This window comes from Gobio gobio (genome assembly GCF_949357685.1).
Source record: "Gobio gobio genome assembly, chromosome: 20".
NCBI lineage: Eukaryota > Metazoa > Chordata > Actinopteri > Cypriniformes > Gobionidae > Gobio > Gobio gobio.
The window spans coordinates 8,619,751-8,691,839 of NC_137113.1; the positions used below are offsets into that span (position 1 = coordinate 8,619,751).

General features: G+C 38.9%; 3 protein-coding genes across 24 annotated transcripts in view; 1 reads left to right on the forward strand and 2 right to left on the reverse strand.

The window, feature by feature from the left end:
• Positions 1–4,980, reverse strand: part of ebf3a (EBF transcription factor 3a) — a 98,320-nt gene extending 93,340 nt beyond the window's left edge. For 16 of the 19 annotated variants that reach the window (XM_079801720.1, XM_079801733.1, XM_079801732.1 and 13 more), the window contains exons 1-4: positions 2,301–4,980; positions 1,897–2,053; positions 1,514–1,577; positions 1,219–1,274 (exon numbers count right to left, since the gene is read on the reverse strand). In XM_079801720.1, coding sequence (XP_079657846.1) covers positions 1,219–1,274; positions 1,514–1,577; positions 1,897–2,053; positions 2,301–2,434 — 411 coding nt within the window. In that variant the 5' untranslated portion in view covers positions 2,435–4,980. The remainder of the gene's footprint in view (positions 1–1,218; positions 1,275–1,513; positions 1,578–1,896; positions 2,054–2,300) is intronic. The other 3 variants (XM_079801726.1, XM_079801721.1, XM_079801725.1) reach the window with 1 other exon arrangement.
• Positions 4,981–29,931: 24,951 nt separating this feature from the next.
• On the reverse strand, positions 29,932–32,642 carry LOC307144163 (uncharacterized protein C10orf143 homolog). Of its 4 annotated transcripts, none has more exons than XM_079846208.1 (5): positions 32,456–32,605; positions 32,266–32,313; positions 31,799–31,933; positions 31,130–31,192; positions 29,932–30,667 (listed from the first exon to the last, which is right to left on the reverse strand). In XM_079846208.1, the coding sequence occupies exons 1-5, from the start codon at positions 32,462–32,464 to the stop codon at positions 30,638–30,640; spliced, it is 285 nt and encodes a 94-aa protein (XP_079702334.1). In that variant the 5' UTR covers positions 32,465–32,605; the 3' UTR covers positions 29,932–30,637. The 4 variants fall into 4 exon arrangements, with proteins under 4 accessions (XP_079702334.1, XP_079702331.1, XP_079702333.1 ...); XM_079846206.1 differs by having other exon boundaries at positions 29,933–30,667; positions 31,130–31,195; positions 32,456–32,642; XM_079846205.1 differs by having other exon boundaries at positions 32,266–32,629.
• A 606-nt stretch (positions 32,643–33,248) lies between these two features.
• glrx3 (glutaredoxin 3) lies at positions 33,249–55,811 on the forward strand. The gene is made up of 11 exons (XM_079845385.1): positions 33,249–33,352; positions 34,531–34,639; positions 36,963–37,037; positions 38,719–38,920; positions 46,652–46,824; positions 47,310–47,371; positions 47,449–47,506; positions 50,214–50,266; positions 50,394–50,433; positions 50,626–50,718; positions 55,578–55,811. The coding sequence occupies exons 1-11, from the start codon at positions 33,276–33,278 to the stop codon at positions 55,626–55,628; spliced, it is 993 nt and encodes a 330-aa protein (XP_079701511.1). The 5' UTR covers positions 33,249–33,275; the 3' UTR covers positions 55,629–55,811.
• The last annotated feature ends 16,278 nt before the right edge of the window (positions 55,812–72,089 follow it).

The following is a 72,089-nucleotide window of genomic DNA, read 5'->3' on the forward strand; positions in this document are numbered from 1 at the left end:
GAATTTTATTAAGACATAAGATGCAATTCAACCCGTTATAAATAACAAATTGAGCTCTGGGTTGAATTTATCCTCTTTTTTTTTTTCTTCCCCTGCCTCTCACTGAAAATATACGGAAAACCATAAAGTGGCTGTTCAGCGCCATTGACTCTTTGATCATGTTCAGCTCCATTCAGAGGCGCCTCAGATAAAACCTTCATATTTTCTCTCCTGTGATGCCAAACGATGGATAAACTACAGATAACAAGAGCCTCAAAATCAAGCTAAAGATCCGCCCTGTTCTTTACTATGAGAGGCTGAAATGGACAATGGAAATGAGCTGAGAGTGATTTCAGAGAACATCAGAGCACAATATGAATCAAGTGTCTGTCTCACGCCTGGAGCTTCAATTTTATGCCTTTAACCAGATCTGATTACAGCACAACAAAAGTCAGCTTTCACGTGCGATAGAAATGACACACGGACGTTTAGTAACTGAATGACAATTCATAAATATTGCACTGCCAAATAAAAAAAATATGTAATTTCATATGCTATTATATAAAATGATTAAAATAATGTATGCAGTGTAATATGTATGCTTCAACTGTCCACGCATATGAGCTATTGTCTAAGATAAATAAAAAAAAAGATTTAATAAAAAGACAACCTATTGAGCGCAATACACAAATATGGGTTTTGACTATAATGATAATATGGCTCAAAAGATACTAATACGCGTAGACTAAAAACACTTTAGGTTATTTTTGTCTTTATCCCAAGAAAATATTTTAGATTTTTAATGCGTAATTTAAAAAAAAAAAATTATATATGTAAACACATTTTCGTGCCCGACACTATTTCATTAATTCGCAATGAATTATCAAGCGAGAAGAAAAACGTGGTAATGTGATTCATATTAAATTAAATCCGCTAAATAACCTCCCCCCATTAATCAGAGCAACCCAAAGTGAGCCACGGCTTTACATCACAGTGTCCATGTTACCCTAGCACACGTTAATAGAACGAGCCATAAAATGCACTGCATCTCCAATAAATAATACAAATAAAGAAGATTATGTATTTACTTATGCCGTATTTACTTATGTAAACATGAACAATGTAGCCTAATGTAAAGCACGTGCAACTGAAACACACACACACACACACACACACACACACAGAGAGATTATAAATATAAATACACAGACACGAGTAATATAAAAGAAAGATTCTTACCTGTTTTGTCATGGAATCGATTAACCGAACATAAAGATCCTGTTCTGTTCTGACGCCTGTGGGAAATTATTTTTTTGTTTTTCAATGTGGGAAAAGTTTCCTCGGGGAAAAAAAATAAGTATTCTTGAAATTCACTAATAAAAAAATAAAAAAAAGGTTTGCCATCTACTAGAATTACATTTGTGGAATAAACTGAACTGCATTTTAGGAAACTAAATGCGAGCCAACACGGCTCCACTGAGTGAATAAAACACTTGTAAATCTATCCCTGCTGAATAGAGAAATTTACACTTACCGTTGCTGTACAATAGTTGTAGTTTGTAATGTATCCCATTGTTAGTTTTTTCACTGTTAGGTTCCTGAAAATAAGCATTGGTTTGGGGTCAGATTGGCATTATTGGGCTGTTGAGATTTTTTGTATATTTGTGAAAGGCATGCATTTTTGTCTGTATGCATGTATACATATTTACGCGTTTATCCAGCAACTCTTTGTTTTAATTTATTTTTTTATAGTAGAATCATTCCTGGCAATAATGTGTATAATGCATATCTATTTTTGTTTTTCTTTTCTCTGTGATATCCGTCAAAAGTGTTTTATGGCGCACGTGTTTCCAAAGATCTATAGATGTGGAAGTTTTAAGCTGAAAATTCAGAGCTGTATTCCAGAGCGGCGCTTACTTTCTCCTTCTCCACAAAGTCCACAAAAGCTGTCCTTTCGATCTCCACTGGCTGTCCCTGTCTGTCATAAAGCGCCAGGACGAAGTGGAAAAAATTGGATTTTCTGAGGTTGGATGGCGGTTGTTTCTCATAATGCGCCCGTGCCAGACCAACTCCACTGCGGGGAAAACAAGACACCAGTGTGGGTTAAAACAACAGGCGTACACTTGAGATATAGATAGATGTAGATAGAACGAAAACATGGGAGAATTCTTGATTTGTCACTTAAACTGTAATATGATGTAATGAACAGGGGAAAGCGGCGAAGAGGTGCATGGGGAGAGTGTAATTGATACATGGCATATTGGGGATTTAGGGGTCGATCTGAGAAATGCATTAAAAATCGGATGATTTGGCAAACGTACCTCTGGGCGGCCGTGTTCGCATCCACCACCCCAGCCGTGTGCATCCACGATCGGACCGAATTCATGCCACTGCCCAGCGGTTCCTCTTTCATAGTGGTCCCCCCTCTCGGTATATTTTCCTGAATCCCAAACATTAAAACAGTTCGCGTGCAACCCACTTCCAGCCAAAGAGATGAAATGAGAGTGTGAGCGAGGGCGCGTCGTTTCTCCAAGAAGCCCCTTCGGATAGCAGTAAGAGTTTGTTTGGGATTTGTCGAAAAGAGAAGAAGAAGAAGAAGAAGAAGAAGAAGAAAAAAGCAGTCCCGACTCCTTGTTCAGTCCGTCCTGCGTTGGCACCACATGAACGATTCAGTGCGTAAAGATTCTCAAGCCACTCCAGCAGCTTGTTTGGATAGATGGAGATCCTCCCGTGGAAGAAGCGAGACGAGTCGCGCAAATAGCAGGGATATTACAGTTGTTTTAATTCAGTTAAACATTTCTTGCAACTTTCTGCGGTTGTTGTTGATGAGGATGATGATGATGGTGATGATGCTCTTAGCTTGGTGGCATCCTATAACAACAGCATCAAAAAAGGCTTCGGGACACTGCTGAATCCACCACTTCTGGCTCCAAAAGACAAATAAACGCGTAAATGATCACCGTGGAGGTGTTCCCGGACACGGGAGAGGATGATGAGGGGCCTTTAGCGCGTCTTTGCAGAATGGATGGAAGCATACAAAACTCAACCCTCTATCCCCCAGGACTGGAACCTTTCCCGGGAGCCAAAAACTCCAGACCCACGGGATGCACGCTGTCAGAGGATGACGCGCGCGTGGGCGGGGCTTTGCCCATACATGGAGAGGATAGACGCTTCCTGTCGCTGGGCTTTAAGCTTGGACCGTGAGTACGTACCCGACTAGAGTCACTGCCGCTGCTGCTGCTGCTGCTGCTGCTTTTGCGGTGAACATCATGTCAAGTAATCATCAGAGAGGAACACAAATGAATGATAACGAATAAAGCGCGGCGCGCAGGAACTATATACACATTCTGAGAAACTGCCATGCAAGTTTATAGAGTGCAAAAGGAACACCGATGCAACTGTTCTAAATTCTTACCGGGCCATCATCACAGTGACAGTGCCAAACGTCCCGGGCGCCTAATTGACTAAATCGATTCACTAGTTTCTGAAGTCAGGAAGGTGCACTGGCATTTTAAGACTAGATGCTCCTTATAATAAACACCCTGGGCATCTGCATAATGGCGTAATGCGCGTCTTAAATTATGAGAACACTGACTGCTCGAATCTAACGCTCACAGTTGGCGTGCGTGGAGCGAACCGAGGCGATGTCAAACTCCTAGTCCTAGTGCGTACGCGCTTAATTTTGTAAATTATTCCAGAATTACATCTGAAACTGTGAAAGGACTCGGGGGAAACATTGCGTCCACCCTCTCCTTCTATGCGCAAGAAGTAGGATGTCTTTTGTAATAAAAATATAATCATTTATCAGAACAATAAGGGGCATTTTTCTCTTCCTTTTCGTAAGGGGCTCGTGTCTCCGATATTGGCAGATCACGCATGTATGTTAATATTTGAATTAACGGGCGAAAATGGAAGTCCGATGTTGGTTATCTGGGGACCCTGTGCGCTGGAGGGAGGGATGGATGGATGGATGGACGGAGAGAGGAGAAGAGAGATGTGTTTTACACAGCAATCTATTCTGCTAGTGTTGGGGGTTAATGACTATTGCCAAAGATAAGTGAATTATCAAAGCTGTTGCTCTTGCCTCGACTCAAAATCCATCACATTGCATCGTCGTCTAATTAAATACGTAAGTAATAAAATTATATTTTACGACAATTTAAGATTGATATGCTTTTTGTCTTTAATTCGCAATGACATTGATCCATGCATACGCTGAATGCCTCTGTGAACTTTAGTGTTAAACGGCACTCTAATGATTATTAATATGCGCTTATCTTAATCGTGAAACAGTTGTTTTTTTTGTTTCACGTGAAATGCTAGAATTATTGTTATTGTCAAAAATTTGAATTAGTACTTCTAACACATACATCTGAAGTATGACCTATTTGGCATGCGATATCTCTTTAATTTATGTTATTGTTATTTTTAAATCAAATTATTGTTGTTTTAATTCTTTTTCCGAACCCTGATTTACCATAAATATTTCAGGTTTGCTAACTCTAGGCCTAATCTACAGTATCTCTAATACAGATTACACACCAAAGCGATTTCAATCTGATTACCAAATTAGGGTTTTAGTCTAAATCCCTTTAAATCTGATACTGTTGACTAGAGAAGTTCAACAATCCCATCGCGTAGGTAACGATCCCGTCCTAAAAAGGAGTTTTAAACCTTATTTGACAACAAATGCAGCTGCCCCTCTATTTTGGAAGATATTAGGCGAAAATGAATGCAAATCTGTGTTCAGAAGCCATCTGGCCGGAGACTGGAGAATCAGCTGCTCGCCTGAATCCATCTCGGCTCATTTCTGAGGCTCATCTGGAGCCCGGAGCCAAAGCGTGCAAAATGCGCTCTTTAATTCACCAACTTTCACTTTCGCTCCTCGACGTTTGAAAATTAAGTGCGCGACAAATGTATGTTTTATGACACCGAAAATCCGGAGTGTTTACTCTGAATCTGATTTATTTGCGTTTTGCAAGTGTCAGATGTCAGTTTTTGTTATGCAAAAAAAAAAAAAAAAAAAAAAAAAAAAAAACGAAGAAGAAAAAAGCACCAGATTAAAAGCGCAGCTAAAATAACATTCAAAATATTCCGTAGGGGGGAAAAAGACAGTTTGTCAGCACACACACACACTCACACACACACACACACACACAAAGATTAGGCTATAGGGTTGCAAACACCATAATAATAATACTAGGCAAATAATAATAATACTTTGAAAAAAAAAACATTTGTGAATTAAATGTTTAGACCTTTAATATTATATTTAATTGTTGACAATAATCAAAACTTGATGTTACATTGTAGGTTCTCAAGAACAGTGTTTTAGATACATTCTACTATGACAAAAAGCTTTTTGCTTCCAACCGGAACCTTTATTTTTTTTGTAAACTGAACGCCGCGGATTGAGCTCTATTCTGTCTGGCCATGTTAGATCTTATTTGGGGAGATGTACTAACCGAGAGCGCGGGACAAAGGAAAAGTTAGTCATGCAGAAGGTGTGTGTGGGTTTGAATAAGATTTGTTCGGCGTTGCCAAGACCTCCCGAAGAAACGACCCTCCTCCTTATTGTGTGTGAAGTGTTCCTTTTGTGTGAATTTACGGGGTGAGGCTCCAATGATCCCCAACAAATTTGCATTTAAATAGCGACATCAACCGATTCGCGTGCCACACACCAGTGGCTTTCCCAGATGTCAAGGCAAAGTCAGTCAGATGGCCAGTGCCCAGATGTCCCCTCCACGCATCATACCAGCGCACCACGACTTTCCGATTTGCATCTTTGCGCACGGCCAAATCTTCCAAAGCCCACTTTTAATCTTAAAGGTCTGGGGAAGAAATGACACCTGCAAAACTCCAGAGAAGCTGGAGGAGAGGCATGGCTATAGAGAGGGCGAGGGCCTGTCTGTCTCCAACATCACACAAAAGCGTTGACATGTGCGTTCGGGCTGGTGTTGGCATTGAGACATGAAATTAAATTAGCAGTGCTGAGATTCTTGCGCGTAAAATCGGACAACTGACCACTCAGAGAGCACGTCGCGTAGTGAAAGGCGTGATCATAACTAATGCAGAGCTGCTGAAAGATGATTTACCCTCGGAATATCAATCCAAAAGCACAAGTTTCTAGGTTTAAAGCACATCTGTGTCACAATATGTTGGCTATTTTCAAGCACCAGAGTAAAAAAAAAAAAAAATCAAGTGTTAAATTTCACATTTGCATGCTTTTAAAACCCAGTCATCATATGCTAAGGCTCAAAAATAATTACAAATGTAAAAATATATATATATCTGAAAGGGAATGTGAGAGAGAAAGAGAGAGAGAGAGAGAGAGAGAGAGAGATGCGTAAACGTCGGTGCATGACAAACAGGGAGAATCAATCATTCGTCTTTGCATTTTTAAACTGTTGCATATGTTCCCTTCGCCTTAATCATGACAACTAATTACATCGTTAATGATCAGAAAAGGGAAAAATCAGGGCAAATAAAATCTTGATGAATTATGAGCATTGCTATTAGAGTCAAGTCATCGTTTCCGTTAACGGTTTATTGTTATAAAGCTTTGCTTAGCATTGCAAAAAATCACGTTGGACATTTTATTCTATATGTTCACTTGAAGTTAATATATTTTTAATGTACCTTTTCCATTGTGGATTTGTAGCGGGTAACAAATAAATAGACAAAGCAAACAGCATTAACTGATCAAAATACATAAATAATAAAAATATATATGAATAAATAATGCATTAATGGTAGAAAAAAAAGCCAAATATGCTTAAACATCTAAAATATCATTAACAATATGACAAATCTCAATCTCTTTCTCTCTCTCTCTCTCTCTCAAGAATGAGTTTGAGCATCAGCCTAAATGAATAAAACGTGAAAATATATGAGTGTATTTTTTTTTAAACCGGGGGAAACTGCAGGAGCTTTCGGCGGAGCAGCGTTTAATCTTCAAGAGAAATTTGACGAAGAGCGCCTCCTTTCGACGCGTGTGTGGAACAGCGCATGAGACCAAAGCACAATTAAACGGGGAAGAAGAGCTCGAATCAATCGCCTAATATCGATCAAACATGAGCCAATCAGTTTCTGATTTTCTTTTAAAGAGTGCCAGAATTTATCACCTCACAGCTGTCGCGCGTTGTAAACATCAAGATGGGAAGGACTTAAAAACAAAACTCTGATATGGAACAGTTTATGTCGCCGGTTAAATAAATTAAACACACTTAAAAATAAATAAATCATATGTTATTTAGCTGTAGAAAACTCCTATAAAAGTATTGTATCACTTTCGTTTCCAATATCCGCTGATGCTTTTATTTGCAAACCAAAAAAAAAAAAAAAAGAAAGAAAGAAAATCTCCATATCCATGCAGAAGCATCATATTGTACAGGAGCACAAAGTGCATGTGCTGCAAAATGCATGCGTTATTTCTGTGTGAAGCAGCTCGTGCTGAGGGCACCTTCACTGCGAAAACAGGTTTCGATTAGGTAATTTTAGATATTGTAATTGGCTTTAATTAAACATGTATCGCGCTAATTAACTCAGATTTTTGCTCAGCCGCTGGGACTCTCGTGTCGGCTTTGATACAGTCGAGCAGATGTCCCAATACAACTCCAGTGACAATTACAAACTTCACTTCTCTGGAAACCACTTCAAACCTTATATGCTGGCTGACGACATTAAACAGGTCACCGTTCCTATATGTTCAACCCATATTTAGGCTGTTTTAATTATAAGTAATAGTGTTTTTTTTTCATTTCATGCATCCCTATTCGATTTATTACGATTTTATTGACGTTTCAAAATACGCACTGCATTTGTTTTATAATATTTGCATTTGTATAAAATATAGGCATGCATTATTTGTATTATTAGCGCTGTTTTATTATTGTTATTGTTCAAATAAAAATCATAAAAGATTAAAATGTATAGGCTAAACAATAACAACATTGATAATAGTATCAAACGTTAAAATTATTATATAAATTATATTCATTTTAAATTGATAAAAAATATTAGTAGTAATGATTAAATAATAACCGTAGTAATAATACTAATAATTCTTATTAGCCTAAAGTTCTTTCTTTGTGTGTCAGTCTAACGCAGATCGTGATTCACAGCTGATTTTAAATGAAAACAGCAGAACATGTGAAATGGGCTGGTTATGTCGAGGTTGCCATATAATAATTAGCATTTTCATTCTGTTGCTGAAATGAAGAGGGAGAGAGAGAAAGAGCCCGAGGCGCAGCTCCAGGCAGCACCTATAGAAAGAAAGGAGCGGAGAGCCATTCGACACAATTAACATGTAAAATATCCAGTGGAAATGGGCTCTGAAAAGAGACGGAGCGGGTCAGCTCCACCTCGTTTCGGCAGATCCCGTAAACTCTCGTGATTACAAAGTTTACCGGAGTAATTAACGGCGCGGGAGCGTCAGCTGCACCTGCGCTCGGGGCCCCTCCACACGCACAGTGACGGCGATAGAGATTATTCCAACACTCTCGGTATTAAACAGCTCGCTCTGCAACGAGTTTGTCACCAGCAGCACGTCCTTCATGAGACGCGATTGACCTACTTTCTCCCGGTTAGTTTCACAAATCAGACGCTCGTTGGGAGCCCGAACATCTGGTAACCGAGAGGAAGAGCCACCGGTCTGTCTATTCAGGCCTTTCTATGGGCGCTCGGTCACTTCTGCCCCTGTAGGTGAGACGATCTCGGGCTTTTCTGGCACGGAACGGACCGTTATGTGGTGCCATTGCCCCACCTACAGGCCTGAGGGGTAAAAACAAACACCCTGTAGTCTGAGCCTGAGGTCAGAGGCTGCATCTGCTGAAGAATAGAATAGAATAGAATAGAATAGAATAGAATAGAATAGAATAGAATAGAATAGAATAGAATAGAATAGAATAGAATAGAATAGAATATGCTGCATGTGTAATTGTTTAGTCATAACCATTCCTTTTCCATTTCGATAATTTGCCTTTTACTTTTTTAATCTTTTTTTAAAAATCTATTCATTAACTAAAAATGCTAGGTTGTTTCAACGCATGGTTGGGTCAAATATGGATAAACCCAGCGGTTGGATGTGTCCATATTTGACCCAAACATTGAGTTGAAACAACCCAGAATTCCTACTAAAGTAAAATGGAGTAACCACACAATGATGAAGCTGAGAAAAAACATTTTATTTTCTCTAAAATAAGTTGTCTACAAATGTAATTAAATACATATTTTATTCAAATCCATTTCAATTATGCAATCATAATAAATATTTCTGCCATGTACACATTTAAGTATAGAAAACCAATTTTTTATAGCATTAATCTTTCATTTTTCCATTAAGATAATTTAAAAAAAGTAAAGACAAATTATAGAATTCATTAAACTATATATTAATTAAACCATTTACATATAAACACTCTAAAAAATGCTGGGTTAAAAACAACCCAAGTTGGGTTGAAAATAGACTAACCCAGCCATTGGGTTGTTTTAACCCATTGAATGGATCGTTTCAACCCAGCGGTTGGGTTAAATGTTTGCTTAAAACAACACAGTCGCTGGGTTAAAACAACCCAGTCGCTGGGTTAAAACAACCCAATTACTGGGTTAGTCCATTGGGTTGTTTTTAACTCAGCATTTTTCAGAGTGTATTATTCTGAATACAATGCTGAAATGTTATGTCAAAAATTGTGCTATTTAAATATTTAAGTGCAATCAACTTGGATGTTCAATATTTGATTTAAAATGCTGGATTTAACCCAACCGCTGGGTTAAAACGACCCATTCACTGGGTTAAAACAACCCAATCGCTGGGTTAAAACAACCCAATTGCTTTTTGCATTCTGCATTTTTTAGAGTGTAAGATGTCTTGTTTTCTGCTTAAAAAACACTGTAAAAAGTAAAATTTTTAAGCACAATCAACTTGGTTGTTTAAGTCATTTTAACTTGAATTACATTAAACTGACTTTAAAAATGAGTTGGATCTTGTATAACTTATAAAAAAGTTGAAAATTGCTAAACTTATTTTGATGAGTTGAAGCAATGTAAAAACATATGTTGTCATAATTCCGGGACAAGTCACATTACACGTTAATATATGGTGCACTATGGAAAGGTGGGGGTTGATGGTTAAATCCATACAGGATTACAGATGTTACTTTATAGGACACACCAAACCATCATTTCACTTTCAGATTAAGCTGCCGAACGAAGCGAAATCTCACTCAACTGCATGCATTGCTCACATGTATGAGACAAACCGTGACGCAACGAGACCAGCAAATGTAGTCCACAATTTATCATTCGGAACTTCCTGCTATTTCCTGAGAGCACATCACCCAAACACTCCACATGACAGAGTCAAAAAGGTCAACGCTATGAAATGAAAACTACGGAGGAAAGAAATTGAAAATGTGAGAAATGACAACTCGTAGCACGAAGCGGGACTGTTAGTGACTGCCTTGCTGTATCAAAATGAAATTCCCCAGCTGCCAGCTCTAATAGGGAGGGTCAACAGGTCAAAGTTCACACAGCCCCTTATTGCTGTGTTACGTTGCAGTTTAAATTCCCAGTGGCACTGGCGTAAGAGTGGAGGCGCACACTCACTTAGAGACGTGTCTTACATCCACATAATGGCAGGTCAGATTGTATCCAGGTGCATTATTAGCCCATAAATTTTTAATTGAGTAACCTTAATTTTGATAGAGCCTGGCAGTTCATTCTTTTTCGTCTTCCTGATGTCAGATATATCAATAGCATATCAAGCTTGAATTGTTTCAATACCATTGCATTGAAAAATATAATCTCACAGACAAAAGGGCTACTTTTAATTTCCCAAATGAATAAATGCAAGAATTTAAACTCGAAGAAAACACACTGGGTGGTGAACGAATGGCTTTGTCTACAGACCACAGTAGTCCCATGGCTGTAGAGATGGGCAGTCGAAGTGTGTGTGTGTGTGTGTTGTCCTGGTAAATCATGTGGTGCCGTTTTTTGGTCCCCATGAAGAAAACATCTTACAAATCATAGTGTTTTTTTGAAAATGTAAAAATGGAAGTTTTCTGTGATGGGTAGGTTTAGATTATATAATTTACAGCTTGTACAGTATACAATTATGTCATTATGTCTATGGAATGTCAACATAAATATGGAAACCATGTGTGTGTGTCTTGGTAAACAATGCCCCCACAAAGATGGCAATATCCAAAATTCTTGTCCTTGTGGGGACATTTTTTGGTCCCCATGAGGAAAACTAAAACTAAAAATAAATCATACTAAGTGATGTTTTTTGCAAATATAAAAATGCAGAAAGTTTTCTGTGATGGGTAGGTTTAGTGGTGGGGGGATGTAATATGCAGTTTAAAAACCATTACATCTATGGAATGTCTCCATAAAACATGAAAACACAACGTGTTTTTCGGTCCTTGTAAACCTTGTGTTATGAGGACAAAATGTCTCCACAACGTACAATATCCGAAATCCTTGTCAGTGTGGGGACATGTTTTGGTCGCCATGAGGAAAACAGCTTATAAATCATACTAAGTGATGTTTTTTGAAAATGTAAAAATGCAGAAAGTTTTGTGTGATGGGTAGGGTTAGTGTAAGGGGAGATAATAGCAGTTTGTACAGTATAAAAACCATTGTGTCTATGGAAACTCTGCATAAAACATGAGTGTGTGTGTCCAAGTAAACCCTTTGTCATGAGGACAAAATGTGCCCTCAAAGATCCAAAATTCTTGTCCTTGTGGGGACATTCTTTGGGTCCCCATGAGGAAAACAGCTTAACAATAATACTAAGTGAAGTTTTTTTAAAATGTAAAAATGCAGAACATTTTGTGTGATGGGTATAAGTATGGTTAGGGTAAGGGGAGATAATATACAGTTTGTACAGTATTAAAACCATTATGTCTATGGAAAGTTCCCATAAACATGAGTGTGTCTGTCCAAGAAACCCTATGTCACGAGGACAAAATGTCCCCATAAAGATAACAATATCCAAAATCCTTGTTCTTGTGAGGACATTTTTAGGTCCCCATGAGGAAAACAGCTTATAAATCATACTAAGTGATGTTTTTTGAAATTGTAAAAATGCAGAAAGTTCTCTGTGATGGGTAGGTTTAGGGGTAGGGTTAAGGGATAGAATATAGTTTGTACAGTATAAAAATCATTATGTCTATGGAAAGTCCCCATTACACATGAAAACGCAACGTGTGCGTGCGTGTGTGTTTTACACCACATGCATGGGGAAAACTCGGTCTTCGTTTCATTCTAAAGATGCTCGACGCCGCCCACGTGCATAACTGAACCTTTAATCACACAGAGGAAGCAAACAAACAGCCTCTTCAATGATATTCCTCAAAAGATGGAGATGAAAACAGCTGGTGGAATTATTTATTTCCTAAAAGCAGCATTTTATGCATTTTTAAGTGCAGCACAAAACATCAGATGCGGATTCCTCGAAAATTACCAGGCGGCCGCTTTTGGGATGCATTACTCTCACATATCTTAGAGGAACTTTAGTGGAATAGTGCCTCTCCAAATGGGCAAAATATAAAGTGTGGTCCAAATGTTTGAATTTTCGGACCCACTTTATATTAGGTGGCCTTAACTACTACTAACATTTTAATTAATCATTTGATACAATGCGCTTAATGTGTACATACATGTTTTTACATTGTACATTTTAAAAATTACCTGCATGTAATTACATATGTAATTAATTTCTGTGGTTACATTTATAATTACACTGTTGACACTTCCCTTACACCTAACCCTAGCCTTAAACCTACCCATACCACCACACCTGTCCCTAACTTTACCCTTAAACTTACCCATACCACCACACCTGTCCCTAACTTTACCCTTAAACTTACCCATACCACCACACCTGTCCCTAACTTTACCCTTAAACTTACCCATACCACCACACCTGTCCCTAACTTTACCCATAAACTTACCCATACCACCACACCTGTCCCTAACTTTACCATTAAACTTACCCATACCACCACACCTGTCCCTAACTTTACCCATAAACTTACCCATACCACCACACCTGTCCCTAACTTTACCCTTAAACTTACCCATACCACAACACCTGTCCCTAACTTTACCCTTAAACTTACCCATACCACCACACCTGTCCCTAACTTTACCCTTAAACTTACCCACACCACCACACCTGTCCCTAACTTTACCCTTAAACTTACCCATACCACCACACCTGTCCCTAACTTTACCCTTAAACTTACCCATACCACCACACCTGTCCCTAACTTTACCTTTAAACTTACCCACACCACCACACCTGTCCCTAACTTTACCCTTAAACTTACCTACACCACCACACCTGCCCCTAACTTTACCCTTAAACTTACCCATACCACCACACCTGCCCCTAACTTTACCCTTAAACCTACCCATACCACCACACCTGCCCCTAACTTTACCCTTAAACTTACCCATACCACCACACCTGTCCCTAACTTTACCCGTAAACTTACCCATACCACCACACCTGTCCCTAACTTTACCCTTAAACTTACCCATACCAGCACACCTGCCCCTAACTTTACCCTTAAACTTACCCACACCACCACACTTGCCCCTAACTTTACCCTTATACTTACCCTTACCACCACACCTGTCCCTAACTTTACCCTTAAACTTACCCACACCACCACACCTGCCCCTAACTTTACCCTTAAACTTACCCATACCACCACACCTGCCCCTAACTTTACCCTTAAACCTACCCATACCACCACACCTGCCCCTAACTTTACCCTTAAACTTACCCATACCACCACACCTGTCCCTAACTTTACCCGTAAACTTACCCATACCACCACACCTGTCCCTAACTTTACCCTTAAACTTACCCATACCCCCACACCTGCCCTTAACTTTACCCTTAAACTTACCCACACCACCACACCTGCCCCTAACTTTATCCTTATACTTACCCTTACCACCACACCTGTCCCTAACTTTACCCTTAAACCTACCCATACCACCACACCTGCCCCTAACTTTATCCTTAAACTTACCCATACCACCACACCTGTCCCTAACTTTACCCGTAAACTTACCCATTCCACCACACCTGTCCCTAACTTTACCCTTAAACTTACCCATACCACCACACCTGCCCCTAACTTTACCCTTAAACTTACCCACACCACCACACCTGCCCCTAACTTTACCCTTATACTTACCCTTACCACCACACCTGTCCCTACCTTTACCCTTAAACCTACCCATACCACCACACCTGCCCCTAACTTTATCCTTAAACTTACCCATACCACCACACCTGTCCCTAACTTTACCCGTAAACTTACCCATACCACCACACCTGTCCCTAACTTTACCCTTAAACTTACCATACCACCACACCTGCCCCTAACTTTACCCTTAAACTTACCCATACCACCACACCTGCCCCTAACTTTACCCTTATACTTACCCTTACCACCACACCTGTCCCTAACTTTACCCTTAAACCTACCCATACCACCACACCTGCCCCTAACTTTACCCTTAAACCTACCCATACCACACACCTGCCCCTAACTTTACCCTTAAACTTACCCATACCACCACACCTGTCCCTAACTTTACCCGTAAACTTATCCACACCACCACACCTGCCCCTAACTTTACCCTTAAACTTACCCATACCACCACACCTGTCCCTAACTTTACCCTTAAACTTACCCATACCACCACACCTGCCCCTAACTTTACCCTTAAACTTACCCATACCGCCACACCTGCCCCTAACTTTACCCTTAAACTTACCCACACCACCACACCTGTCCCTAACTTTACCCTTAAACTTACCCATACCACCACACCTGTCCCTAACTTTACCCATAAACTTACCCATACCACCACACCTGTCCCTATATTTACCCCTAAACTTACCCATACCACCACATCTGTCCCTAACTTTACCCTTAAACTTACCCATACCACCACACCTGTCCCTAACTTTACCCATAAACTGACCCATACCACCACACCTGTCCCTACCTTTACCCTTAAACTTACCCATACCACCACACCTGTCCCTAACTTTACCCTTAAACTTACCCATACCACCACACCTGTCCCTAACTTTACCCTTAAACTTACCCACACCACCACACCTGTCCCTAACTTTACCCTTAAACTTACCCATACCACCACACCTTCCCCTAACTTTACCCGTAAACTTACCCACACCACCACACCTGCCCCTAACTTTACCTTTAAACTTACCCATTCCACCACACCTGTCCCTAACTTTACCCTTAAACTTATCCACACCACCACACCTGTCCCTAACTTTACCCTTAAACTTACCCATACCACCACACCTGCCCCTAACTTTACCTTTAAACTTACCCATTCCACCACACCTGTCCCTAACTTTACCCTTAAACTTATCCACACCACCACACCTGTCCCTAACTTTACCCTTAAACTTACCCATACCACCACACCTGCCCCTAACTTTACCCTTAAACTTACCCATACCACCACACCTGTCCCTAACTTTACCCTTAAACTTACCCATACCACCACACCTGTCCCTAACTTTACCCTTAAACCTACCCATACCACCACACCTGCCCCTAACTTTACCCTTAAACCTACCCATACCACACACCTGCCCCTAACTTTACCCTTAAACTTACCCATACCACCACACCTGTCCCTAACTTTACCCGTAAACTTATCCACACCACCACACCTGCCCCTAACTTTACCCTTAAACTTACCCATACCACCACACCTGTCCCTAACTTTACCCTTAAACTTACCCATACCACCACACCTGCCCCTAACTTTACCCTTAAACTTACCCATACCGCCACACCTGCCCCTAACTTTACCCTTAAACTTACCCACACCACCACACCTGTCCCTAACTTTACCCTTAAACTTACCCATACCACCACACCTGTCCCTAACTTTACCCATAAACTTACCCATACCACCACACCTGTCCCTATATTTACCCCTAAACTTACCCATACCACCACATCTGTCCCTAACTTTACCCTTAAACTTACCCATACCACCACACCTGTCCCTAACTTTACCCATAAACTGACCCATACCACCACACCTGTCCCTACCTTTACCCTTAAACTTACCCATACCACCACACCTGTCCCTAACTTTACCCTTAAACTTACCCATACCACCACACCTGTCCCTAACTTTACCCTTAAACTTACCCACACCACCACACCTGTCCCTAACTTTACCCTTAAACTTACCCATACCACCACACCTTCCCCTAACTTTACCCGTAAACTTACCCACACCACCACACCTGCCCCTAACTTTACCTTTAAACTTACCCATTCCACCACACCTGTCCCTAACTTTACCCTTAAACTTATCCACACCACCACACCTGTCCCTAACTTTACCCTTAAACTTACCCATACCACCACACCTGCCCCTAACTTTACCCTTAAACTTACCCATACCACCACACCTGTCCCTAACTTTACCCTTAAACTTACCCATACCACCACACCTGCCCCTAACTTTACCCTTAAACTTACCCATACCACCACACCTGTCCCTAACTTTACCCTTAAACTTACCCATACCACCACCCCTGTCCCTAACTTTACCCTTAAACGTACCCATACCACAACACCTGTCCCTAACTTTACCCTTAAACTTACCCATACCACCACACCTGTCCCTAACTTTACCCTTAAACTTACCCATACCACCACCCCTGTCCCTAACTTTACCCTTAAACTTACCCATACCACCACACCTGTCCCTAACTTTACCCGTATCCCACCTCAATATCAGCAAAAGTGTTTGCAATATAATATGAACACAATAAGTACATTGCACTTATTTTTTCGATGTAAGTACATAGTAGTTAAGGCCACCTAATATAAAGTGGGGCCGAATGTTCTAATTTAGTGTAAAGTATGATGACCAGAATAACAATTTTATGAATGTCAGAATGTCTTCGTATTTAGTGTCATCCATTTGCTTTAATCACAGCAGCTTAAAAGCTTGAAAGAAAAATACAGAGAATGACCAATGTCACTAATTTGCTTACATTTGATTAGTGACATAGTGGCAAATTTAGCATCATACCTTTTATTAAAAATTCTAAAACTTGGTTTAAATTTAAATGAAAGAAATCACATGTTTTCATTGTGCTCTCAGAGTTTTGGACCGCACTCAGTAGCTCAGTTTATTAAAGGATGCGTCCATTGCAGTTTATCAGACTGATTCCTATAATGGAACACAAGGAAATGGCTCGTGGTTTTCAGATCGAAGGTTTTTCCACTGGATGTTTGTGTTGTTGTAAAGCCGTATACAGGAGGTTTTGACAGATGCTGTCAGAGAATCTAAGAGCTGAGAATTTCCTGCAGATTTCATAAAGAGAAATAAAAAAAGCAGAGAAAGTAAGAAAGGAAACCTGCTCAGATGGAGAACGTGAAGATCATTCTGATGTGTGAACTCTACATTATTAACAGACAGAAAGATGAAGATGCAGCCGTGAAAACACACACACACACACACACACACACACATACACACCAAGTAAATGCTTAAAATAAGTGCTGTTAGTTCTGCACTGTGTACTGGGACCACAGAGGTGAAAAAACTGTGAAAATAAATTCACAGAGCTTTAAATTAAACAGTGAAATGCAACATCTGTGTTCAAAAACCCTTTACCCCCAATTTCACAAGAATTGTTTTCTCTTTGTCTGTGTGTGTGTGTGTGTGTGTGTGTGTGTGTGTGTGTGTGTGTGTGTGTGTGTGTGTGTGTGTGTGTGTGTGTGTGTATAAGTACGTGCAAAAGTTTTAAAAGATTGAAATGCTCGACTCATTCCCACTTATTTCAAAATCCAAGGGAAGGAACAACGCCGTGATTGTGGTGAGCACAACGCCCTAGTTTCTGAGCTGCTCTCTCCGAGGAAGAGGGTGTGTTGGAGACAGCATATGGAGGGCATGTTTGTTAGAGCGCCGCTGATAAATGGATTAATTGGTTAGATTAGACTGCCAAAGCTTTGATCACAGAGACCGTGCAAAGAAATGTGTTTATTGTTTATGATGATTTTGTTCATTGAGCTGTAGCATGGGCTAAATATGCAATAAATAAAAACGATGCACTCGTGTGTACTTGTTGTTTCCTGTTTGGAGCAGAAAATAAATTCAGAACTCATAGCGAAATGGTTTTGAATGTGAAATATGGGCAGTAAAAGAGCTCTGTGCTCAGAATGTGCTTCATTTTAAGGTCTTTTCACTGAACAATCAACACGATTTAATATTTCAAACACCAAAAACCTCAATTTTACTCATAAAATAATGAGTAGAGTACACTGTAAAAAACGCTGGGTTAAAAAAAAAAACAAGTTGGGTTGAAAATGGACAAACCCAGCAATTGGGTTGTTTTAACCCAGCGATTGGGTTGCTTTAACCCAGCAATTGGGTTGTTTTAAGCAAACATTTAACCCAACCGCTGGGTTAAAACAACCAATTTACTGGGATAAAACAACCCAATTGCTGAGTTTGTCCATTTTCAACCCAACTTAGGCTGTTTTTAACCCCACATTTTTTAGAGTGTAGAGTAGAGAGATAGCTAGAAAGATAGATGGATGGATGGATGATAGATAGACAGACAGATAGATAGACTAATTTAACCACCTTATATACAACAAACCGATTTATTTTCATCAAACATGATGAAAGAATGCTAGAATTTGATGAAACCATTGCTTTTACTCACTAATGTTTGTACTGGGGCACGTTCAAGTTCAAACAGCATTTTGCGCAACATTTTGCTACGGTTTCCGGGTTGAACGACATGTTTCCTGGAAACGGTGAGATATACGTTTTCTCTTGTTTGGTGGGTGTGTCAAATATTTCAGCCCAATCAGCAGCAACATGTATATAAACCACGCGGTATTAAAGAGACAGTTCGCACAGGTCCAAGAGAAGTTGTTTACAAATGTGTAAGCTCAGCTCAGTATATGCAACAATTGAAGATATTACGATTGTCATAAGAGTTTTATAGTAAAAAATATAGCATATCAACATGATGATGTAGTTACAATGATGTAGTATAATACACAATGGTAATTAAGTGCTTTACATAAAAATGAGAAAGAAAATACAAGATATTAAAAAAGTAAGAACTAGAAATAAAATGATTTAAATTAGAATCGATTACCAGGAGATAAAAAAAAGTTAATTAAATGGGATGGGGGTGTTCTCTTTTATTCTGGACGGCAAGGGAAGTGATTGCATCGAGCGTATTTTGCAGTATTAAACACATATTTATATCGATTTCATCAGGCTCTGAAAATTCTTCAAAAAGAACACAAAGAATGAACACAAAACTATGGCCTTCTCAGCTGCCATAGTTGCAACTCTTGCGTCATCAGAACAGGGTGTTCAACGCAGCACCGTTTCCGTTTAAAAAACGTTTTGTCGGGGTGAACGCAGCCCTGTTGTTTTCCCTCCAAAGTGATGTCACATCCCGGATGATGATGTCATTACGGAGTGTCTTTAATTTAAGGGATTTCACGAACAATTTTTTTAGGATGACAAGTAACATAGGCTGCATCCGAAATTGCACACTCTCTTGAATACTTATTTTGCATAAGTAATTCCTTCACGACCACTAAAAATGTATGTCTGTATTACACTAGTAAAAATGATATGTTGGATTTACTAGAAATATAGATGCACCATTTTTGCATCACATTTTTTAAGTAAACCCAACTTGGAATAATTTTACTTAAAATTAACAAGAAAACCTTTTTTATATGTACTTAAATATTTGAGTTCACTCAACAGTCTTTACTTAAAAATATATGTAGCCTAACACAATATAATCTACTAAGTAATGTTAACTTGCACATATGCATCTTACATATATTTTTAAATAAAGAATGTTGAGTGAACTCAAATATTTAAGTATTTATCGTTAATTTTTAGTAAAATTATTCCGAGTTGGGTTTAGTTAAAAGTGTGATGCAAAAATGATGCATATATATTTTAAGTAAATCCAACTCATCATTTTTACTGGTGTATGAATGTAATCTGGGCGTACTACATTCGCCGTGTTGTCGTTATCATGTGACCTATCAGCGTCAGTTGCGTCGCTTCGCTGCCATTCACAAATCCTGTCCCGTGGCCTCATGGGATAGTAAAGTGTTCACCGTATGCACACTTCAGAATCTCGCCGGAAGAAGTAGGTCATCCGGGTACTTTTTGTCTGCTCTTTTATGAGTACTGTGAATATTACTTCTTTTGGATGCAGCCATTAATCTCTCAGATTAGGATACCACTCAAAACAATATTCCCAAGAAAACACGTTTTGTTTCAAATAATGAAAAGAAATTGTGAATAATTTATAATAAACAGTTTCTTTTCTAATTAAAATGACATTTGGGTCGCAAAAAGTGTGTCAAAATGATAACCATGATTAAAAAAAGCCAAAAGCTTTTTTTAAGTAGCACATCCATTGGCCGTTGTGCATATCTGGCTTTCCCGTCTCCTTCTTTTGCCCTGTAAATGTTTTCATTTCTGACAAAAATCATTACTTAAAAAAAAAAACTGTCAACGCAGCAGATATCTTGGAGGAAGCTAAACTGGCCTACTTCACTTGCAGGTGTTTTTCAGCATTTTACGCTGCCTCAAATTTATATTTCAAGCTAATCAGCAAACAGCCAGCAGCTTGTTTATCCCATTTGGCTGCTGGAGGTGGTAAGTAGAAAGATGTGAATCGAATCTGCGCGAGTGTGAATCAACAGGCCTGTCGTTGCCAGGAACCGCAAAGTTTCCTTCCCGAGCAGAACAGCATGCGTGCGTCTTAATTCTCTTTACCTTTCTGTGCTTCCTCAGGGGACAGGCTGCACGTTCGCCCCTCTTTGACTCGGATTTGATTTAACCTTTAAAGCCAGGTGCGCAGCTTCCTCTGTAAACATCATCCGACGTATTTACCACGACTGCTGCGTAGATACAAACAAGACAGGGGGGCTGTGAACTCGGCATGCATTATTAATCTATATTATGCTTTATATTCTTTATCAGGAGGGTGTGAGGAGATAAAACGCCAGCATTAGCTGCGTTTGCTCCCTTCCTGCATGACACACGTGGGCTTCGCTTCCTTTTGTTCACTTCAGTCTCTTCTGACACTCAGCCTGGCGTTAAACAGAGCGAGAGAGAGGCCTGTTTGTGTGTGTGTGCGTGCTCGAACACTTCTAGCATTTCAACTGTTAGCGGCGTCTGACTCCTGACTGACAGGTCGACACGGCAGCGCTACTCTACATGCTTTCATGGCATCATGTATGTTGTGTGGGTCTGTGGGGAATGCTTTGAGCGCCTGGAGAGCTTCGAGCACTGTCAAGGCTCACTAAGAGCCACAGAGGTGATCGAGGCTAAGTAAAAAACCTTAAAATACACCAGCATCGGTTGTGCTATTGTTTTTTCACTGAAGGGAAAGAGGTCTCGCCGAGGTCTCCGTTCCCAGGGGAGCCAGCGATGATAAGAGATGTGGCTTTCGGAAATAAAAGCGCATTTTTACATGACTTGATGTGTGTTGCTTTCAAAGCACAAGCTACAAATTTGCACATGGTTTGTGACATATCATCACACACAACAGATGATTCAATAAAACCAATACAAATACGCTGGAGTTGTTTTGAAACGTGTCACCAAAGAAAACAAAATGACACACATGCTGAATATGATAAAGTCAAACACATGATTCAAATTCATATATAAATGAAAATGAAGCATTCTAATCATGCCATTATATATTTTTGTACACCTTTATGCCATTGCATTACAGTAATCAGAATTTATTGTGCTTAATTATAATAAAATAATATCACAAAGGCTTCATTGTCTTATTTTATTGATATACCTTTTAAAGCGATGGAATATGACCTGAAATGTGTTTTTGTGAGATCCACAATTATAATCCTTCATCCACGACCTTGACATCATACTATGAGACATTAATATTTGATAAAGGTGTCCTAGACACCTTTATATGATTATGTTCAAGCCATGAAGGGCTCCCGATGCAGAACAAAGGAATACCTGGCGATATTTTTGTCAAGGTTTCAAGTTGTTTTTAAGCATTACGATGATTCTCGGTATTTCATTTTAAGAGGTTGCACCACAATGGTAGAATATCGTTTGTAGTCAAACTAATTTGTGTGGTTTGGTTATTACATTTCAGGCCCCTGCATCCCACGTTTTCCTCTGAAGATGAATAAAACATATTGGGTAAAGGTTACACATTACAATATCTCTCTGCAATAGGATATTGATTCTGTAAAAATGAAATAAATAAATAAACAATCCAGCGAATCCCTCCCAAAATCATCCATTTATGAAAGCAATTTAACAAAAGCCAACGTATGCATATTAACCATCTATGAGAGCATTGTCGGGCGTGATTTTAAATGGATGGATCTTAAGATTTAGGACAAAAGGCTTCCATGAAAGTCTGAATGAGGCAACCGCGGGACACAATGAATCAGTGCCCCACATTCATGTCTCTGAGACTCGCTTTAACAGATATAATGCAGACACCTCCACGGCTCTTTATTCCTTCCCACAATGTGCAGCTTTCAGTCCATTCATAAACAGGAAACATCAAAAGATTAGGCCGAAAGATGTAGATATCTTAACGGCGCAAAATGGTCATATATACACAGGTCGCCCGCGTGGTGCATTTACACTTTAACTGCATTCAAAGAGTTACGCCCTTTATTGACGAGGGTTCTGATAATGCGCCGTTATCTAGCAAAGTATCTTTAAGTGAGTGCAGAGGTAGCAAATTTGACTCATTAAAGGAGCATAAAATTGTGTCTTTGTGCATGACCTTTTGTTCAGCATCTTTGGAGAATTCTGTTACTAAAGAGAGCAGTTTTTTGAGAGGAGAGAGGAAAGACTCCACGAGTATTAGGTTCCCGTTGGGAACAATGCCGACAGGTTCACCTTGCAGAGCATGGGTGTAACTTAGCCTAGAATATTGTGGATCAAAGCCTCATAAACAAAGTAGGTGGAAATGGTGTAAGAGTATATGAGATCCAGAAAAGAACACAGCCATGAAAGAGACGGGCCTAAACTTCGGGAAGAGGCAGAGGAAAGATGGAAATTTTGTCACTGCTGCGTTTCGGCCTTTGGACTCTTTAACTGAGGTCTCTCAACGAGCAACAGTTTCCTGTTTTATGAGATTCTCAAGTCTAAATAAGGGTCTTACAACAGTTTTAATGACTTGACAATGGCTATATGTTCAGAAAAAGCGATACAAATATTCTTCGCTTACTATTTCTACAGTATATACAACATGCACATTTTCAGTATACATAAAACAGTGGTTCTCAACCTGTAGGTTAAAGCCAAAAAAATGGTTTTGATAGAGTTATGGAAATCCAACCGGGAAAGTTGGATCTTTACAAAAGATTGTTAGCATCTCATTTTTAATCATTATTTGTTCAGATTGCCAAAAGATATGTCGTTTTTACACAAAATTACATTAAAAATTATCTTTTTTTTTTAAATGGTAACTGAATGCCATTCACACGATGAACATGAAGTCATGTGACAACAATGTACACTCTTGGCGGGGTGTATGGTTCCATGAAGAACCTTTAATATCAAAAGAACCTTTCCATTGCACAAATGGTTCTGGTAACGCTTTAGATTACGGCCCGGAAAGTACTGTGTAAGTAAAGAGACTTTACAGCATAATTCTCGGTAATTATAGTGTAACTATAAAGTAAGTATGTGTAGGTATAAGGGAATGATATGTAATATTGGTGGAATAAAGGGGTAACTATCAGGAAAATTAACACATCTACACAATTTACACAATCTGATATCACTCGGAAACCTTTATTTAAAAAAGTTTTTAAAAACAGATTTACAACACTTATTCGTTTCTCTTGCTTGGCTTTATCCTCGTCTTGTTCCTCTACTTTTTCGTCCTTGCCACAGATGAATCTAAAGAAGGAATCCCATGTCTCTAGCTAGTGTTCTGTATTATGAAGCTACACTGAAAATACAGTGCACACAGAAATGTCCTCACCGTTTACTCGTCTTTCACCCTCATGCCATCCGAGATGTATACGACTTAATTTCTTCATATGAACACAGAAAAATAAATAATCTCTGCTAATGAAAACTCATTTGGTAAAAGATTAGTAAATTATGAGAGCATTTCTTGGTGTACTTTTTATTTTAATAAATAATAATACAGAATATCAAAAGACATGGGATTCATCTTAAGAGCCATCAGTGGAAATAACGATAACGAAGAGGAAGACAGGCAAGAGAAACAAAAAAGGGACAAAACGTGCCTCTTTCTGTCCGGATGTTATTATTTGAAATGAACATTTTTTTTTTTTTTAAATGAATAAGAAGTGTCAAATCTGTTTTGGATTAAAATAAATATTTCGGAGTGATATCAGATTTTGTACATGTTGTTTATTGTACTTACCCTGTAACTACACGGAAAATGACCCCTTATTAAAAAAATACTTACATTTTCCTGATAGTTACCCCTTTATACCCCCAATATTACATATTGTTCCCTTATACCTACACATACTTACTTTATAGTTACACTATAATTACCGAAAAATATGCTGTAAATTCTCTTTACTTACACTCTAAAAAAAAAAAGGTTCTATATTGCACCAAAAATGGTTCTTGGCTCGTAATCATAGGGGAACCTTTTTTAGTGCTATATAGCACCAATTTTGGTGCTTCAGTGGTTCTTCAGAGGTTCTTCAGCGGTTCTTCAGAGGTTCTTCACCGGTTCTTTGACTAAGGTGCTATATAGCACCTCTGAAGAACCGCTGAAGAACCACTGAAGCACCAAAATTGGTGCTATATAGCACTAAAAAAGGTTCCCCTATGATTACGAGCCTTTTTTTTTAGAGTGTACACAGTACTTTCCGGGCCGTAATCTAAAGCGTTACCATGGTTCTTTGTAGTGCAGAAAGTTTCTTTATAGACTATGGTTAGAAAAGAATGGTTCTTCAGGGAACCAAAAATGGTTCTTCGTCGTAATCATAGAGGAACCACTTTGGGTGCTATATAGCACCATATCTTAACATGTTCTGTATATGGTAGCGGTGCTATATAGCACCATGGTTAGCGGTGCTGTATAGCACCTTAGTCAAAGAACCGATGAAGAACCTCTGAAGAACCACTGAAGAACCACTGAAGCACCAAAATTGGTGCTATATAGCACTAAAAAAGGTTCCCCTATGATTACGAGCCAAGAACCATTTTTGGTGCCATGTAGAACCTTTTTTTTTTGAGTGTATGGCATCGCCCTGAAACCCCTTTTTGGTTCTTCCTGGCACCTTTATTTTTAAGGGTGTAGCATTCTATGGCTGCATCTGAAATTGCATATTCTCTTGAGCACATACTTATTTTGAATAAGTAATTACTTTGTGAACGCTAAAAAAGTTCTATATAGCATGAATGTGTGTGAATGTAATCTGGGCGTACTACATTCATCATGTTTCACATTATCATGTGACCTACCGGCGTCAGTTACATTGTTTCATGGGATAGTAAAGTGTCCATGCACACTTCAGAATCAAGGATCATGATTGCTGTGAATTCGGACATACTTATTTTGTCATATACTGTTTTTCGCCTACTATATAGTATGATCGTATTCGGATGCAGCCTATTTGAACAGAGTCCACTGTGTGAAATACTGTATCCCACAATGCAGCCCTAAGGCTGATTTATACTTTTGTTCTGGACCTGCGCCGCAGCCTCTACACCGTGGGCTACGCGCCGATTTTCATTTACACTTCTGCGTCCTTGTCTGTGTTGACGTGCACTTACACATGCAGAGGGAGATTGTACACCCTTGAGGGAGGGGTTCTGGCAGACCAATCACAGCGCTTGCGGTCCGAGTAGAATTGATGCGTTGTTACATTTTTGGAGGGGTGCACATCAGGGTACGTCGTAGGCTATGCAACACACAGCCTAAGACATAGCTATGGCGTACACACGACGCAGAAGTATAAAGTGGGCTTTAAATTGGCCTTCCATTTCCAGTACAATGGATGAATCTGAAGTAATTAGTGCAATTTCGTGTAACATCTCTTTTTTATAAGCTGCCACCACTCACTTTTTTTGCATTATTTAAAAAATTGTTTATATATATATATATTTTCTTACTTAGAACTGGTTCTCCTATATGGCATCGCTGTGAAAATCCCCTTTGAACGTTTATTTTTAAGAGCATATTCCATTGCGAACACAGCCCATGTTAGTTTCATCATTAATACGCATATATAATCAAGAAAGCAACCAGTCAGCACGTTGGAACGCTCGATTGGTTTTCCTCCTCCCTGCTGACAACGAACGAGAACCAGAAATTTCCCCTGCATGCGCACACGGCGTACCCTGACCCCGCTGATCTGTACAATAAACCCATAATAGCCCTTTGTCTCCCTGAGGAGAACACACAGGCAACCTGGGCCACTTACAGGAAACCAGGAGCAGGTCCACGCAGCGCCAGGTCACCGGGAGAGCGGCGGGGGGCTGGAGAGAAAAATAATAACTCATCTATGAGGACGAAAGCACCAACATCTAAACAAACATATATGTGCACCTGTCAGGAGCGCTCGGAGGGACTAGAGGAAGATCCCGCATTCATATCCACTGTGTCAGATAGCAGTTGTCAGGCTTGACCGGTCTGATCTCCTCGTCTTCCTCCTCAGCATCTCATTACTGTCCTTATGAAATGCTCTTATGGGCCGCACTTGATCTCCAAATATGAGTTCTGAAGATGAGTTGTTGTTTTCCTTTTTTTCCTCCCGTTCGCTCTCTCACTCCTCGCCGGCCTCCTTTATTAGCAGCTAAGCTCTTTACACTTGTAGCATATTGCAGTAGGTTATAGGACTAAGCTTTATTGTCCTACATTATTGAAAATCTAGGCTCTGAGAGCTGGCCCCAAGAGGTCAAGCTTTGTCTGAACGCTGCCTCTCATTTCTCCACCGACAAAAGCTAACACTGAGGGAGGGTGAGGAAGATTGAGCTGGTAATATACTTAAATCCATCTTGGTTGACTTAGCACAAACTTCGACCCGTCCCCACGGCTCCTCCTGAGCTGAGGTAATTCCTTTATAACTTACAGGAGCAGAAACTATGACTTATGAATACACGGCCACTCTTATAAGTCTCTTGTAGGAGAAGCTTGTTTTATGAGCAGGGCCGCAGCTTGAGGAAGTCATATCTGCGAGAAGAGTCACTCATGTCAAAATGAGTATTAAAACTTGCTGTCTGAGGGGAATAGCTAATATAAGTCTTTGCCCCTCATGGAAAAAGCATCAATGTGTGGTGCAGGTGTTCTTCATATTAATCGGAGTCATTACTGAGAATGTAAAACTTCATTAGAAGTACGTTAAAAGGGGTTTATACACTGCCCGGCCAAGAAAAAAAGTCACTGTTTGGATTTAAATAGTCAAATACTTAAGAATGTGTCTTCTAACCCTAATCGATCAAGAGGTGGGTACATTTTTGGTCAAGATCTTGTTTTGACAATGCAGAAGTCAAGCACTTTGTAAAGTATCCTCCCACACCCCAAAGATTTTTAATGTATTTAAGGACTCAGAGGTGTCAATTCATATGTGAAAATGATTCTTCATGCTCCCTCCCAACCATTCTTTCACAATTTGAGCCTGATGAATCTTGGCTTTGTCATCCTGGAATAAAGCCATGCTGTGTCTTCCTACATTATTGTTTAAAGGCATAGTTCACCCAAAAAGGACATTTATGTCATTAATTACTCACCCTCATGTCCCTCCAAACCTGTAAGATCTTTGTTAATCTTTGGAACACAAATTAAGATATTTTTGATGAAATCCAAGAGCTCTCTGACCCCTCAGACTGCAACGTAATTACCACTTTCAAGGCCCAGAAAGGTAGTAAAGACATTGTTATAATAGTTCATGTGAATACATACATGCTACATACATACTTGTTAAAAAGTGACAAGAATTCTTTTTGTGTGGGAAAATTTATTTTAGAACTTTATTCAACCATTTCTTCTATTCTGTGTCAGTCTCCTATGGTGCACAGTCAGAACTCTGTATTGGCAGACGTGTGATGTTGACGCAGGAGCTGGCCAATAGAGAGCCGGCATTCTGACTTAAAACCCGGAAGCACGGCACTGTGTTTACAACGTGAATAGTGTAGGAGACTTAGGGTGCGTCCCAATCAGTTCCCTAGCCCCGAGCTCGTGAATCATTGTGTACACGAATTAGGGCACTGGAAAGGACGCTGGCTCAATACACATTGGGACACTGATGACTCTATTTCCGGCGAAGTGTCCGGTCGGCCAGCATGAGAGTCATACGCTCTAACAAGGAGGCTAAAGGCTGCAATCTCTAGCGTCAGTCGCTAGAATGTCTCTTGAGATCAAAAGAGTGAGGTTTACTCGCCCAGCAACTATAGCTGGCCTCCGTTACAATTGTACAACATCATTACTGGTATTTATGAACAACAGCAGAGATTATATCTTTTTGACATTACCATATGTTATTTAAAGTACATAATGATAAATAGCCTACTTTGCTTGTTACATATATGTGCAACATTTCAGCCGCAAATTAATTATAAATGTTATTATGTTTATTACCTGTCTAGCGATGTATGTTTATGCTGAAATATAATACAATAATGATGTCTATTTTTAAAAACATATAGCCTATCGCGTGTCATTACTTCTGTTATGGGAACATAAACTTAGTCCGAAATTGAATACTTCCCTACTATAGTATGCTAAAAACAGTAGTATGTCCGAATTCAGTAGCCGGATGACCTACTGCTTGCTGCGAGATTCTGAAGTGTGATTGGCCACTTTACTAGGGAGATATGGATGGAGGTGAAGAAGTGCAACTGATGCTGGTAGGTCATGTGATAAAAACAACATGGCGGATGTAATACGACCAGAATACATTCATACTACACATTCATACTATATAGAACATACTTTTTTAACGGCTGTGAAGTAAGTAGTACCTACTCACATAGTGGGCCTACACGATTTTAGACGCATGCTATAGTAAGCTTCAACGCACCCTGGGTTTTGCGGTGCATTGTGGGATTTTTTAGGGAGCGACCGTTTCAGTGCACTGGAAGGATTCTGCGACTGAGACAGCCTTTAAAATGGCCGACTCCCTGATCAGTGCCCTGACTACTAGCTGATTGAGACGAACCCTTAGACAGAAAAGAAGAAATTGTTTAATAAAGTCATTTGTTTCATTGAGCACAAAAAAATATTCTCGTCTTCATAACATTAATGTTGAACGACTGTCTCATGGACTATTTTAACAATGTCTTTCCTACCTTTCTGGGCCTTGAAAGTGGTAATAACGTTGCAGACTATGTGGGGTCAGAGAGCTAGCTCGGATTAAAAATATATTTATTTGTGTTTCGAAGATGAACGAAGGTCTTACAGGTTTGGAACGACGTGAGGGTGAATAATTAATGACCGAACATTACATTTTTCTTGAAATGAAAAGCTACACATTAGGGTTTGAAGAACTGTTGCCAAACACGCTAGAAACATAATAAATAATGATCATAGTCATAGACTTAAAAGCATTGGCCTACTTAAATCCCGACTGTTTTTAGCCAGGTAGTATATGCATGCAATCGGGACTAAAAAAGAGCATGTATTCTGAAATTAAATGTTTTCTTAAAAAAATGCCAAGAATATTTCAAATGGATCAAACGCAAAAACAGATGTTTAGTGGCATCAAATATTGAAAAGCTGGATTTTAAACACTAGTGACTGGTCAAAGCACCCCTGGAAGAGAAACGGAATGGGACACTGCCATCTTGTGCTCACTTTGGCGAACAGCAGGCATTGTATATGGAGCCTGAATTGACGATACAAATCACAAAAGCTTTCACCAAATTAGACTTTAATGCAAAATATTCTGGATTGGGTTAAAAAAGAAGAACGCTGTAAACGATTACAACATTGAATAAAGGAAAACAAAACAAGAATTTACCCATTGGGATAAAACAAAACAGAGACAAAATATCTATAAAAAATATCCTTCATTTCAAATGAAGCTGACACATTTTTCAAACATTTAATAACAACCACATAAAATTAAGCTGAAATGTTAAACCATGAACATGGTTAAATGAAATTAAAAACAATCTCACACTTGAATTAACATATTTAATCATAAGTCTTTTTGATTATTATTTTTTTTTTAGAAAAATAGTCTAAAAAAATATGTATGCATTAGTTTCACTGACTACAGCAGTAATTGCTTTATGAAAATCGAGACCAAGCAACACTGGCAAATGCACAGTGCAAAGATGTCAACACACTTCACAGCAGTGTGATCTAGACCATCATTCATTGCCTTTTCTGTCACTGGAGTGCATGTTCTCGGTATTGTAACCCTCACTGCTACAAAACAATAGGTGCTTCTGTAGATAAAACAGTACTAGGTGAGGTGATTTGGAAAAGGCATGAAAGGCACAATGCGGGAAAACCCCACATGGTCCGGATAAACCGCAGACTGCTTCTCTGCAGCGCTTTTCCCTTCTCCGTTTATTCAGTCGATTCATTTTCTCCAGGAGTCACCGGCAATGCTGATCAATACCTCATGATGTGGTTTATATGGCCCTGCCAGAGACAGAGAGCAACATTGATGTGACACAGGTCAACTTCACTCAACACCCAATGCATTGTATGTATAATGTTCATTAACCCTACGCAAATTGATATTCATATATGCTGACTGTTCCCGTGTCGTAGTGGTTAGATCAGCTGGTAGGTACTCTGGCCTCCGGGAAAACCGTTCAAAATGTGCATTTCTTTCTCGTCATGAATAAATATTGATTTGCAGGAAGTACAAAATTTCCAAAGGCAATCATATTGCTTGTATCAACGCCGTCCGGTGAAAGTGCTGTAGGTAGACTTGAGTGTGCGCATGTACAAATTGCACAAGAAATTGATGAATGTGTCATATCATAAAAAGTGGCATGTTATCCACACATTCTTTCCCCTTGTCAAACCCTAAATGACATAAAAAGAGAAGGAAATATTATTTGCAACCCACACAGAACAATGCCAAATATTACTCACAGGTTCACCCGCCATACACCTGGGGCAATGCTGTCCTACACCACGTCCCGGGGCGGGTAACACCTGCTGGCAAGCCCAAAACACATTAGAGATTAAAATAAAGATTTGCAAATAGATATGCACCATTAAAAAGAACGTAAGACTAATAAGTTTTTAAGGATACAATGTTACTTTGAATGTAAAACGTCACTTTATGGTAAAATATTATATTCACAGAGACAGTGCCATAAAACAGACCACCTAACAGACTGTGACCTTTAACCCCTGCATTCCAACAGCTCCATAAACACAAGCACATCAGATAAGAGCAATATACATGTTCATCGCAACACTGTAAACAGGAAGAGGAAAATAAGACAGGAGAGAGCCCTAGTTTGGAAACATTTATTATTATTATTATTTGTTTCAATCAAACTGGATATTGCATGTATTTTGGATTGGAAAAATGGGCTATATAAGTTTCTTTAAATTCCTTGAGAAAAACAACAGGCATTTTACCGCATTGGGAACTATGTGTCGGAAAATACCTAGTTATTTTATGTGCGTTTGGAATCCTAAAAGAACACAAAAATTATAATTAGGATCCGTCAGGGTTGCTTCCAAATTATGGTAGAAACTCCAATAGGATTTTCCACTAGACAGAGAACAGGCATGTGTGAGAATATGTACCATGCCGGGGACGCTGGCGCTGTGTCCATTTTGAGGGCTGTGATTCGGGGCATCCCATGTCTCCATTGGAGTGTCCACCACCACCACACCATATTCAACATGCCCTCGGCCTCCCAGTCCATTACACGGCCGTTTCTGTGAAATTCAGAGATGCATTAAACTATATTTAGCCTAATTATGTAATAAGATGGCAATGAGAGAAAAAGCAGCTGTCATGCCATGGTGGTGCCCACGGTTATTATAAATCATAACAGCTATTTTCAGGGATGATCTGCTGGGTGTTTATGGATAGGCACTAATAATAACTCTTTTTGTAAAGGGCAACAGTCTGTGCAAATGCCATGGAAGGTCAAACAAATGCTATCCAAAGCAGACACATACGTGCATATTTGATATGTTTAAAGCATGAATTAGGAGTTAGTAAATATTTAGTCATATAATATAATTTAGTAAATAAATCAATTTACCGCCTGATTGTGCCACTGTTCAAACTCTCCACTACGTCTTCTCTTATTCTGCATGGGACTTATGCAATCCATTGATTATTTTACAGTAACGTTACCTTAAACTCGCAGATTTAAATGCACAACACTTGATAAATTAACATAATCCGCCCAGACCTCCCATTTGGATCAATATGCACAATCAAAAACCCACTGTATTCATCTTTTATCCATCGCACATCTAGGTTTCTGCACAAGTATTATAAAAAATATAATAAACACAAACAGTAAGTCTAAAAATTCCCGTTTTTAAAATCAAAACAATGCTGCTGCACTTTCCCAAGTGACTCTTCACGTCCTGCTTATTCCGAGTTATAGTTCCTGTATCGTTCAAGATGGGTGACATACAGTTGCGCCAACCAATCAACGAACAGTACGGGAAAACAGAGGCGGGGCTACGTCAAATAGAGCATTATTATTTGACGAGAGAGCATTGAGCGCGAATGAGTCGGCCAATGTAATTTAAAGGAATAGTTCACCTCAAAATAAAAATTTTTTATGGTTTATTCTCACCGCTGGATTTGTCACACTTAAATTTGTAAACCTAGGGTCATTCTTAATGTTATATTGTTGCGCATTTCCCAACCCTGGGTTGCCATTATTCTTGAATAAAAATTAATTAATGTGACTGTCAAGTTACAAAATGACACATAATTATTATTGTAAGTCATAAGGAAAATATCCAAGTGAAAGATGCAGTGCAAGATGTGCTCATTCAAGTTATTATCAGGTTATTTCTACATACTGTACATTTCACCTCTGAAAGAAAGTGCAAGGAAGATGACTGAAAACTTAACATGTTACTTATAACTCACACGTTTATATGTTTAACCAATATCTTATTTAACTCGGTGTTTATCACATAACTGTGTGTGGGTATGTGTTCGATGTTAGGGATATCGTTAATTGTTTAGTAATGTTTTGCGTCAGTACAGTGTCCTGATCCTGATGGAGGATTCGGTGATCGCTTAATAATGTCTGGCAGCATGGCGAACCTCACGGACGCGACAACACTGAAGCAGTTTGAGGAATTATTAAAAAAATACAGCAAGTAAGTCAATTATTTACAATTGAACAAGTCTGTCATTAAATGTAATTCAATTCGCACTGCTGTTCATCTGATTTAACACATATACAGGGGGATAGGACGGTTATAGAGGCCTTTTGGTCGCACAGAATGAAATAACCGATGGCCTGTTCAGATAAACACAAATACATATAATGCACTTCTATATTAATGGATTTGTATGATCTCGATAGATTAGGATCATGGAATAATTGCTTTAACATTGCAATATAGTGTGTCAGCTGTCCTTCACAATTGCCTGTTTGGTTTGTTGTTGGAGCATTTGATAAAATCATGTTTTTCAGCGTCCTTAGTTACAGTCAAAGTCTAATATTAAGCAGCAGCAGCAGCAGTAGTAGTAGTAGTAGTAGTAGTAGTAGTAGTAGTAGTAGTAGTAGTAGTTGTTGTTGTTGTTGTTGTAGTAGTATGACTAATATTATTAGTTTCATAATCAGAACTCTAGGCTGAGCTAGACCTGTTTATATTTTTTTGATGAATCCTTCTGTAAGTTACTTGTTAGTCAATGTCAGGTCCTGTCATTCCAAACTTGTATGCCAAAAATAATTGTTGACATATTTTCAGCGAATATGACTATATTATGATATACTATATTATATGACTGATCATAATCACAGCCCTTATTATAACTAACTAGGGCCTAGGCTACATCAACAATCATTTCAAGTTTGCTTCCACACTTTAATTAAGGTTCTTCATTCAATACTGGTATTTCCTGTTCATTGTACATTGCAGAGGACATTAATATGAACAGACAAACAATTAATAAAGTCATTAATTGTTATTATGATGCAGCATGGTGTTTTATCTGGGCTGGTTTCACTAAAGGAGAAACCTGACAAGTGTTTATACATGAACTATCACCATTGTGTGAAGCACTAAAAAACAAAAATGGCTCAAATAAATAACACTAATAGGAAGTAAGTATTCATGATTTAATTGATTGGTTATACTATTACTGTGGTATATATATATTTAAAAAATCAAATTGTTTCCACATTACAGTATAGAATGCACATTTAAATGAAACTAGTGATTCAATTCTACATGGAATTGCTTTAAAAGTATATTTTCCTCCCTAAATTTAAATCTCAAAGTCTGTGATCTAGGTTTCTTGAAAGCTCATTCTCGTTCTTACCTTTCAGGTCCCTCACCGTTGTCCATTTCCATGCAGCATGGGCTCCTCAGTGTTCACAGATGAACGATGTGATGGCAGAATTAGCCAAAGAGCACAAACACACCATGTTTGTGAAGGTAGGGGAACCGTTGACTCTTGTAGTAATGTAGTACAATGACGCAGACTTCAGAGGCCTTTGAATGCACCCTTCGAAGGATGCAGCCTCTGAATTGGGACACCGCTATTGTCTGGACATATTTTCGGCAAATAATATTCCTATTTAATTTGTGCAAATTGTTGTTGTACAGCAATGCTGAAGTGTAGTTTCTATCTTAAGCAGAATTAGTTAAAAATAAAGCTTGTTTCCAGTTTCCAGCCTCAAACTCAAATCAATATCTGCCAGAAATGTATATGTCTGGCTGCTGAAATATTTGAATATGCCATATTGTCTTCCTGCATTTTGTTTCTTATTGCAAAGTGAGTCTTTTTGCTTACTATTTGGCCAGTTTGTAGAAAGGCAAATGATAGACGACTAAATTTGATGTCTGCTTTGAATGAGATTGTAAAAGAAACATTTTATTTTAATTTCAATCTAAAAATATGCTCATTTAATAACAGTAAATGTATATTGTTTAATCGGTACACCTATGAATTAGTACACGCATGAATTATAATAAGTAGATAATCAAGTAATGTAAAATCAAGTCCCAATCTATGTTTTTCTCATTCAAGATCAAGAAGCCGTTTCACTCGGATATGCGTCACAATTCGGAAAATAAGATTCTCACAGCTTTTTTCGTTAACTGTTAAAGATTGCTTTCGGAAACCGTTCGGTGCACCGTGTACCGTTAGGAATACGTGTACCGTTACACCCCTATTAGATACTATTTCTTATTTTTTAGACACTGCCTACTAGTACTTATTTATTAGATAATAATACTTATTTCAATAGTGACTAGTAAATATTCTTTTGTTACTAGTAACACATACATTTTTACTATATACTAGTATCTAAAAAATAAGTACTAGTAGCATGAAAATGGATACTAGTACGTTTTAAGGATTAAATGTTAAAACGGCTTGCCATACTTGCACACATTATGTAAACAAAAACGTTTATGTTTAGATTAGTGTTGTCAAAAGTACCGCGATACCACTTTAAAAAAAATTTATGTAAATGAAATTTAAAAAATTTGATGCTTTGAGCGCTGTTGAGCTGGAATCGTAAACACCTCTGACTGGTCATTGTGCTCACGCGCTCATTGGATGTGTCTGTGATTGGCTACAATGATCTACGTATGAGAGCATTTGAAAGCACACGGAAGTGTTTGAAAGTGTTTTGAAAGCGGGAGGGTTTAAAAGCACAAGCAGGCGTCGACCAGCGGACCGGTAGGCTGAAAGGCGCCTGCATTCAAATGCTCTTGTGTGTATCTGTGTAAGCGCTGAAAAGCGTCATTGATGTATATTTATTATAACATGTTTTTGAAGCGCTGGTCATTGTAACCAATCACAGACATATTTGATGAGCGTGTGAGCACAATGGCCGGTCAGAGGTGTTTACGAGTCCGCTCACATTCTTAAAATATCAGTACCGACTTGGTATCGCGGTCTGTACTTTTGACAACACTAGTTTAGATGCGATTAGTCGCGATGAATCGATTTGACATCACTCATTTTGAGCATCCAAATCAGCGCACACACCAGTAAGAGCTTTGGGGTCGAACCAAAACTTCTCTGACCAACTGCAGATGACGGGGGTGTTCGAGATACCTGTTTGAAAATGGCCATTATTCTTGCAAATTTTCCTGTGCGCACACATCCGACTGCTCTCCTCCCTCTGCTCTGGTTCCCAGTGGAGCGCATTGAAATGCCTCAGGCTGTGAATGACTTTACTTTCCTCATGGCCTTAAACCAGCAGAGAGAATTTTACCTTCTGTCAAGGGTTAATACTGTCTTTCATCACATAGTCAACAGAGCAGAAGAGTTCTTCAAGCGTCAACGGCCCTTTTACAATCTATATAAATTAATTAGGTCGGATTCCTTAGAATAAGCTTGGAATTTGATAAATTTCTTTGCTTATAATTTCAGTGTCTAAGAAATTCATGCGTTGTTACAATTTATGTATACAAAACTAGTTTCAGCCATTTAACCATAAGCCTTTAGATCATAATGTTTTTAAGATCATCAGAGACATAAAATCAACATAAAGTGTGTCCAAATTTTGACTGCCAGTATCAGCTGTCATCACTTTACATGTTAGAGCTGAAGCAGGGGAGTTTAGATGTGTAGTTTAGCTCTCAATTTCCATGTAAAAAATGTTACATGTTTTTTTGTTTTTTTTACAGCCAGATAAACTGTCAGTGTGGATGTTATTTTTGACAAGTTGATGTGTGTGATGTTTTATTAATGTGAATTATAAAGAATCATTAGTACAGTAGTTTTCTCTCTCACTCTCTTTAGCTGGAGGCAGAGGCAGTCCCGGAGGTTTCTGAGAAGTATGAGATCACTTCAGTTCCCACCTTCCTCTTCTTCAAGGTAAAACTTACACATTTGACGTCAGATTTACGTCAAAGGGCTCAGATTGACCTAAAATTATGATTAAGTTTATAAATAAATAATGGCAAGACTTTTACGTTTGCCAGAGTATGAGGTTAATTCAGACACAAATGGGAAACATAATATAAAACACAACTAAAATGTCTTTAGTGTACGCTACCGTTCAAAAATATTTTACAATATTTCGTTTTTTACTGTATTTGATCAAATAAATACAGCCTTTTTTATGTATGTATGATTGTTATTGAATGGTGTAAGAACATAAAAAAACAAGGCTGCATTTATTTGATCAGATACAGTAAAAACTGAAATATTGTAAAATATTATTGGTATTAGAATGCATTTTAAAATCGAATTTATTTCCGCAATACCTGAATTTTCTTCAGTTACATGATCCTTCAGAAATCATTCTAATATGCTGATTTGTTGCTCAAGAAACATTTATAATTATTATCAATGTTGAAAACAGTTGTGCTGCTTAAGATTTTTTGTGGAAACCTTCGAAAAGAAAGTTTAAAAGAACATAATTTATTTGAAATCTAAATATTTTGTAGCATTATACATGTCTTTACTGTCATTTGTAATCATTTTAATGTATCCTTGCATTAAATTAACTTATTAATTTCTTTTGAAAAGTTAGACTTGTTCTAAAATTGTATAAATCAAATCTAATTTCCTTGCAGAATGTTAGGTTCAATAGAAATTAAGCTACAGCATTTGTGGCGTAATTTTATTCATCACAAAAAATAATTTGACTGACTCTTAAGTAGAAATATGAATCTTAAATTGTGATTTCAGTTAAATTAATTTGTTCATCTAAGTTTGTTTTATGTGTTTTTACTTTTTCTATTTTGCTATTACACAGAAATACACCAGGTTACCTTTGAATTAATTAATTAGAATCATGTATTTACAAATGAAACAATATTTTGTATGAAAAATGGTGACTTATTTGTTTGAATTTGAGTGGATTGTGAATGTTAGGATTGTGAATGAAATTATTGGTTAGTATTATTTTTCCTAGCCCACAAAGTTGTTTCAGAGGTGGAGAAAGTGAAAGATTCTTTATAATAATGTGCACTGCTGAACCATGCAGAATACATTTACGACCAGCCAAATTTATTAAGAACGTTAATGGGGTCCGTTTTCATTTCAGATTTTACTTCATTTTTGTGTAACATGAAGTCCACTAATACACTGTGTTCTTTATGTTTCATCATTCTGATTCGTGACAGATTTCGTCTAGGTTTTTTCTGTACAAGCAGCTTTTATTTATGTTAGGTGTGCTGCGATGGTGTTTTGTGTTTATTTAGCAGAGGGAGGTGAGGTTCGGAAAACGGAGCCTGTTGGGAAGGTTGAGTTTAACGATCAAGTAATGTGAGCTGCAAAATCTCCTCATGTTAGAATCAAGCAACTGAGAAATAATCGGAGGTTAAACAAACACACGGCTTGGCAAGACTTTCCCTCTCTTGGCGTAACATGTCAAAGAACCAGGAGAGCCTGCGGCCTGTTTTCTCTCTCTCTCTCCCAGCACACAATCTAAACAAACTGGCAAGCATCCTAAAAAATTAATGCTGTTTTTTTCCCTCCCTCTCAATCTATCACTACTCACTCTTGAGTTTTTTATTTATTTATTTATTTGTTTACCGTCAACCCTCAGGGCGGTGAGAAGATTGACAGGTTGGATGGTGCGCATGCCCCTGAGCTGACCAATAAGGTGCAGAGGTTGGGGTCCAGTGGGGGCGGGGCTGTCGGGGTGGGGGACGTCCCTAAAGAGGATCTCAACGAGAGACTGAAGAGGCTGATCAACGCCGCACCCTGTATGCTCTTCATGAAGGGATCGCCCCAGGAGCCTCGCTGTGGTAAACACACCCGTATACACACACTTGCATAAATTAACACGGGGTCAGGGGGTTAGTTAGAGCAACTGTTGGCGGTGGAGTGAAAGGGATGGACTTTACTTCTGTATTGACTGCAAAGGGCATGTGTCTGGTTGTGCCACTATATCCCAGGTACCCCTTTTCCACCAAAAGGGTGCTGAGACTGGAGTCCAATCTGGCTCGGTTTGGCCCAAAGTTTGCACTGATTAAAAATAGGGGTGTGCACGAAAATTCGTAAATGGAGTAAATCCATGATAAATCCTAAAGCACGCAAACTAAAACTCCGTTATAACTAGGGATGCACCGATAGGATTTTTTGGGGCAGACACCGATTTTAACAAACAATTATTGGGCGATACCGATATTTGTCACTTGCCATCTTATTTGAAATTTTGTCATTAAAAATAGATAGTGTTTTGATCATGTTTTAATTCAGCAAAGTAAAAATTAACTTATAGCCTACTAGCTAGTTTATTGCTGCATTATCAAATAATTTCTAATGAACATAGACTGGATCCATTTAACATTCAGCAGCCCAACATGAATACAACAGAACAAAAGCCCCGTTTCCACCGAAATTACCCAGAACATTTTGTCCCAGGAACTCTTTTTTTTCCTCCTCAGACCTGCTGCTGTCTGCGTTTCCATAGCTGTCTAAAGCAGTGTTTCCCAACCGGGGTGACGTGTAAAAGTCCTTCAAATATATATTTTTTTCTTCACATTTTTCAAATGATTCTCTCTTTGTAAACTTTGTTCAATGCATGCTAGTGCTGCCGTATGTTCGAATTTGACCAGTCATTTTCGCCGTGATCACCCGGGTGTAGTACCATAAGACGCGAATGAGAAGTCACGCGCGCTGTGAGAATATGTGTCTCTGTGCACTCATCCGGAAGCGCGCACACGTCTCACAGCGCGCAAATATTGAGTTCTCTTTCAAGTCTCGCTCTTGAACGGACAAACTCACACAAAAAGTATGTCAATGTCCATCTTGATGAGTATTCTAGCAGACATAGTCTGTATGTGCCTTAAGTAAACTTTATACAGTCGAGAAAGTCGACGCATATCCGAGCATTAGGTCTTAAAGCAGCACTAGGTAGTTTTTGCTCTCGGGGTCCCCCTACAGTTGGGAAACAGTATTGTCCTCTACTACTGTCGTAAACTGTCATTCTACATCAGTGGATGCATTGCTCGTGCATTTGTTGACATGACAACTATGATAGCCCTGAACACTGCCGGAGTTCACATGCAGGTGTTCTGCTTGCGTCGCGTGTGAAATGTCTTCATCCCAGGTACAGTGGCATATGTTTCAGCATGTCATATGAATATAATTTCATGGGTTTTGTTTTTTTCAAACGCCAAATGATCGCGATGCTCACATTTACAAGCCAGCGTCATTATAGTAGCCTAGTCTATTGGTTAACGTTTTACAGAATCTATATGATACTTCAATTTAATGTTTGAGTGGTAGGTAATAACCATATAACGTCAATATTATAATATCAAGCTACCCTAGATGAATCTGCAAATTTGAAAAATCGATTTGCATTATAGCTTGAGGCAAGATAAATAAACCAATATCACAGACATTTTAGGTATCCTAAAATATGATTGCATACTTGCAAGAATGTAGCCCCTCCTCCTTCAGCTAACACCAACAAGCAAACGCTGGCCCAATGTTGATCCTCGTCCTGCCTTTAATCCGATCACTTTCTCGTTTCCTCTTTTTGCTTTCCTCCGACAAAACCTTTGCTTTCTTATTTTTCTGTGCTGCTTCGGCCATGACTATAACATTCGGCAAACAAATGATAGTTTGGCTCGCACGTCCGAATTTAAGGAAGTGGGGGTGGTGGTGGAAGTGACGTATATGCCGTAAAGCAGTCGAATTTTGTAGTTCTTTTTTTCCCTCGGGTTACTACCCGAAACCCGAAGTTTAAAAGTACGATTAAAAACGATACAGACCCCGTCAGGCTATGGCAGACGTGTCATTCAACCTATTGTAAGTCGATGTATCATCACAAGAGGTTTGAAAATATATTATAAAGGTTGAAAAGTTACCTAGTGCTGCTTTAAAGGGGCAGTAGCCTTTACTGCGGTCTGTTTAACGTCAAACAACAAAAGGCAAGGACATCACTCACTGCTCTTGATTGAATAGCTTTTGTAAGTTTAATAGGATTAATCTTTAATTTATACAGTCAAATATGCAATGTTATTTTACATTTGATCAATTTCTGTACCTGAAAACTAATGTTAGACGTACCTGAAAAACCTGAAAAGCATAGTTTATTTTATTAGTATCTTTGCTCAATAGTATTTATTTATGCTGCTGCTTGTATTTAAATTATTTGTTCTTATTATTTTCTTTATTTTTATTTGACCGTAGTCCTTTTTTCCCTGAACAAAGCAAATACTGAACCGTACCGAAACCGTGAACCTAAAACCGTGATACAAACTGAACCGTGAGCAAACTGTACCGTTACACCCCTAGCGTAACGTATGCGAGGGGATGCCACAAAATGGAGAACATTTTCAAAGGGTGCCATGACTGAAAAAAGGTTGGGAAACACTGGTCTAAAGTACTGTGAAGATTAGTCCGGTGACGTAGGACTGCGTGCGACTTTCCAGAGCCCACTGGATTTCGGCCTCCGTTAATAAACTTAAAGGGTTACTTCACCCAAAAATGAAAATTCTGTCATTAATTACTTACCCTCATGTCGTTCGACACCCGTAAGACGTTCATCTTCGGAACACAAATTAAGATATTTTAGTTGAAATCTGATGGCTCTGAAAGGCCTCCATTGGCACAATGCACGGTTCACTCTCAAGACATTAAAAGGTACTAAAGACGTCGTTACAAAGTCCATCTCACTACAGTGGTTCTACAATAACTTTATGAATCGGCGAGAATAGTTTTTGTGCGCAAAAAAACCCTAAATAACGACTTATATAGTGATGACGATTTCAAAACACGGCCTCATGAAGCTTCGAAGCGTTATGAATCAGTGAGCCGAATCAGCAGTTTGGATCACCAAATTTCAGCAGTTTGGGGGTTTGACACGCGATCCGAATCATGATTCGACTCACTGATTCATAACGCTTCGAAGCTTCATGAGGCCGTGTTTTGAAATCGTCATCACTATATAACACTATATATGTTGGTGGTGATCCTCAGCTCTCCATCAAGGTAGCTTTTCACAAAATCCACCTCTTGATATCATCGTTTTTGTTTTGTAAGTTGTAGGCTGTAGTAACTAACGACACTGACAGTAACTCGCGATCGAGCGGGCAAACTGATGCGAATGTGCTCTAGTTATGATAGTGTTAGGGGAGGGGCCAAGGCTCAGTGGCTCCAGTGCGTCATCGACAGTTATGATAGTGTTGGGGGAGGGGCCATACTCAGTGGCTCCAGTGCGTCATCGAGCCAAAGAGTATAGAAGCCCAAGAGGCGAAACTCAATAGAACGCTCCATAGCAGCAGTTGCCCCCATGACGTGACGGCGCGGCCGCCATTATGGACTGAAAACTGAAGGAAAACAACGAAAAATAATGGAAGTCAATGGCACTGAACCAACTTAACATAACAAAAACGTAACATAACTTAATTTTTTCTGGCCGTCATATCTAAATATGAAAACAATTTAAAATACATTAATGAGGATGACTGACGTTAAATGACAGAAGATGTTACGTCTATGTGTTGGTTATGCATGGCCTAATTACCCTTAGGAAATACAGAACATAACATACTTCTGTGATGTTCTGTAATACCTCTATAATATTTTAAAGCTGCTATAGTAGTCTTATCGTACTTCTATAGTATGTCCCAATTTACTATAGTATTCCTATAAGATTACTATAATATTTTGTCCCAAAATACTATAAGATTCCTATAGTCCTATAGTACTTTTTCGTAAGGGTATGCCCCCCACCGAATCGGCTTCATTAGCCTAACGTTACCACTTACGGTTTGCAAAGATACAATTATAAAATTACTGCAAACCTTTAATCTATCAATATTTATGTTCTATTATGCATTTTCCTTGTTATATGTTATATGAATAACAGAAATCCATGAAATAATATATAGGCAGACACAGTAATAAGATATTTATTCAAATGTTGATTTTGAAATTAGTGAACATCACCATATATATGATTTGGAAAAATTAATAACGACATCATTAAAATATTTCCACTTAAATGAGTTATTACCTTTGTGCATCCTTTGGAAAACGATGAAATGCCAAATCGCTTCTGGTGGACTGATAATTTTTGCAATTTATTGCAGAACACTGCTTGCGTTTTGACCACTTGCTCATCTTCACAGTTGTGAGGCGCTCTAACGATTTCAGCAGCTTTCAGTCCATAATGGCGGCCGCACCTCCGCAGCGCCATCTACAGACTGTTACCCATAACACAACAGAGTTTCGCCTCTTGGGCTTCTATACTCTCTGATCGAGCCACTGTTTTAGCCCCGCCTAAATAATCCTGAACACAGCAATGGTGAAAAATTTTTTAACGGTCTAACTCCACAATTCAGTACTACAAATTTCACAGTCTTTGTAACATGTTTCAGCAAAACATTTCTAACATTTATAATGTGTTTAGAAACAAATCTCAGAATTGCCTTTACAGGGACTTTAAATGGTTTTGTTCTGTATATTTTTGTTTTCTAACTAAAAGAAAACCTTGAGATATAATGTAAGCTTGTTGTGTATATTGTTTAAATATAAGCTTGTTCAGAAATGGTTATAAAAACTTAATGATTGAAAAAAAAACATCTTTCTCGTTAAAGTTAATTTATATTACATGAGTCCACATACTCAAATACAATAGTTGTGAAAAATGCCCATCCCCAATTAAAAAACAGCCTGTTTAACCTGCTGATCTAAATACCTCCCACTACACTCAACGAAGCTGGCGCAGGACAGTGTGATGTGCATTTAGTCAAAGGACACCATTGTTTTTTTGTTTTTGTCTCTTTGCACAGCTACTTCAACAGTTTATGTGTGGTTTGCCCTGTGCGCATGGCAGGGATTCCCAAACTTTTTTTTTCTCAGCCAAACCCCTTTGAACTAAAATGTTTACTTGAAGTCCCCCCTGAGATTTTAAATGAATATTTCAACAACACATTTGCATATTCACGGTTCTCTGATGTCGGTCATGTCATGACAGTTAAACAAATAAAATATTTCAATTACATTTATGCGTTTTCTCCAAAGCGACTTGCATTGCACTCAAGGTGCATGTTTTGTCAGTGCATTCCCTGGGAATGAAACCCATGACTTTGGCGTTGCTAACGCTATGCTCTAATGTTTGAGCTATAGCAGATTTTAATTTGACATTTTGATGATTTAATTATTAGCTTTCCATTAACTAACAAACTGGTAGGTTTTGAAGCTGACACAAGGGGGAACAACCACTTTTGTTAATCAACAATTGGCCGATAAGCAATCAATCTAAATAAGGAACATGTTCTGCTTTTTTACATCATTAAATCTCCACTGTGACAGCTTAATAACTTAATAGCATGTTAGACTTTAGTTTGTGTTTAACTTCAGGCTGTCAGCTTGATCTTGCTGATTTCTGTTTGATTTGCTGATTTTCTGGCTTGCGTTTTCCTTCCTACTAACACTTCCTCCTCATGTCAAAGATGTGTGGTTCAGCGTTGGAAAATATCCTCCTATTAATTTCACCCGTTCAAAACAAAATACTTTTGATAGTTCAAAGTGCATATTTCGTCATGGACTGAGGCGCAGTTTAGCGTTTGACGTTTTGGCTGTGCAAAGAGGAAGGTCTGGGGGAAGGCTGGCGTTTGCCATCCTGAGATCAAAATAAAAACCATATTGAACTCTAATCTCAAACGTGATGTTGGGCTTTCAACGGCTGCCAGCTCCTCCAGCTCTGCTTTATTAATAGAAGATCCTCGGAGTTTACGCCGCTTCGTCTCTGAGCCCGAAACCTGTTGCTTGGCGCCGTTGATGTTATTTGAAGCCACGTTAGGTGTCAGTGGGTCGGCCCGGCTCGGAGATATTATAATGTTGGAACTTATTGATGTTCTCATTCGCTTGGCTGATATCCAAATCAAGAAATAATGCACAGAGAGCGAGCCATGCCTGTCGGTTGCGTGCATTGGGTTCTAAATGTAAATGCACTCTTTCGTTCCAATACGAGCGTCGAGCCAAATGATCAAGTGTTCGGCTAACACTAACTTTAAAGCAGCTATGCATGTCAAATTAAAAGGTTAAGGGTCCGCATAGCAATTCTGATCTCTCAGCCTTTCTCGCTCTGAGTGGGCTGTCCTTCAAAAGAGGAACGAGGCTGTAGCATCGCCCCTCTCCTGGAGCAGAGTCGGCCAGAGCGAGCGGTCTTCGTCCCCTGTAGGTGCAGGCATAGAGGGGTAAAGGACTCGGCAATCAATGCAGCATGTCTGGTGGAGTTCGCCCGGAGCCAGAGAAAGCAGCTGCCCGCCTGTTTGCCCGCTCTGATAGAGTCGAGCTAATATACCAGCAAATGCATAAGCACAAGTGAGACGCCTGAAGCTGTTTTATAATGAATTCCCTCATGAGCCACACAAGATGAAAATGGGTGTTTTACTGCAGGGGCTACACAGACTCTACACATCACCTTGCACATCTATCTCTCTCTTTCTTTCTCTCCTGATCTTGTTTCTTTCTCTCGCTCACTTCTCCCTGTGTGCCGTTTCTCTTGCGTCTTGTTCTCTTTGTCTCCTCCCATCTAATATTGCTCTCTCTCTCTCTCTCTCTCTCTCTCTCTCTCTCTCTCTCTCTCTCTCTCTCTCTCTCTCTCTCTCTCTCTCTCTCTCTCTCTCTCTCTTTTATCTTCTCTCATTTTTGGCTTGTAGTCATCTCGTATGAATTGAACTTCTATTAAAATTCACAAATCATAGAATTTTATTCTGCAACTCTGAGTTCCAGCTTTCAGTCGTGTTGCCCAATATTGCTTTGTATCTAAAAATGTGTAATTATGATTTCACTTAAAATTTTACTCGCTGTGACTAAAAATTTGCATTTTATTTATAATGACATTGACATTACATTGTCATTATAGGTAACTTTGAATTGAAACTAATTGAAAAAATTAATAAAATGGCTTAAAATAAATGATATTTTATTTCAGCTAGTTGGCAAGGAGACATTTCTCATTTTCATTCAAAATAAAATAACTAAAAATGAAATAAAATGTAGTTAAAATTCTATAGACATTAACAACAAACTAATACAATTACAAAAAAAAAACAATAAATATAAAACTAATATTAAAATGAATACAGAAAAATATATATTATGTTAATAACTAATAGTATCTTGATATTAAAATAACACATTTATTTATTTACTTAAATTATTTTATAAAAGCAAATAATCTTCTTCAAAACTTAAAGTTTTAAAAAAGTGCAAACTTGTAAAAGACACACAAGCAAACTGAACTTTTAATAAAATATTTTATGAACAAAAAAATTATTATATTTTTGCAATGACAATTGACAACTTTTGTTGTCATTGTAGTGACAGTGTAGTTAATTTACTTAATTTGTAGTGTAGTTAATTTACTTAATTTGCTTTCATAAAATATGCTTTTGTTTCTTTAAGCTTCTAAATAAGTGCATGCTAGTAAACTAAACGGGGTGAACTGCTGTAATAATATTTGTTTTATCTTTGTCTTTATTATATATATTTTTTGCCATTGTTTGCAGGTTTTAGTCGTCAGATTATTCAGATTTTGAAGGACCGTACTATACAGTACAGCAGTTTTGACATCCTCTCGGACGAAGAGGTCAGACAGGGACTCAAGGCCTACTCCAACTGGCCCACTTATCCGCAAGTCTACGTCAACGGAGATCTCATCGGTGGACTGGACATCATAAAGGTGCGAGGAGTCACTGTCATCAGCGGGATACAAGAAGAAACATTCACAATGTTGATTGTGTTCATTGAAAATCAGAGCATAGCTGTGTCTTTTAGATATTTTTGTGTTTTCCCCAACACCAATTTCTTCATCGCTTGATGTTGTGCGTTTTATCCCGCGTGTATTATGCTAAGTGTTCGCATTTCAGGACTTTTGACAGCGTGTGTGTTCGCGGTTAGCTGTATGTTGCTCTACATTCCCAGCGAGCTCGTACTGCTTAAAGCAAGCAGAGCGCCCTGCTGAGAGAGGAGGGTTAGATTAGCCAGCATCCATCCTCTCTTCTCTCAAGAGTCCTAGAGGCCCTTCCTCATTAAGATTGTGAATTTACCTTTACAGAGAGGTAAAATATTCTCAGCAGGGAGCTTTTCTTTATGAAAGGAGAGCGTGTATGTGTATGTCGAGTTGAAAGGGAGTTTGGATTTAAAGATATTTGATATCCTCCACAGGAACTGGTCGAGTCTGGTGAACTTGAGAATACTTTCCCCAAGACCGTCTCGCTGGAAAACAGGTGAAGACAGATACGCGCACGCTCAATCACCTGCTTCTGTGTGAATGGACTTGTTTAATCATTCTCTCTTCTGACAGGCTGAAATCTCTAATCAATAAATCACCCGTCATGCTCTTCATGAAAGGCAATAAAGAGGTGGGTGAACTTAAATGCTCTTTTTCTCTCTCCTGAAACTCGTTTTAAAAGAGAAAGCAGAGGTTGTTAAAGGCATAGATCACCCAAAAATTGTCTTATTTATTCAACCTCATGTCATTCCAAAACCATATTCCTCAGAACATTTCTCATACAACACCATGGTCATAGTGGCCACGTCTGTCATGCTCCAAGGACGAAAAATAATGCCATAAAATATATATGTCTTTTGAAGTCTTACACCAGCTTTTTTTTTATTTTTATGAAGAACTCTTTATAAAGAGTTGGTTCTCAGTTTAAGTAGTTATACTCCGTAGTTGGTTTATAAGAACTCATTATTGGCTGGTTAGCATGGGTCAGCTAGCTAGCTAGCTACACATTTCAGCTGAGTAAACTTTGAACATTTATGCAATATTTAGAAAATATGTTGTTTAGTTGTATTTATTATAAATATACACTACCAGTCAAAAGTTTGGAAACTGTACTATTTTGATTGTTTTTGAAAGAAGTCTCTTCTGCTCACCAAGGCTGAATTTTTGTTATTAAAAATACAAAAAATAAGCTGTAATATTGTGAAATATTATTAAAATGTAACAATACAGTAAAACAGTCATATTATGGAACTATTACAATTAAAAATAACTATTTTATAGTTTAATATATTTTAAAATGTAATTTATTCCTGTGATGCAAAGCTGAACTTTGAGCGTCATTACCCCAGTCTTCAGTGTCAATTTTAATTTAATATATTTGCTAAATGTTGCATAAATGTTCATCAAAGTTTACTGTTAGTTTGGATTGGCTTTCAATGTAGAAAGATATTTTTTCACATGATCCTTCAACAATCATTCTAATACTGATTTGCTGCTCAAGAAACATTTATGATTCTTTGATTAATAGAAAGTTCAAAAGAACAGTCTTTATCTGAAATAGAAAGCTTTTGTAACATTGTACGACCGTTCAAAAGTTTTGGGTCTGTAAGAATTTTTTTTTTTTGGGAAAGAACTTAAAGAAATGAATACATTTATTCAGCAAGGATGCATTCAATTGATCAAGTGACCGTATAGACATTTATAATGTTGCAAAAGCTTTATATTTCAGATTCTATTCATTAAATAATCTTGGAAAAAAATTGTAAACAACTGTTTTCAACATTGATAATAATAATAAATGTTTCTTGAGCAGCAAATCAGCATAGGACTATTAGAATGATATCTGAAGGGTCATGTGACACTGAAGACTGGAGTAATGATGCTGAAAATTCAGCTTTGATCGCAGAAATAAATTGCATTTTAAAATATATTCAAATAGAAAAAGTTATTTTAAATTGTAAAAATATTTCACAATAAAACAGTTTTTGCTGTATTTTGGATCAAATAAATGCAGCCTGGGTGAGCAGAAGAGACGTTCTTTCAAAAACAATCAAAATAGTACTTTTAAAAGTTTTTTACCAAACTTTTGACTGGTAGTGTATATATTTATGTATATATGTATTATAAATTACTTGTTTGATCTATTATTAATAATTTTGATTAGCTTTTTAATATTTTCTGTTTTCATTTTAATTTTAGTTTAGTAATTGTGTGCTTTTGTCATTTTTATTAGTTTTTGTTTTTCAAAATATTATTTTTATTCCAGTTTTTTTTTATTTTAGATAGTGATTGCAGCGCTTCAAATAGTAGCCAAAGCTAAATTTGTTCATTTAGTTTGTTTTTTGCCTGATTTAAATTATTTTATTTTAGCTTTATTTCAATTAACTGAAATGTTTTTTAATAGTATTGTTGTTATTATTATTAATATTACAAATAATAAACAATAAATAATAATTAATAATAATTAATAAAATAATTGTATGGAACATATTAGAACATTATAATGTAATACTTTACATTCTGCAATTGTTTTGTGTTCTTTTTGTTGTTGTTAATATTATTAATAGTATAATTTAAATGAAATAAATTTTAAAATCATACATAAAACTATACAATAACATTATTTTTGAACATTAGTAAAGTAATATTGCTGCGAGAACATTCTCCAAAATGTCTCCCTTTGCGTTCCAATGAAGTTCCAGTGATGTGGGTTTGGAATGACATAAAGGTGAGTAAATAATGACAGAAAGCCCCCCTTTTTTTAGGTGATCTTTTCCTTTATCGTACAGTAAGAGACGGCGTGCAAGGGTAAAGAGGTGCTGGAAATCGATGTCAGGCGGCTCCGGCGCTGATAGAGCTACTTCTCTTTCTTTAATGGAGGAGAAAGACCCCTCACCTCTCTCCTCATAACTGTATTGATCTTTAACACTCGCACATGAAAGACGTTCTTTGCAGTAGTTTAAAGTCTTTCCCCATGAGATCTCTCTTTCCTCTCGTCTGACTGGCTTCTCTCTCTGTCTCTCTTGTTCTATTAACTCCTCTTTCTCCCCTAGTTATTGAGACGCACTTCAGAATGTCTTTTGTAGGTGGTTGTAGTTGTAAGTTTCTAAATGAAAGTTTGGTTCTGTGCTGGTTTGGGCCCAGAGGAGCCACTCCAAGTCTTATGTACTCTGTTCTTTGAGCTTTTCCAGTAGTCTGCGTGTGTTTTGGTGGAGTTAAAAACTTGCTCGCTCTGATTGGCTTTCAAGCGCAGGGCATCACTTCACTGCAGCCTTTCATGATATGAAAAATGTTCCAGCGTTTTTACCCTCTTAACTCGTGTCTTTGTGAATACTCAGGCTGCCAAGTGTGGATTCAGCCGTCAGATCCTTGAAATAATGAACAGCTCAGGGTGAGAGACTTTTCACGATTCCAGTGTAATTTAACAAAGCTCTTTTTGGAGAATGTTCTTAACATGTATGAATTATTAAAAGACTAAATGTATGTTATTAAAGTGAAACTGTGTATTAACATTTCAGAGTGGAATATGATACGTTTGACATATTGGAAGATGAAGAGGTGAGAGTTGCTTCAGTTAAAGTTGATTTCCATTTATGTTCTTGGTGAATGTTTTCTTGCCAAAGCGACTTCAAGAGAGACTGATTAACAATTAAACATTGTTGTTTAGACTATGATTTGGTTTACTGTAGAAATGTGCCTAAATAAATAGTTTGTTGGTGTCAAAACATGTACTTTTGATTGTCTCCACAGGTTAGACAAGGACTCAAGACGTACTCCAACTGGCCGACGTACCCACAGCTGTATGTTAAAGGGGATCTCATCGGAGGACTGGATATACTCAAGGTGACACGCAAACGCTTAATATGAATAATACAAGTAAATGTAGGATTAGGTACTAAAAAATGCATTGCATTTGTAATGAATGTTAATGAGTATAGATTACAGTAATATAGTTAGGGCTGGACCAGAATATTCAAATATTCGTTCGATGGGTTGGTATTCGATTTTCAAATTTGGGATTCGAATATTCGGGTTTTTGTTTTTTTTTCGCACACACCTGGCATCCCCCTCGAAACGGTGTGCGCTTGCATATGTTTACAGGGACCCAACCTTGTTATACTTAATGAATTTATTTGCTTCTTAGTGTTCCCTGCAACGGAGTACTCTCTTTCTAGAGCGCACCGCTGCATGAGTTTATATGGAAGAAGCGCATACCTGAGCTTGCATTTTGGGTTAAGCCATGTTCGTTTGACATTGTGGAAAATAGGCTAATACATTTTGATTCTATTATTCTTTTTCCCCTTTAGAGATGTGATGATGAGAAAATGTTTCCCTCACTGTCACATTGCAGTGCTTGTGCACTGAGCGGCTGTGAACGAATGCAGCCGTGCGCAGTTTACTTTCGGTTTGCCAGTTCGGGGGCGGGTTGCTTGAATTGTGGGTTCATTAGCCTATTATTCTTAATGAAAAACACAACAACAAAACAGTACAATGACAAACTCCCTTAAATAGGCGCTTTTACATTTAGCTTTGAAACCAAATATTTCGCGATCATCTAGTTATTCAGCTCATCACTCTCGTGATGGATGAGTTCTAAATCCTGCTGCAGTTTGTGCGGCGATTCTCCTTCGGCTCACGTGACACGTTCAGTTTTTGACTGTAGTTCATCTGGGGGCGTATTACAGAAACATCTTAACTTTACAATCCCATCTTATCTGTTTGGTAACCATGGCCATTTCAGTTAGGACCGCATTTAGGACAAAAGCTAATACAGAATGTCATTTCTTAAGTGTATAATCTTATCTTAACTATGGATAGGAAATGGGTATTACAGAAGCATCCTAACTCGACAAAAAATCCTAAAAGCTGTCTTAACTTTAGGACAACCCCACTGGTGTCCTAACTTCAAACCTTTTTGAAATCCAACGGGAAAAATCACAGTACAAAAGCCTTTTTCGAGAGAGGGTTACATTTATGAATTTTATAAGATGAAGAGCAACGACGTTTTGATGGTGGAGAGACTTTTGGAGGACCCAGAGGATGTGCTGTGCTTTGATAAAATGCTGGTAAATAAGTACAGACTCCCACGACTCATGATTTTGCAGTTAGTTGACGAATTGCGACCAACATTACAGAGGCCAACGAGCCGTCACGGAGCATTACCGACCGTTCTTCACTGGCATAAAGTTGGTTTGACGCTGGACGTTCGATATTCGCACATTTAAGGACCGTCTCTAAAGTTGCATACGACATTGATACCTACACATTTCTAACTTCAATAGCATTTGAACGGGATATGTAAAATGTGTGCATCATAACTGACACCTAGATGAACACGTTACAGTTGGTTTTGATACTGTAAGTCATCCCGTTCAAATGCTATTGAAGTTAGAAATGTGTATACCAATGTCGGATGTAACTTTAAATTTGCGCTTATCGAACGTCTGATAATGTCAAACCAACTTTATGCCAGTTCATTCTTCAAGTGACTAACGCCTTATCCTTTTCATTTCATTTTATGCCGCACTGGAATTAAAAGCACGGCATTGTTTTTCCATTTGGATTTTAGGTTTCCCTCAGAAGCAGTTTGCGCGTTGTTGGTTGCTTGGTAACAGACCTGACAGTTGATTACCGAACTCGATGGAGCGGGTTAAGATTTCCTAACTACAGATAAGATGAGAGTTTGTAAGCTAGGATAAGAATCCTAAATCAAGTTAAGATTTGCTTCTGTAATACGAAATTGTGGAAAATCCTAAATTAACTTTTTTAGGGCTGTCAAAAGATTAATCGCGATTAATCGCATCCAAAATAAAAGTTTGTGTTTACATATGTGTGTGTACTCTATTAATTATTATTTATATATAAATGCACACACATTCATGTATATATTTAAGAAATATTTGCATGTATATACTGTATATACATTTATATAATCTATAATATATATAAATATAAATGTTTTATATATAAAAAATAATATTTTTTTCTTAAATATATGCATGCTTGTGTGTGTATTTATATATAAATAATAATTAACAGAGTACACACACATATATTATGTAAACACAAACTTTTATTTTGGATGCGATTAATCGCAATTAATCTTTTGACAGCCCTAAACTTTTCATATCTTAAATTAAGACATAAGATGGAAAGTTTCTGTAATGCGCCCCCTGTTCTCTAACTGAACAAAAATGATTTTTACTACTATAATATATCAACTGGGACATAACAGACTTGTGTGTTTTGTATCACTACGCATTGTCCGTTCTCTGAGCATATAAGCCCTGCCCGCGTGAGGCGCGCCGCTTCTCGAGATTCCTGCCTTTATTAGAGAGAAGAATATGTTCAGCCCCTTCCCTCTGAAGCTTCGAATATTCGATGTTGATTCGGACCAGCCCTGAATATAGTATTAAGGTGTGTTCACACTTTGGCGTGTTTGGTTGGATTAAAACGACCTCTGGTACGATTGCTCTGTTAACGCGGTTCATTTGAATAAGCGAACACTACCATCTGAACCCTGGTGCACACCAAACTAGTGGACAAGACCACTGAAAAGATGGGTCTTGTTCCGCTTCCAAACAAACTCTGGTACGATTTGAATGCAAATGAACGCAACACGGACCAAATACATGTAAACAAACCAAAACAGGATGTGATGTCTCCATATGCGACCCTAAAAAGGACAGAATGCTCAAGCGTACCTATTTTTACTCGTCATTGTTCCGATGTGGCCCATCACAGTTCAGTACAGGCGTCAGAAGCGCGTCTCTGTTTGTTTTTGTGTGTGTGTAACGGAGGGATTCCTGCCTCTGTTTTGACTCCTTTACACATTTTATTAGCTCTTCACAAGTTCTCAGCTGGTCAAAATACCATCATATGTAGCTACACACATACAACGAGCTCTTTTAACCCAGCACACAGCATTGTTTTGGATGTTCGGTAAGTTCCGTCACAATATATGCGTAATAAAAGCCGCCCAATCAGGTTGTGAACATATCCCTGTGCCTTTAGGTTTGGTATCTTTATGCTCTGTTTTAAAATGCGAACGCTAAGCGGACCAGGACTACATTTTTTTTAGTTTTTGTTGTTTGGTCTAGACCAAATGAACCAAGTACCGAACTACGAGTGTGAACACACCCTTAGAGTGAACTTTTTTGTTGTTGTTGTTGTTGTTGCTGCGTTCACTAGTATGCAGATTTGAGCAATTCAGTTTTTTAAAACTCAATCTGATATACACTACCGTTCAAAGGTTTAGGGTCAGAAAGATTTTTTTTTTTTGGTATGTTTTTGAAAGATGTCTCATGTTCACCAAGACTGAAAAAAACACTAAAAACCTTAATATTATGAAATTATTACAATTAAAAAGAACTGTTTTCTATTTGAGTATGTTTTAAAAAATTTAATTTATTCCAGTAATGGCAAAGCTGAATTTTCAGCATCATTTCCCCAGTCTTCAGTGTCACATGATCCTTCAGAAATCATTCTAATATGCTGATTTAAAGCTCAAGATTTCTTATTATCAATGCTGAAATTATTTATAGAAACTGTGATAATTTTTTCAGGATTCTTTGATGAATAGAAATTTCAAAAGAACAACATTTATATGATATAGAATGGTGCAGATATGATGTATTTTTGTAGGCCAACCAAGAAGTTCGTATCACGCTGGTTCCCTTGACAAAACCAATAGGATTATTCCATTGGCTTTTGGATTATTGCAGAAAATAAGATCTGTGGCTAACAAAAGCCCATGATTCTTACACATTTTGATCATCGTGATAATCTTCCCAAATCAACACAACATTTATACATTTTGAAGTGTGAATACAATCGGCAGAAGTCAAAAACTGAACGTAGGCTATAAACGAACTACACTGTGACCATCACTAAGCTTCCGACAACTCTTTCAGTTTTTAAAAAAAATATATTTTCCCTGCAAAAGCCGGATCATAAACACAATGAGGCTGTGAAAGGGATCTAGTGAGTAGATGAGTTAACCTGTTCGGCTGAGGACGTTTAATGTCCCCGACAACTTCTGTAGTCCCATTGTCACATAATGCAAACGCCTTTAAAAAAACCACAAGAGGGTATTACTGATGTATATTACATTGTAGAATACAATGTGAACATATCTTGAGTTGTGTCCACCACAGACCTTATTTCAAGCATTTAACCAAAAACTTCAGAATGATGGAACCAGAAGAGCTAAAATGCTAACTCGTTTCCGGGTTCTGGCCTGTCATCCTTGCACCACTCTATAGAAATCTGTATAAAACAGTATAAAAGTGAGATATACTGTGTCCTGCAGTGGGTGTTTTTCTCCAGCAGAGGGCAGATAAAGCTTTACAATGAGCCCTAAAGCCAATGCTGGCAGTACTATCTCTGAACCTTTAAAAAAATAAAAACTTTTAAACGTCGGTCAATGCATTAGATCCATTATTCAAACAAATTATATTTATTTTTATAAATAACTGTAACAAAATATAGCACACATACATTACATAAAGGAGTTGTTTAACATGTTGAACTGTTCAAAATTAGTATTTGGTTTTCATAAATGTAAACAAAAATGTCCCTTTTTGGATCAACCATTGCTAAAAGGGAAGAATACTATGCAAATTGAGACTCACTCTATTTTATTTTGACTGTATCATACTTCCAGATAAAAGGATGGAAAATGTGTTTATATACTTAAACAGGAGCTGAACGAGAACGGTGAGCTGGTGTCTGTGTTGAAAGGAGAAAACTGAACCATTCCAGCACTGAAGAACACGTGGATCACATCGCTGATATGCCTGCACATCTAACCTCAGGACTGGAGAACTCGGATTAGACTTATTCCATCCACGTTAGCGTTTCATTTGGAAATGACTAATTTTCCAAAACAATATTGAAACTTTGTTGTAAATCCAATAAATCAAATTGTGTTCTAATATGTTTTGGTTGTACTGACGGATTTTAGACCTTGTTTATACTGGGTGTTTATATCCGTCTCTGGGAATCAGATTACTAGTGTTTAGTCAAAACAGATTCATATACACACTTGGTATTGACATGTCTTAAATGTGTCTCCTAAGTTTTGCCCAATCAAATGCATTTTGAATGAGAATGTCTCTGTCTCTTCCCTTGCAACCACTATCAATAAAATAGCATTGGGCAAGATCCAAGTCCTAGACTACATATGGGCATTTTCTTTCAAATTTGCTAGTAATTTACTATTTTAAAGGAACACACTGACTTTTTGGGACCTATTCACCGTATCCCCCAGAGTTAGATAAGTCCATACATACCATTCTCATCTCCGTGCGTGCCATAACTCTGTCTGACACACCCACCGCTAGCCTAGCTTAGCACAATGACTGGAGGTAAATGGCTCCAGCTAGCCTACTGCTCAATAAGTGACAAAATAACACCAACATTTTCCTATTTACATGTTGTGATGTGTATAGTTACATCGTGTACTAAGACCGACGGAAAATGAAAAGTTGCGATGTTCTAGGTCGATATGGCTAGGAACTATACTCTCATTCCTGCGTAATGATCAAGGAACTTTGAGCCGTCCCATGGATGCAGCGGCACAATGATATTACACTGCGCCTGAAAATAGGCTAACTTCCGTCAACATAACCAACGTGACAACCTGCTTGTACAGAGAGCATGCTGGGGACTATTTTCAGGCACTGTGTAATATTGCGCCACTGCACTCATGGTATGGCACAAAGTTCCATGATTATTAGGCACGGAGATGAGAATGGTATGTTTGGACTTATCTAACTCTGGGGGATACGGTGAATAAGCTAAAGTCCCAAAAAATCGGTGTGTTCCTTTAACACAATGATTAAGTGTTAGCCCATGGCTGATTTCTGGCATGCGTCTGTGCGTTTTTTTATGTCAGTGATTTGGCATGTAAAACCATCCTGTGTGAATCTGTGCCCTCATTAAAGAGCTCAACTAGCTGCTTTTAATTGCAGGTTGTTAGATTAGGCCAATTTTTGCCGCCTTTATTTGAGTTTTTAATCCTGGATATGTGACCTCTTTAATGAGCATGGGAATGATGGATGTACCACGATCACGTCCACTTGCTTTAATTAATGGGATTCTTCAGCTTTTCAGATAGAGTGACTCTGCCAAGCTCTTGGGGACATGAAGAACTCTCTTATTGTTATTAAAGATCCATAAATATTAATCAGCAGTCGTTGGTTGGTTGGGGGGGAGGTCAACCCACACCTCATCTGGCTTTGAGCCGAGAGTGTAGAGTGGCCATTATGTTCCTCTCTTATGAGCACACGCACACACCTGTGGTTCTGGGTAATTGCTGCACTCCCATGATAACCTGATGTTTGTGCTGAGGAAACCTTTTAAACATTTCAACACACCTCCCCACAATAACATGCTCAAATATTCATTGATGCGTGAACTGAAACATATGGCAACCACTTCATTGTCATGCATAATCACCACAGGTACACACTAATACACAGACTAACACAGTTTCAGCACACTGCCTTAAAGAGTGGGAATTCATTCCAGACAACACTATTGTAAGTATACACATTGTGAAGGTGCTCTTCTACAGATACTTTCAATTTGTTTTCAGTGGGTAATAAGTAATGGCAGTAGTAGGTCTCCAAAATGCAGACTTGCATTTATTAATTGCATTTATCACTTACATTTTGGCTAATTTTAAATTATTTGAGAATTCTTGCTGGTCTGGTGGTTACATTTTGATGGTTGAACTAAAGTATTACACGTATTAAGACATTTTAAGTGTTTAAAATGAAGTCAGACACGTCATATTTAGTAAATAAGTGGCTTTTTATGTTTCTTCTGAAAATGAAGGTCATGCAAATATCTTCATAGGTCTATGATGATAACAAATAAGAATAATTAAAACAAATAACCATTGCACTTACTCTTAAACAATGACTTTTTTAAGTAGGTGAATAATAACCTGCTTTTAGCAGTATATTACTTAAATCCTTATTGTTTACACTCTTGATTGCATGAAAGACATTTGAATGTGAAAATGCATTGCCCTCTTTATTACCTTAATGTCTATTCTTGTTTTGGATTATTCACAAACCACCATATTCAAGGTAAAACAAAAAAAATAGTTCAACAATCCACTGAACAAATGTTGCAGCTTAGTCTTGTGGTTTTACAAACCATTGTCACTGATTCCCTAGCCTGCAATATAATTCTAACGTACATTATTTTTATTTCAAGTGAAAAACTGTTTGAGAAGACCATGGAGCTGCATTGCCAATTAGAGGATTTTCTGTGTTTTAGTATAAAGGGTAATTTGAGAGTACAATATTTATTATATTAATATTTTATCCCCCAAGTGGCTTCACACAATAAAGACTTTTGTACAAATATCCATTTCTAATACTGTATATCTACCAGGTGGTCTGAATAAATAATGTCTGTAGTGTATTATGTTATTAGTTGTATAAGTATTAGTCATTCAACTGAGCTGCATGTTACGTAAAACAGGCCTATGGTTTTACATTGAGAGTGTAACACTGTAAAAATATGATCAGTAAGTCATTACACCTTTTCCATGTCATGTTTTTTATATTATGAACTCGTCAAAATAAGTTAAGCAATATCATTCTACTAGATTTTTAAAGTCAGTTTAATATCATTTAATTAAATTACTTGTTGATTGTACTTTAAGTCAGCAACTGAATATTTAAGTTGAAATAGGTGGACATTTTTCACAGTGAATCAGTCTCATGGTACCTGCAATGTGTGTGCAATCTCTTGCACTAGTGACTTTCAAAACATTACAATATATTACAATGTACTGGTTAAAAAAAATGTAGCCACATAAATATGCTTTATGGTGCAGGCCTGATGGGATATGTTATGGCTGGTATAGGATCATACAGGTGATTATATTTAATTACTTTGTGAAAATTTAAAATATCCAACTAAGTGTTCACAGGTGAACAGTATTTTATATAATTGGACATGTGAGCTGATTGGACAAACAGGCCTATAAAAACAAATGCCTGATTTTCAATGAGTACATAGATTTGTAGCAGTTCTGGTTTGTAGTAACAGACTCAGTTGTTGGTAAAGTAGGTCTGTTAATGCATTTTTTTGCTATGGACATGGGGTGGAAAAGGTTAGTTAGATCTTAGTTTCTGGTGTTTATGATGTTCATGTGTTGTGCAAAAGTTTCTATATGTGTGTAAAATGTATAACATTTTGCATGTTCTTTTTCTCCCTAGGGTCCCTATACTATTGATCCTATTGATCTTCTGGAAAAATGCTGTTGGATATAAAGGTGGGTATCCTGTTAATTAATAAAATGAGATTTTAAAGGTATCCTCTTTATTTGCTGTTTGTTTTGTAGGTTGGATTTCTCATGCTGTTCAGTCTAACCAGAACCGGCCTGTCCACAAGATCCTGTCCCCTCAGGGAGCCCAGTCTTCTGTGTTGGAGGCTCCAGTGACCGGAAGCATTCCTTTGAAAGAAGTGGCCTCTAATGGACTTGCTTGGAAACGGCCGGATGCCAGCAGGTCTCGGTTTTCCCTTTCACCTAACTATGTTAAAGGTGGCATCTCCAGCAGCTATGTATCTATGTCTCCTACCCAAAGTGCACCAAGTTCCTCTGTTTCTGCTTCCTTGGTCCTACCTCTAAATCAGCAGAGGCATGGCTCCTCTTTCCAGTTTCAAGGTACCTCAAGCCAGTATGCTCCTGTTTCTTTGGATGCAAAAGTGCCAGTGTACAGTCAGGCTGCTCCAAGTGGCTCTTCCTTGTTGCTGAACCGACCATCTCAATGGCAGCCTTCCACCTCTAGGTGGTCCCATGGTTTTCAGACCTCTGGTACAGCGACATCACAGAATAGCTCTCCATCTCAAGGCTCTAAGGCTCCCAGTAGGTTCTCTACCCTTACCTCAGCAGCAAGTCCTGGACATTTTTTCTCCCCACAGGCTGGAAGTGGCAGTTATAGTGGTTTGTCCAGCCAGTCTCAAAGTGCCTCAAGTCAGTATATCCCTGGGTCCCCTACATATGCTAGGCGTGGCTCTTCAGTCCTTGCTGTTTCTAGCCAAGCTACCAGAGATCAGGGCTCTTACAAAGTGTATACGTCCAGCTCTACTCGGGGAGCTGGTGCTCAGCTAGCAGGCTCTAATCGTAATGTTCCCATGCAGACAGGAAGCCCCTTTACTGATGTCTCATCTCTCCAACTTCAAGATGCATCGAGCCAGTTTGCCCCTATTACTTTGGATGCAAAAGTGCCAGTGTACAGTCAGGCTGCTCCAAGTGGATCTTCCGTGACTCTGAACCAGCTATCTCAATTGAAGCCTGCCACTTCAAGGTGGTCCCATGGTTTCCAGACATCTGGTAAAGCAACATTAGAGAGTAGCTCTCCATCTCAAGGCTCTAAGGCTCCCAGTAGGTTCTCTACCCCTACCTCAGCAGTACGTTCTGGCCTATTTTCCTCCACACAGCCTGGAAGTGGTAGTTATAGTGGTTTGTCCAGCCAGTCTCAAAGTGCCTCAAGTCAGTATATCCCTGGGTCCCCTGCATATGCTAAGCGTGGCTCCTCAGTCCTTGCTGTTTCTAGCCAAGTTACCAGAGATCAGGGCTCTTACAAGGCGTATACATCCAGCTCTACTCAGGGAGCTGGTGCTCAGCTGGCAGGCTCTCGTCGTAGTGTGCCCATGCAAACAGGAAGCCCCTTTACTGACGGCTCCTCTCTCCAGCTTCAAGGTGCATCGAGCCAGAATGCCCCTATTGCTTTGGATGCAAAAATGCCAGTGTACAGTCAGGCTGCTCCAAGTGGCTCTACATTGTCGCTGAACCGACCACCTCAATGGCAGCCTTCCACCTCTAGGTGGTCCCATGGTTTTCAGACCTCTGGTACAGCAACATCACAGAATATCTCTCCATCGCAAGGCTCTAAGGCTCCCAGTAGGTTCTCTACCCTTACCTCAGCAGCAAGTCCTGGCCATTTTTCCTACCCACAGGCTGGAAGTGGCAGTTATAGTGGTTTGTCCAGCCAGTCTCAAAGTGCCTCAAGTCAGTACATCCCTGGGTCCCCTACATATGCTAGGCGTGGCTCTTCAGTCATTGCTGTTTCTAGCCAAGCTACCAGAGATCAGGGCTCTTACAAAGCGTATACGTCCAGCTCTACTCAGGGAGCTGGTGCTCAGCTGGCAGGCGCTCGTCGTAATGTGCCCATGCAAACCGGAAGCCTCTTTACTGATGTCTCATCTCTCCAGCTTCAAGGCACATCTAGCCAGTATGCCCCTATTACTTTGGCTGCAAAAGTGCCAGTGTACAGTCAGGCTGCTCCAAGTGGATCTTCCTTGTCTCTTAGCCAGCTATCTCAATTGAAGCCTGCCACTTCAAGGTGGTCCCATGGTTTCCAGACATCTGGTAAAGCAACATTACAGAGTAGCTCTTCCCCTCAAACCTCTCAACTTTCCACTGGTTCTTCCTTCATGCCAGCCCTGAGCTCTCCTGTGAATTCTGTGGCCCAGAGTAGCCAACCCTCTATGCGCCCCTTTCAGGCTGCTTCAGGCTCTGTGATCCTTAGACAAAAGTCTCCTGGCCTGTTTGCTTCTGTTCAACGCCCCATGGGCTCAGTCTCTTGGACTTCATCTCTAGGCTCAAATGTCCAAGCAGCTTCACAAGGCATGTTCTCTGGTCTGTCCAGTGACTCAACATCAGTTATCTCAAGTGGACGCATCAACTTTATCCAGAAACCTTCAGGCTCTTCTAGACCTTCCCAGAGCGCACCTGTCAAGGGCTAATGGACTGTCTTATACATAATCTGTACCTTGGACTAGTGTCAGTGCTAAATGGCATACATCTGGTTTACTTTATAATGTATATTGACTCAATAAATTGTTAATGGCGATATTGTTTCATGTGGTATTTTGAACCCCTTTTACATTTTGTTTAAACTCCAATATAACTGCAGATGTTCAGGCTACATACCTATTCTAAATGTTTCATTGTATTCCTTTTGAATTTCTTTATATTTAAAGTGCTACTACATAATGGTTGCCTAACATACTGGGTAACATTTCTGCAACTAGTGCTGTACAAGAACCAAATGCTTAAACTTAAACCCCTGTTGCTTATGTATTCTCCCAAGTTTCATGTACATTGTCACACTATTCAAACTGTATCCAGTGTTTGGAACATGCAGTGCTGAGACAGCACGTCTTCCTTTTATCCTGTCTTTTCCTGCTTGTTTTAGAATGCATTATAATGCCAAGGGTCTCCAAACTGAATGTTTAAGGGCAAATCTTTAGAGCAGGGAGTCTTTAGGGTGATGGGGTAGAGACAGGTGGCTTTCTCTGAAAAACGGGCATGGCAGCGTACTGTGACCTTGCCCTGTCTTTGCTCTGAGCATCTTTAGTGAGCCTCATTAAAGCCAAGAGCTTTAATATTCCTCTGTCAGAGAGGTCAGTCAGGAAATGAGAGCAACCCCTTCCTTTTTCCGTCTCGCCGTCTTTTACTCCCTCACACCCATACAACATTCAAGTGATTTATTGGCATATGAAAATGTGTATTGCCGAAGTGTTGCTGTGTAGTGTACATTAAATAATGGTGCAAAAAAATGTTAAGTACATTAAAATGATGGCGAAACAATGGAGTTGTTTGTGCATAAAGTCCCTTTAGCTGTGATTCGAAGTAAAAATGTTTTGCATTGTAGCTTTTACTGTTGTGGGTTTTTAGATGTAGTGACCATCTAGGATTATTTTAAAATAATAGTCGTGTTATTACTTTTTGCAGGCAAGGTCATACTGTCACTAGCCTCAGTCAGCATGCCCACGGACTGCTCACTAACTGGACTGTCTGGTTAGTTGCAATTACTTTTTAAAAAGATGTATTGAGTTTTATTTGGGGCGCACTATAGCATGTAGCAACTACTGTAGATATCCACAAACAGGCTTATAAAGTCTGCTTTCTTTTTGTGTCACGTTTGTGAAAATATGTATGTATTTACTTTTGGATGGACAGAAATTCTGACTAAAAAGTCCTGTTGTGGATGCTAAACAATACTCCAGTCTGTTATTGTGGTATCAACTCTTTCAGGTAAACCCTGCCCTTATGGCACTTGAAAACAAAACTGATTGGTCACTTTTCAAATAGGTACAACCAAAGGATCAAAGTTTGGCTGGTTTGACCCATTTAGCCCTTGATGGTCGTGCATCCATAAAAAAGCAAAATGGCAAATATTACAAGTGCTTGCTTATTATTATTTTCTTTGAGATTACAAATTGCATTACTCCAAATTGCATTACAAGTTTCAAATTGCATTACTCTAGGTGTTATTGAACTTTTGGGGTCTGATAGACCTTACCGTTCTCTACTTTAGCTGTTGTTGGCCAGAATAAGCTGCAGCCGGGACCATTTATGTTGTTTTTTGCTCTTTCCTTCTCTCTCTCTCCAACCTTGCATAGCTAGTGGGTCTTCGGGACCACCTGCATAAATATCACTGTTCAAACACTCAACAGCAGAAATCACAGGGGCAGAACAGATCAATACTTCCATTTTCTTCTTGTTAAAGGACTCACTAAAATGCATTTTATTTCCTCGCCGGAGATGCTTGGTCCCCTTTCATTATCTCAAATAACGGCAACAAATTCCACTCAAGGGGTACCGTCTCATTTTGATTGGATTACCTTGAAGCAATACGATTCAGTGTTTAGCTCCATGACCGCGGAGAGACTGGCAGAGTAGAGTCAGGTGACTAGAATGCGGTCAGGTGGTTTATAGATGTCAATCCGTATAGTGAGACGTAATGAGCTCCACAAACCCATCAGCAAAAGTGACTTTGATCTCTAGAGGAAGTAAAGATATGACAATGTTGCACATCGTCTTTTCATGACTATAATGATACCTGATTCTGCGAAGATCCTTTCATGTCTTAGACACAGCACTGAAGGGGAAAGGAAACAACTCTTGTGAGTTTTGTTCCTCAATTTGTAGCATCATTTAGTGAGATGAGAGACAGCCTGGGAGGTCTAGATGGCGTTGTGAGATATGTATGCGAGCACACTGTGAATTGCTGAATGTGTGTCCATGGTTTATAATATCCAAGAGAAAAATGGGACAGAACACAACATCATTTCTCAAAATGAAGCTAATCTGCTCTGGAAATAATGGTTTTGATTAATGTCAATGTTCAAAGGTCAAGACACTGTGTATTACCTGTCATTTTTATGATAAAAGAGATTGTTAGGTTTTGGTGAAATACGATGATTATATGCACGGAAACCAAAAACAGCTATTAAAATGCAAATTGTTGAATGATGTTTACAACATAAAAATCACCTTGAATCCTTGTAACATATCCAGCCTTTATGCGGTCTTGTTTCCAGAAGTACTTTGCCCATTCATTATCTCCATAGAAAAAAAAAAAAAAAAAAACCTAATCCTAACCAGCAAGCTCTTACTTTTTCTTTTTGTCTAGTTAGGATATACACTTCTGCTTCAAATCAAAGGTAATAATACCATGAAGCATTGCCAAGTACTTAAATAACAACAGTGCAATATATTTTTTGATTATGAATATACAGTATAAAACTGTATACTTGGCATCTAATTACTGCTCTTAAAAAACTTCAGTATTTAAGTATATTATTTATTTATTTTGGTAAGTAGCCGTGTGTTTAATGGCGTAATGTAAGCCTGACATTTTTGCAAAATAACCCTCTTCAGAATGACATATAAGAGCTGGTGACACTGTCGGGTGTATTTTGTGATAATGGCCATGATTGTACATTATCTCTTACTTTATGCACAGTCAGATCTGTTTGTTTTATGCAAATAATCAAGGTTTTATTTAAAACCCTCCTGCTTTCAACTCCAGATTTTTGTAATTTGTTTCATCAATGGCCCCAAAAACACAGACTCTCCTCTTATATTTCAATCATCTTGCTGCTCTTATTCTTCTCTGTGGAGGATGTTGGAATTGCTTTTCAGATGAGGGATGGATTTGTCTCTAGTGTTAAAGCAACCGTTTAGCAGGAATCCAATCGGAAGTGGAGAAACCCACTGGAGAAAAAGAGCAAATAAAACAGAGCTTTGCTTTCTCTATGTTCTTTGCTAAAAAGTGAATAATATACTCTCTGTTTAATTTGTCTTTCTTTCCACTGTATGGCGCCAGAGACTGTGTTGCAAAGCCTCTGTAGTACCACGGCTGACCTGGAGAGAGCAGTAGAGACACTGTTGATATTTTCCAGTCGAATCTTCACTGCACACAAGAGACGCGACTGGTTTTGCTTCATCACCCATTTGTGCACTGTAGGTAAGGCTATCATGCTGCAATAGGCCTATTTATTGTAGTCTATACAATAGTATCATCTTTATCTCCTCAAGTTTTGTTCATGATTTTATGTTATGCAAGCTGTCCAATTTGCTAAATGAAATTGGGACAAAACATTCTTTGATTTGAATGCATGGTCTTTTGAAGTCAACAACAAAAGATTTAAGAATAGTTTTCTCCTCCCTTGATAAGCCTATTTCTATAATATTTACATGCATATGTGTTTTTGAGTTGTTATTAACATTCATAGATGAGAGTCTAATATCATTTTTAATGACCCACAACCCAAAACATTTCTCCAACAAACATCTGCAAACTCCATTTTGGAAAACTTCGATCTCTTCTGCTGTATCTCCCATTCACTGCTGTTCATAAAGGTGTGGAAAAAAACAACCATATTCTGTGATTGTTTGTGTCTGTTGGCCCATTTGAAGATCTTTAAGCAAGAGACTTTGTCTCAAATAATCAGACTTCACAATTTTTCTATCATGACAGGAAGTCCTTTGTAAGTCCTTGAAACTGAACGAGGCTCAAAGTCTTCAAAGCTATGTTCCCCTCCCTTGTTCTAATGCAAATAAACCCACTTGATTCCTTCTCTAGAGAAGTCTCTCAGACAACGGAAGGTAAATTTAGCTGTGTAGTGGTACAATATGATATTGCCGTGGCTAAAGGGAATAGTTAGGGCAGAACGGGCAGTGAGTAGATTTCAGGAGATTAACAGTTCAGAAACGTACAGTGACCTTAGTGAGACTACTATTAAAAACAGAGAACATAATTATTTTAAAACATATTGCTTCTCTTGTGTTTAAATATGGTCTCTAAGAAGCTGGTGTGAAAATATATTTAATGCATACTGTTAGTGTGAAGACAGTGAGACGGAGCCTCGTATGCAAGGCTTTCCCTGCCCGGGGTATGTTTGTTTCTCAGCGTGTTCATTTCTCTGTTTGAATGTTTTCATCTATATGTAATTATCTGCTGGGTAGATATATCTGTCTATCTATCTAATTGTTCTATCGTTCTATCTACGTTCACTGTAAAAAAAAAAAAAAATCAGGTCTCCAACTGAACATTTTCCAGTGACTGATCACATCAAATTTTTTTAGTTGGCCAAATTGAATTTCTGTGAATTAAATTGCATCAATTCACAGAAATTCAATTTGGCCAACTGAAAAATTTAGATTTGATCAGTCACTAGAAAATGTTCAATTGGAGACCTGAATTTTTTTGACAGTCTATCTATCTGTCGTTCTGTCTATCTATCTATCTATCTATCTATCTATCTATCTATCTATCTATCTATCTATCTATCTATCTATCTATCTATCTATCTATCTATCTATCTATCTATCTATCTATCTATCTATCTATCTATCTATCTATCTATCTATCTATCTATCTATCTATCTGTCTGTCTGTCTGTCTGTCTGTCTGTCTGTCTGTCTGTCTGTCCGTCCGTCCGTCCGTCCGTCCGTCCGTCCGTCCAAAAGATTTAAGAATAGTTTTCTCCTCCCTTGATAAGCCTATTTCTATAATATTTACATGCATATGTGTTTTTGAGTTGTTATTAACATTCATAGATGAGAGTCTAATATCATTTTTAATGACCCACAACCCAAAACATTTCTCCAACAAACATCTGCAAACTCCATTTTGGAAAACTTCGATCTCTTCTGCTGTATCTCCCATTCACTGCTGTTCATAAAGGTGTGGAAAAAAACAACCATATTCTGTGATTGTTTGTGTCTGTTGGCCCATTTGAAGATCTTTAAGCAAGAGACTTTGTCTCAAATAATCAGACTTCACAATTTTTCTATCATGACAGGAAGTCCTTTGTAAGTCCTTGAAACTGAACGAGGCTCAAAGTCTTCAAAGCTATGTTCCCCTCCCTTGTTCTAATGCAAATAAACCCACTTGATTCCTTCTCTAGAGAAGTCTCTCAGACAACGGAAGGTAAATTTAGCTGTGTAGTGGTACAATATGATATTGCCGTGGCTAAAGGGAATAGTTAGGGCAGAACGGGCAGTGAGTAGATTTCAGGAGATTAACAGTTCAGAAACGTACAGTGACCTTAGTGAGACTACTATTAAAAACAGAGAACATAATTATTTTAAAACATATTGCTTCTCTTGTGTTTAAATATGGTCTCTAAGAAGCTGGTGTGAAAATATATTTAATGCATACTGTTAGTGTGAAGACAGTGAGACGGAGCCTCGTATGCAAGGCTTTCCCTGCCCGGGGTATGTTTGTTTCTCAGCGTGTTCATTTCTCTGTTTGAATGTTTTCATCTATATGTAATTATCTGCTGGGTAGATATATCTGTCTATCTATCTAATTGTTCTATCGTTCTATCTACGTTCACTGTAAAAAAAAAAAAAAATCAGGTCTCCAACTGAACATTTTCCAGTGACTGATCACATCAAATTTTTTTAGTTGGCCAAATTGAATTTCTGTGAATTAAATTGCATCAATTCACAGAAATTCAATTTGGCCAACTGAAAAATTTAGATTTGATCAGTCACTAGAAAATGTTCAATTGGAGACCTGAATTTTTTTGACAGTCTATCTATCTGTCGTTCTGTCTATCTATCTATCTATCTATCTATCTATCTATCTATCTATCTATCTATCTATCTATCTATCTATCTATCTATCTATCTATCTATCTATCTATCTATCTATCTATCTGTCTGTCTGTCTGTCTGTCTGTCTGTCTGTCTGTCTGTCTGTCTGTCTGTCTGTCTGTCTGTCCGTCCGTCCGTCCGTCCGTCCGTCCGTCCGTCCGTCCGTCCGTCCGTCCGTCCAAACCTTCGAAAAAGTATCTTAAACTTTTTTTCATTCCAACATTCAAAGATTTTCTTGAAAAATGTTTCTTTAGTTCCAGATTACAGTTGTACATTTCAAATGGCTTTACATTTGAACTCTACCTCCTTATATTAAAATTTCAATTTCAATTGAAATTCAATTCAAGTTAAACTAAAGTTGAATTTAAGTCATTCTCAAAGTTTTGAAAGGGGAACAAACCTGGTCCATTTATTCTGGAGTAATGGCTGAAAATTCAGCTTCGCCATCGCAGATATAAATTACTTTTTAACATCTATTCAAATAGAAAACAGTGTTATATATGTATATAATATCAATACTTTTTTTTAATGTATTTTTGATGCAGCTTCGATGAACATAACATTTTTAAAAATCTTATCGACCAAGACTTTTACCTTTTTATAATTTATTATAATCTATTATAAATATATAGTATAATATATTTTATACTATACAACTTTTTCGTTGTTGTATAGAAATAAGCAGCATGAATATATATTTTTTAAATGTCCTTTTTATGTTCCGCAGAAGAAAGAAAAACAAATGGGTTTGCAACAGCATGGAACGGTTAGTAAAACATGACAGAAATGTAATTCCTGCCTGATCGATGCCCCAATGCATTTTTATTCAGCCATTTATTTTGAGGCTGATATTTGCTGTTTAGTGCATTTTCGCATCTGCATGAGTCGGGCATTTTTAGAGCATTTCCTGAGAGCTTTACCTCATCTTGTTTTTCCAGTGCACACCATGATCATGAGGTTGCAAGCTGTGGCGATACAGCGGCATGTCAATGAATAGAAAATAACCATAGATCGTGCTCTTCCATTCCCAGTGGGAATTCACCACACATCTTTGGTGTGCAGACAACAACTGAGAATTCAAAGCTTTCCAGTGGAGAGTCCGAGTCCCCCTCCACACTTGAGATTCCTGTACACCTTTGTATGAGACATAAGGGGCCGGCTGGAGGAGAATGATGGAATCAACGTGAGAGCTGGGGAATTTCACACTAGGCCTGGAAAGAATGTTTCGCTACAAACAAATCAATTAATGTTCTGCTCCCGTGCACTTCCTGTAGAAGTCTTTTTGAAACGTCTTCCCCTTGAACAAACGTTCTCCCAGCGGGGAAGGGTGGGTGGACGACAGGGTTACGGGTGCGACGGACCATGGAGATGCAAAAATGCTTCAAAGAATCGTGTTGTTGTTCAGAATGCAGAGTCGAGATCTTAGGAATGCTGTGAAGGAGGCATGCAGGCAAAAAATCCTATAAATCTGAGCCTTTTCTTTCCAGACATATTTCTTGTGTGAGAGAGAAAAAAGGAAGTCCTAGTTGTGTCAGGTATTGAATGTGTTGATTAACAGAACTCTTTAATGGTGGCTTTATTAGCGGTTTACCTTTTAAAGAGCAATGATGACAGCTTCTGTAACATAGTGTAACATAGGCCAATAAGAGCTGGGCGTGTAAACCTCAATCCCCTGATCTCAAGAGTTGCTTTAGCGACTAGTGACTGTGGTCTTTAGCATCCTTGTTAGCGGGCCCGCCTCCCATATCAAAGACGCTGGTTGGAGTCCCGCTCAGAGCGGGTCAAGTAGGACCGGTTACATTTGGTGCCGTGACCCGGATGGTAGTGAGGTTTAGATGGGTTGGTGTAACAGAAGCATGCTAAAAGCTGTCCGTATAAACCATAGACTGTAAAACAATATGGACGTAGTGTCCGTGACGTCACCCATAGGATTCTGATGAGCAGTTTTCAAGCGCAAAGTATGGACGAGATGGCCGTATCCACATCGTTTCACTCCTGGATAACAGAAAATGGGCAAAAAGGCGGGACCTGGGCAGAGCTGAAGTGACGCGATTACTAACAGACAGCAGATAAATGGCTATCCACCTGTCACTCGAAGTGGCCACGCCCTTAATTATGCAGAACTTTAATGCTTTGTATAATTTAAACGAATGAGTTATAAAAAAATTCACCCCCCTCACAGTTGTCATGAAGGGCAAAATTAGCCGTATAGACCAAAACAACAATTTGTACCAGGCTGTAAACATGTTTTTTTCTGCTGTAAAGTTGGGCATTTTAACATGGGGCTCAATGAGATTCTGCTCCCTTCTGGAGCCAGTCGATGAACTGCAGTTTAAGTCACTTCTGTATTGGCTTCAAGAAAAACTGCGGGTAACTGCGGCAGATAAACGTTGCTGCTTGGTATAAACCTCGCTCTCCTGGCCTCAAGAGGCGCTCTGGCGTCTGACGTTAGCGGCTGTGGTCTTTAGCATCCTTGTTAGCGCACCCGCCTCCAACGCCAGAGACCCCGGTTTGAATCTCGCACAAAGCTGGTCGAGCAGGACTGGTTACTTTGGTGCCGTGACCCGGATGGGAGTGAGGTTTAGGGCGGTGAGTGTAACTGACGTAGGCCAATAAGAGCTGTGTGTGTTCACTCCCCTGTTTACTAGAGGTGTGCAACTGACTTTAGCGTCTGCGGTCTTTAGCATCCTTGTTAGCGCACCTGCCTCCCACGCCGGAGACCCCGGTTTGAATCCCGCTCAAAGCTGGTTGAGCAGGACTGGTTGCTTTGGTGTTGTGACCCGGATGGGAGTGAGGTTTAGGGAGGTGATTTTAACTGACGTATAGGCCAATAAGAGCTGTGCGTGTTCACTCCACAGAGCTCACTCCCCTGTTCAATAGAAGTGTGCTAGTGACTGTCGTTAGCGACTGCAGTCTTTAACATCCTTGTTAGCGCACTGCCTCCCACGCTGGAGACCCCAGTTTGAATCCCGCTCAAAGCTGGTCAAGCAGGACTGGTTGCTTTGGTGCCGTGACCCGGATGGGAGTGAGGTTTAGGGAGGTGAGTGTAATTGACATAGGCCAATAAGAGCTGTGTGTGTTCACTCCCCAGAACTCACTCCCCTGTTCACTAGAGGTGTGCTAGCAACTGACGTTAGCTGCTGTGATCTTTAGCATCCTTGTTAGCGCACCCGCCTCCCACGGCGGAGACCCCGGTTTGAATCCCACTCAAGCTGATCGAGCAGGACTGGTTGCTTTGGGAGTGAGGTTTAGGGAGGTGAGTGTAACTGACGTAGGCCAATAAGAGCTGTGTGTGTTCACTCCCCAGAGCTCACTCCCCTGTTCATTAGAGGTGTGCTAGCGACTGACGTTAACGGTTGCGGTCTTTAGCATCCTTGTTAGCGCACCTGCCTCCCACGGCGGAGACCCCGGTTTGAATCCCGCTCAAAGCTGGTTGAGCAGGACTGGTTGCTTTGGTTCTGTGACCCGGATGGGAGTGAGGTTTAGGGAGGTGATTGTAACTGACGTATAGGCCAATAAGAGCTGTGCGTGTTCACTCCACAGCGCTCACTCCCCTGTTCACTAGAAGTGTGCTAGTGACTGTCGTTAGCGACTGCTGTCTTTAACATCCTTGTTAGCGCACCGCCTCCCACGCTGGAGACCCCAGTTTGAATCCCGCTCAAAGCTGGTCAAGCAGGACTGGTTGCTTTGGTGGCGTGACCCGGATGGGAGTGAGGTTTAGGGAAGTGAGTGTAATTGACATAGGCCAATAAGAGCTGTGTGTGTTCACTCCCCAGAACTCACTCCCCTGTTCACTAGAGGTGTGCTAGCAACTGACATTAGCGGCTGTGATCTTTAGCATCCTTGTTAGCGCACCCGCCTCCCACGGCGGAGACCCCGGTTTGAATCCCACTCAAAGCTGGTCGAGCAGGACTGGTTGCTTTGGGAGTGAGGTTTAGGGAGGTGAGTGTAACTGACGTAGGCCAATAAGAGCTGTGTGTGTTCACTCCCCAGAGCTCACTCCCCTGTTCACTAGAGGTGTGCTAGCGACTGACATTAGCGGCTGTGGTCTTTAGCATCCTTGTTAGCGTACCCGCCTCCCACGCTGGAGACCCCAGTTTGAGTCCCGCTCAAAGCTGGTCAAGCAGGACTGGTTGCTTTGGTGCCGTGACCCGGATGGGAGTGAGGTTTAGGGAGGTGAGTGTAACTGACGTATAGGCCAATAAGAGCTGTGTGTGTTCACTTCCCAGAGCTCACTCCCCTGTTTGACTAGAGGTGTGCTATCAACTGATGTTAGCGGCTGCGGTCT

Bases quoted from the DNA above. Each gene is read 5' to 3' on its own strand.
- glrx3 (XM_079845385.1), top strand. From the start codon at position 33,276: ATGTCTGGCAGCATGGCGAACCTCACGGACGCGACAACACTGAAGCAG. The intron at 33,353-34,530 runs GTAAGTCAATTA...CTTACCTTTCAG, and splicing joins TTATTAAAAAAATACAGCAA to GTCCCTCACCGTTGTCCATT. The intron at 37,038-38,718 runs GTAAAACTTACA...GTCAACCCTCAG, and splicing joins CCACCTTCCTCTTCTTCAAG to GGCGGTGAGAAGATTGACAG.
- LOC307144163 (XM_079846207.1), bottom strand. From the start codon at position 32,337: ATGGATTGCATAAGTCCCATGCAGAATAAGAGAAGACGTAGTGGAGAG. The intron at 31,934-32,265 runs GTAAATTGATTT...TGAATTTCACAG, and splicing joins AACAGTGGCACAATCAGGCG to AAACGGCCGTGTAATGGACT. The intron at 31,196-31,798 runs GTACATATTCTC...TGGGCTTGCCAG, and splicing joins GCGCCAGCGTCCCCGGCATG to CAGGTGTTACCCGCCCCGGG.